The following is a 71,793-nucleotide window of genomic DNA, read 5'->3' as shown; positions in this document are numbered from 1 at the left end:
ATGGGCAATGGCCATGCAGAGACCACTCACACACAAGCAGGTTAAAAAGCTAATGCTAGAAAGAAAAAGGCATTTAAAAGAATGTGAACAAATTATGCTATACTAACAGAATTGGTAAAGAAAAAAGTAAAATAGATTGTAAAAGAAAAAAATGTATGGACTTAGTAACTAGCATTGAGTACAAATCCATGGGGCAGTCTTTTCTGGAAAGCAACATGGCAACAATTATTAAGATCCATAAAAGGGCCCTGACCTCGCGGCCCACGAACCCTACCCCAGGGGACTGGTCCTAAAGGAATGACCCAGCCGGAGAAACAGACCTCCATGCAACCAGCATAGTAAGTAGCGCAAGTGGGCCAAGCAGAGTGGGTGGGCTGTTCTCCTGGGTTTCTGTGAACTCATTCACGTTTCCCGCTTTTCCTTTAATCCCTGACATTAGTAAAGGAAGCAGCTGCTTCTCTTCCCGCCCCGGGCCAGCTGTGATTGACAGCGTTCCCTCGCTGCCAGGCACGGGGCCAAGCACTTCATGTGCAGCATCTCGTAAACGCTCCCTCCTCCTGGCAACCTCCGGGCTGGTGCTGATATTCACGAAGTTCGCTGATGCCAGGGAGGTGAACTAGAGCAGGATCTTCAACTGTAAGGGAACAGAGCGTCCCAGGGGCCCCGGCCAGGAGCCAGGTGCTGCTCCAGGGCAGCCTGGCCCACGGGAACAGCCTGGACTTTGACTTCAGCCCTTGGTGCTGACTCAGTGGCATGGGGTTTTGTGAAGGTAGCAGCGGTGAGCAGCCTGATAGGGCGTGCAGGGCAGCACGACCTCTCGTGCTGAGTTCCAGATCGAGTTTCCCTGGTTTTGTGCAGCAGGCAATGTCCCGAGGGAGGCTTCTTGCGGGTGTTGTAATCAGCAGGGGCTGGGAGCACCTGACGGGGCATCAGGTGGGGGGACTAAATAGAGGTCCCAACACACACTGGAGACAGCATCTGCTTTTCTCTAGTTTTCTGGTCTCCCAACCTCTCTTCAGACACCCAGCCTCAGCTCCGGGGCCCCATCCCTCCCGCCAGCTGCCAGCAGGAGTTTTAGTTTTGCGATGGCCTCAGCTCGATATGGTCTGGCCCCTGTAACTCAGACCTGCTCTCCTCCTGCTCTCTCACACATGTAGTCCAATGGACTCCTCTCTGTCTTAGAGCCTCTGTACTGTCTGTTCCCTCTGCCAGGAACGCCCTTCCCAGCATCCATATGGCGGATCCTGCCTATTAGTCAAATCTTTGTTCCCATATCTCCCTCCCAGTGAAAGCTGCCTTTAACACAGCTCCCCGCACCCTCAGTTCCTGACCCGCCTTTCCTGATGAGGCAGCTTTTCCATAGCTCTATCACCTCTGACCTATTATGTAATTCACTTATTGATTGTGTATATTGTTTGTTTATTTTTCCCCCTTGCTAGAACGTAAGCTCCGTAAGGACTGGGATTTTTGTTTCTTTGAGCCACTCATAACCCCGACAGGTGGCACAGTGCTTGGCACATAGTGGCCCCCGATGGATATTTGTAGGGTTAATGGCAGGCCTGCCTCCTGGCCTGGACCTCAGACTGGGCACCTGCAGCGGGAGGCCTTGTTGGCGTTGGTTCACAGCGCGGGAGGAAGACCCTGCAGATAATCGTGGCATTGCCTGTCTGCCACCTCCGCGGAGTCTGATTGATTGGGAGAAGGGGGCTTTGATTTTGCTTCTATTTCACCTTCTAAGGGGCATGAGCTTGTCTCCTAATCTGTAAAATGGGGATAATAACGATACACAGGAGAACATGCCTCCCTGGGCTCGGGGGAGAGTGGCAGGGTCCTGGGGTTGGGTAGAAACAGGAACAATTTCACCAGCAGAACCGGGACAAGGGCCCTCACCCTGACTCTGCAGCTGGGCCCCGGGACCCGGCTGGGAGTGATGTGCGCAGACCGATGTTCCCCGGGACACCGCCCGGCTCTGCCTCTGCAGTCTCTCTTTCACCAGGAGCAGGCGTCCGGCCAGAGCACTGAGCGGAGACTGAGGTGCTCGGCTCTGAGCAGACCTGCTTCCTCGGGGAGGCCCAGGGCAGCTGGCCCGGGAGCGGCTGGGTTGTTCTCAGCCCCCACCCCACCTGCCTCCTTCCCTGGCAGCCCCCAGCCCTACAGTAGCCCTGGATTCTCCCTGTGACTGTGACAAAGAGCAGCCAGGCCTGGGGCAAGCGGCACAGGGGAGCAGACCCCAGCCCCTGGTCCCTCACCTGGGGCTACTCTGTGTCCCAGCAGTGGTCCTGGCTGAGTTACTCTCTGGACTGGGCGTTCTTCCACTCACGCGATGAAGGTGACAATCCTGTCCTTTCAGGTTGCCAGGACATGGGGGGTGATGGACGTAGAGCGTTGACAGGCACGTGGGCACTGGGTGATGACACGTTGCTGTGTCATTGCCGTTAGGTGACCTCTGTCCCAGCACCAGTGCCCCAGAACCGGCACTCCTGGTGTGTGCGTGTTTACAGGGCCCCAGGAGTGAAGAGAGGGGTCTGGAAGTAAGGCTTGAGGAGCGACACTGAACCCCAGAGACCCGCTGGGGACCAGGCTGGGGGAGGGGCAGAAGGAGAGGAAGGGTGTGTCCCCCTTTGTGGCCTTTTGCCTGGCCAAGGCGGTGCTCCTACGAGGCACCAGCTTCTTGTCCACAGTCTCCGCCTCCCAGCGCCCACCCCCAACCCTCCACTGGCATCCCGGCTCTGCTGTGAGAGAAGCTGTCCGTGTCCCCATCCGTCCAGCAGCCCAGGAAGCCACTGTGAGCCCTTACCCTATTGGACCTTAAGCCCTTTGCAAAGTCAAAGCTCCCTGGGAGGAGGAAGGAGAGAAGCAGATGCATGGGCTGCTCCACGCAGGGTTGGCTGGGGCCTTGGGTCTGGTGCCTCTGCAGCCTGGCCAGGGTGCCTCTGCCTGCTGCCGCCCACCCGCCAGGCTGCTCTCCACCCCTCACTCTCCTCCTCTCCAGCTGCACATTCTCAGCCTGGAGGTCCCCTCGCTGGTCTCTCTCCTCAGGGGTCTGCAGCCCAACTTTGCATCTTTCTATGATGCAAACCTGACCGGGTCAGTCCCATCTTCCGGGTCTGCAGTGGCTGCCCTTAGAGTCACAGGCTCCTCGCCCTGCCATTCAAGGCCTGCTTTGGTTGAAGCAGTGCCATTGTTTCCCACTGGCTTCTCTGGCAGCCTGCCCCCCAGCCACATGGACTCACGGTCTGCCCCCTGAGAAGGCAGTGCTTCCCACGTAGTAGCTTTGCTCACAGAAGCCCGCCCCTGCAGCGCCCCTGTCTCCCCCTGTGTGTGCCGAGCCCTCCCAGCCCCCAGCCTCGAGAAACAGGTGCCTCCCACACAGGCTTCACTGCGTGGAAGCCAGGTCTCCCTGCCCTCCCGCCTTGTCTCAGCTCCACGCTTAGACGGTCTACTGACAATGTGAGCACAAAGCGTTGAGAACATGCCTCTCTCCCCTGTGAAACGGGAAGAGAGCCTGGAAGGCAGAGGCCATGGCTGCTTTATCTCCAGCTCTCCACCGTGGGCCTGGCTCTAGAAGTATCTGTACCTGCAGCTCACAGGCACACGTACCTGCACTTGGATGTAAGCCAGGCACAGCGTCGGGTCTTTGCTGCAGTAATTCTGTGTAACAAGCCTCCACACTCCCAGTGCCTTGTAGCATCTCTTTCTCTTGCCCATGGGCCTGGGGGCTGGCTGCGTGGCTCTGCTTCAGGCTGGAGGTCTAGGGGTGGCCGGGAATTGGCCAGGCTCCAGGCTATAGGTTGGCTCCAGGTCTGTGTCATGTGCCTGCAATTGGGGACCAAGGCGTACGGGCCAGTGGTTATCTGGAACAAGCTCTTCTAATGGCAAACGAGCAGGAGTGAGAGTGTAAGCAGGCAGTATTTAAAACACAAGGCTGTTGAAAGCCACCAGTCACATTGCATCTCCTAACTTCCACTGGTCAAAGCAAGCCTCCTGGTCAACCGGGCAGGGAGGCCCACTCACCTACTCTAGTGAGACACACTGCAAGGTCACAGGACAAAGCACAGCTCTGTTGCAGGGAGGGAGGGAAGAACCAGGCACACATTAGCCCTGCCAGCAGCCTACCCAGCCTCTGCAGGAGGAGCAGGTGCCTGCAGGGCTGTCCGTGCCTCTGTCTCTCTAGACCCTCTTCTCTCCGCAGATGAGCCAATCTCCCCCAAGAAGCCCAAGAGTGTCCCGGAGCCGGAGCCTGGTGATGTGGAAGGCGAAACCACCTGTCCCCTGCCCTCCGAGTGGACCTCCGTGAGGATCAGCCCCGGGGAGGGCGCCGCTGGGCAGGACGTGCTGGCTGTGCGTGTCCTGGTCACCAGCGACGACGACAGCAGGTATGCTCAGGCCGCTGCAGGATGAGGGCAGGATGGGTCGGGAGGGGGACCGTATTCAGAAGCTGGTCTCCTTTCTGTTTACATGCAGTATGACCTCTCTGTGCTTGCATGTTTTCATCTGTAAAATGGGGACAATCAAAGTCAGATCAAAGAATTAATAGGTAAATTACGTAGAACAGCTCAAGCTAGCTTAAGTGACAAAGGCAACTACATTGGTTCATCTGCTGGAGCAGGCACGGTTGGAGCCAGGGACTCCAAGAGCTGCTCTGCACATTGGATTACAGCATCCACAGAGAGGCCGTCTCCCTGGGCGGGCCTCCTGGCTAGGCAGGCCTCCAGGGGGCACCACCCACGTCACATGCCCACCTCTGGGCTAACTGGTGAACAGGACTGGGAGGCCATGACCGGTGGGCTTGTGCAGTCTGGCGGATAGATAGTCTACCATAGCCTGCAGATGGACGAGGGGCAGTGCCCTAAGGAGAAGAAGCCACTGGGTGTCTCTATAGACAGTAAATGCATATATTTACTAACATGTCCCTGCCCAAGGGGTGGCACTTTCTCACCCCGGGACCTGCCTGGGCTGTCCTCCATCTGAGGACACCTGCTTCCCCTCCTCTGCCATGTGACTTCCTGCTGGTCTTGTAAGACCCAGGTTCAATACTGCCACTCCCCACCCCAGGCAGTCTTTCCCATCCCCCACCCATTCCCAGGGGAGCAAGCAGTTCAAGTCTGAAGGTTCAGGACAAACTCATTTTGCCCAGAGAGCTTAGCAGCCATGCCCAGGATGGGTGAGGGTGAGGGGACCAGCCTCCAAGCCAGTACTTCATTGCACGTTGGCTGGGCTAATTCTCCTGCTCGGACCCACACCTGTGCCCGTGTTCACTGCTAAGGCTGCCATGGAGCAGCACAGCCTGGGTAGCTCAAATGACCGAGATTTACTCTCTCCGTCCCAGAGGCTGGGGGTCTGAGGTCCAGGTGTTGGCAGGGTTGCTCCTTCTGAGGGTGTGGGAAGGATCCAGGCTCCTCTCCTTAGTTTATATGCGGATGATGATCCTGCTCTGGGGACATTTTCCTACTACACCTGTCTGGGTTCTAATGTCCTCCTCTTGTAAAGGACACCAGTCCCATCGCATTAAGACCCAGCCTAATGGCCTCATTTTAACTTAATTACCTGTTTAAAGACCCTTCCTCTAAATGCAGTCGCGTTCTGAGGTGCTAGGAGTTAGGACTTAATATGAATTTTGGGGAGCACAGTTTAGCCCATAACAAAGTCTGAGGCTGGAGGCAGTGGTGGGCAGGACGCAGTGTGGGTTTGGGGGTGACTGGCAGGGCTCCCCGATCACCCACTCTCTCTCCCCTCCCCCAGCTCTGATGCCGAGTTGAACTGCAGCAGCCACAGCAGCGAGGCCTCCAGCACGGAGCCCTGTGAGGAGAGACCCCAGCAGCCGGACCGCCCACCCCTGCGGGAGCCCCTCAGCCGCCACAGCTCCCTGAGGGAGCCCCTGAGCAGGGCGGCCTCTGCACAGGGCCCCGAGGAGCCCAGAGCTCTGCATGGTGAGCAGAGAGCCTGCCTGGGGACAGGCTTGCTGGGTCCTGGGACAGGGGGAAGGAGCAGAGAGCCCCAAGGCCAGTTTCACCTGCAGATGACCCTGTGACAGGAGATACGACCCGCAGGCTCAGAGGCGGTGGGGCTGGGACTTGAGGGGGGCTGGGTGCATGTGCGGGTCACCCAGGCCCACCTCCTTTGTCATGGGAATCTCAATAGGAAGGGGCAGGGGCCCAGCTGTCTTTGTGTGTCACAGGCAGGCAGAGATGGGAGGTCCCGGCCCTCCTGCCTGGAGTAGTCTCCTTCTGCCTCCTGTGCATCTCCTCAGGGGACCCCCCCCAAGGAAGAGAGGTGGCTCCGCTGCTGTTGGACCCCATGCAGTCTCAGGTAGCACGGCCTCCCTCGGCTACTTGGGGGCAGCACAGGGCCAGGGCCATGCTGGGGCTTGTGGCACGTAGCAAAACAGCCTACATAAGAATAGAGGCACTTTCACCGAGTGCCTGGAAGGCAGGGGTTTCCCATACACGGCCCCACTCATCCTCAGATGGCCCTGGAGGTAATATGAAGCCCAGTGAACAGGTGAGCAGATGGCCTGACTGCCTCCTGGTCTCCCAGCTAGTGAGCGGTGCAGCCCAATGCTGGGCGCCTCTACACCCTAAGAAGAAGGTGTCCTTAGAAGCCCAGCTTGTTGCAACGAAGGTGGCCTGGAATGAGCGGTTTGATTCCGCCAACAGCAATGGGAATCATCTGGTGGAAAGAACAGGCGAATAGAAACTTGCCACCCGCGGGACCAATGGCCTTGGCGGCCTTGGGAGAGCAGGAGCTCTATTTGCCTTGCCCTGCTCTCTGGTGGCTGCGAGAGGAATTGCACTGGAACCTAGAAACACTCTCCTAGGGGATGGTTTCCCGGGAACCACCATGAAAGTGGTGGATCAGAAAGACCAAGGCCGAGGCCACAATCCTGGAAACTCTGAGGTTTCCCTCCAATGTGAGCTTGTCTCTAAAAATGACACATTTGCTAAGAACCATTTTTGGTGCTGTCCAGAAAGGCTTAGCCCCTGCTGAGCAACAAGTGCTGTGCTCTGCCCAGCTGGGTGCAGCCTGCCTCTGTCTGGGTACTGCCTGGCCTACGTCAGCCCCTGGTCTCCCTGGGCTCCAACCTCCACATCAATAAATACAAAACCTGCCCTAGCTGGTTTGGCTCAGTGGATAGAGCGTCGGCCTGCGGACTGAAAGGTCCCGGGTTCGATTCTGGCCAAGGGCACATGCCCGGGTTGCGGGCTCAATCCCCAGTAGGGAGCGTGCAGGAGGCAGCCGATCCATGATTCTCTCTCATCACTGATGTTTCTATCTCTCTCTTCCTCTCCTTTCCTTTCTGAAATCCATATATATATAAAGAAAAAAATTTACATGGACACGGGAACTACAAGAATTTCCCTCTCCCTTAAAAAAAAATATGAAGCCTGCTTGCCTCTCCCTCTTTCCCTCCAATTCTTCTCTCTCCTCAGTTACCAGGGGATTTTAGGCAACTTACCAGAAAGATGTGACACATCTTTCTGTTTATATACATGCGAGATAAAGCCGCAAGATCAGGGTTAACAGAACCAGATGAGGGGGTCGAGACCCCAGAGAGGAAGGTCATGGTCCTAAACAGTTGCTCTCGTGGAATCATAACTTTGATTCTGAATTTCCTGGCTGCCTGAGTTAAGAAGGAAATAGATAATTTTTATTCTCATTGTTCATGAGGGAAAAAAATATATTGGTTTGCAGCAGCAGCGGGTCTCGGAGCAGGTCCCACTTTCTCTAATGCTTCACCCTTCAGACATTTCCCAGCTCATGTCAAATAGATGATACCGGGAGATGCATTAGATCACGCCTGGAGCAATGGCTCTGCAAAACATGCAGCCACAGTTTTCCCGAGGCTGTTTCACTCCGCCTCCCTGGCTGGCAGGCGAGGGCACGGCTCCGCAGGAGCGGTTCTCCCAGGGGAGTGGTTGAGAGAACAAGGTAGTGTGGCCGAAGCATTTTGTTTCTGACAATCCAGTTTAATTCCAGGATAAAGTGTAGAATAGACAGAGACGTGGCTAGACTGCATGACTTGCGAGCAATCTTCTGTCGATTTCGTCTTCATCCATCCTGGTTTTGATCGTCGCTGGGCAAACCACATTGGCATGTGATTTGTGTTGCTGGTTGTGGTGAGTCCATCGCGTTTCCAGATATTGCAGCGTTGACATCGTGTGGTGGGTGTTGAGGGAGCTTTATTAATCCCACTCTCACCTGGATATATGGTTCGGAGGTGAGCCAGGGAAACGCTGGACAAGACCAGGCGGAGCTTTAAAAGTAACCCCGGGCTGTACGCCACACTGCTCATAGCAGCATTATTCACAGTCGCCAAAAGGGGACGCGGGCCCACTGCCCATCCGCAGGTGAATGGAGAAACCAAGTGTGCTACAGCCACACCATGAAATGTCATTCAGCCTGAATACCATGCGACAACATGAAGGAATATTGAAGTCATTACACTCAGTGAAATAAGCCAGACACAGAAAGACAAGCATTGTACGAATTATACTTCTATCAGGTGCCAAGACGAGTCAAATTCATAGACAGAAAGGAGAATGGTGCCTGCCAGGGGCCGGGAAGAGGGTGGGTGGGAATCTGTTGTTTTTAATGGTAAAAGCTGCAGTTTGGGACGAGGAACAAGTTCTGGAGGTGGGTGGTGGGGATGGCGGCACAACAATATGCATGTCCCTAACGCCACTGAACTCTACACTTAAAAATGACAAAAACAACAGACAATGTATCCAGATTATTGTCATTGTTCATCTACAAATGCAAAACATAATCACTTTAAAGTACCTTGGCAGGGTATGGAGGGTAACTATTCTATAACAGCTTGATGATCCTGATGATTTAAAAAAAGATAAAGCTGGATCTTCCATGTTACTGTCACAAAATTAAGATCAGTATTTAAAAGAGGAAAAGTATTAAAATATGAAGGATAAAAAGTGGCAAACATGGTTGTTTTATGTGGTAGACACTTTACCAACATCGGGACGCCCTCAGCTCACAGGGAACCTGCTGCCTCCTCAGGGTTCTGCCGGGAGCACACGCCGGAGGATGGTTTGAAAGGGAACTTAAGCCCCGCGTTACTGAGGCCGCAGAAGACGCTCAGTGCCGTTCCCCTAAAACACCTGGTGTCGTCGTTCTCACAACCCTGGCTTCAAAGGCACCTTTCTGGCCTCCCACCTCCAGAGGCTGAGATTCAGTGGGTCTCGAGTGGGGCCCAGTGTCTGCGTTTTATGTCAGCGCCCCAGATGCTCCCGCACGGAGGGCCGAGCCCGACACAGAGCCACTGAGCCAGCCGGTCCGGCTCCTCTGTTTCTTGAGCGGTTTCTCCGTGAGCTGACTGAGAGGTTGACTGTGGTCAGCAGGACGAGGCTGTGCCAGGGGCCTGCTCGCTCCTTGTGCGAAGCTCCCAGCCTGGGGAACGCTGACCTGCACTTGGTGAGAGGACGTGGGCCCAGGCTGCAGGCAGACTGCTCATCCTACAACCGGGAGATGGGGAGACTGCACCCCGCGCCTGTCCACACAGCCCCCCTCAAACCCACGGGCGGGGTGTGAAAACAGGCCTGTGAGATGGGGGCCCGCCATGCGGAGGAGCAGGCTCACAGGGTCTCCACATGGAGTGAGGGCGGGAGGGTGCCCAGGATCGGAGGGCTGTTCCAAGGGAAGGAAGCCCCCAGGCAGCAGCTGACACCTGTGCTGTGCAGCCCAGCTGGTGCGCGTCCACACCCAGCTCAGCACTGGCAGGAAGCGTGAGTGGAACCCAGGACTTTCGGCACAGAGAGGGCTGTGCCCGCCGGGCCGTGGGCTCAGAGAGGCCCGCATTCAAGCCTTTCCCACGCTCCTCACATACCCCCATCACTCCCACGGCCTTTCTTCTATGCCTCCTGGTCCCACCTGTGTGTGCATCCGGCAGGCATCACCCCATTCTTTCTCTCAAGGCTGTGGTGGAACGCCCCAGGGACTGGCGGCCACATCTGCGGGCCCCATGTGCGATTTCTCTTCTGCAGGCGACGTTCATTGTGCTCAGCTAATCCTCAAGGCCCAGCCGGGCAGAGGGTCCTCAGGGCACAGTCCACAGCCTCCTGAAGCGTTTCCGTTGGAACCCAGGCCAAGAGGGTGTTCAGGGCAATGGGTTGCCAGAGGTTCAGTTAGAACTGGCTCCCAGGGGGTTCGCAGGGCTCTGCAGGGCAGGGGAGCAGACAGAGCTCCTGCAGCTTCCAGGCTGCATTGCAGTGTGCGCGTGGGCCACTGATGTGAGACTTCAGCTCTGAGGAGCTGCTCTGCTAAAAACAAATGCGCGCGCGTGTGTGTATCCGGGCATGTATGTGTATGTGTATACATGTAGGCATGTAAACATGTACACATAGGTATGCTTATTAATGAGGGCCATTTGGAACGATGGCTGCTAATCTGAGGCATTTTCTAAAAGGTGGCAGGACCTGTCCCATAGCAGAGTCTCCATAAGTATCTGGTGAATGAATGAATGAGAAACTGGAGGTGTGTGTTGGGACAGGAGGGTGCAGTCAGAGGGAAGGAAGGGGCTCAGTCAATTATGATCATCAGCCAATTCACTTTTGGTAAATGGATCATAGGAGAACCCCCCCTTTTTTTTTTAACATGTTTAACAGACTCTTCCTCCCTTCCCACCTTCCCTGCCTTTCTTTTTTCCACTACAGCTCTGCAGCGGGCCAACAGCCTCCAGTCCCCAGCTCTCAGCAAATACCAGAGCTGGAGAGGAAAGTGCCAGTCAAGTGAGTCACGGGCTCTCTGGGGCTGGGTGGGGGTGGGGTGGGGGCGAGGGGGGCGAGAATTCTCTGACTAATTCTCAGGGGCAGCTGTCCTCATTCCTTACACAACCTCTGACCTGGCCTCCTGGATGTGAGCGGCAAGGAGAGAAATAGAAGGTTGCCCCTATTTCCGCTGCTGACCCGAGGAAGCATTTCCTGAGGGATTTAGGGCCCCCTTCCCCCTCGGCTCCCCAGTCCAGAGTCATAGAGCCTGAGGACTCAGTTACACGTGGAAGGGGCCTTATCGCAACAGCTCCAAACTTTCTGAAACAGCGATGAGGATACTGGGGCCCTGGAGTTGGGCTGGGGGCATCAGCTGAAGTTCATGCAGTCAGGGGCAACGCAATGAGGGAAGCCATGCATGCACACATGCCCTGTCCTTTTTCTGAGCAGTCTGTGGTCCTCGCATCCCAGGGAAGAGCAGGGTGGGTGAGGACCAGGGCCTGTGGTGGATGCCAAGGCAGCAGGATCCCACTAGGGGGCGCAGTGACCACACACAATTGCAGGGCATCTCAGGCTGCAGCTATTACAGAACTGGGATTCCCTCTCCGAGCCTGAGAGAGGGGCAGGAACTCTTCTGATTCCAAGTTCATCGCTGCTTTCCACCTCTTCCTGCCCCAACACACCCTCTCTGGGCCTTGCTCTTGGAGAGATGGACCCTGGAAAGCCTTGGGTTAGACAAGGGTTTCTAAAAAAGAAACGTTGTTGTAGTTGGAACACAGTGCTCATTTAGTTGACTCCTTCCTTCTGAGTCAGTGCCGACTCCTGGCCAGTGAGTCATTCTCCCGGCAGCCCCCGGCCCTGCAGCCTCTCCCTCGGGTCAGGCTGGGACATGGGTGCCGCTGGAGCTGGGTCAGGGCTGCACACCTGGGCAGGGCACTTCACCTGGGACAACCCAAAATAACTCTTGAATCAACCCACAGCCCCAGGCAGTGAGTGTGAGGGGAAGGAGCCAGTTAATGTTTACGGAAGACCTGGGCCAGGCCTTTCCCACAAGTCATGGCATTTATTCCCCCAGCACAGCCCCTCTCTGTCGTGAGACTTCTGCTTCCATGGCTGGGTCCCTTTGGGTGAAGATTGCATCCCAGTGCTTCCCGTCAACTGTACTGAGTGCCTCCAATGAAGGGGATTATCCTTGCCCTCAAGAAGTTCCCAGTCTGGCCTGAGAGCTGGGAGTCTGGTGGGGGCCCTCCCAGCAGGGCCAGGCTGCTGGAGGAGACACAGCCTGGAGACCTCAGCCCTGTCTTTAGTGATCCCAGGAATAGCAGTTATAGGTAACGCTGATTTGAGAGCAGGCCTGGAGTTCAAACCATTTCTATGGTTCTAGTGCCTATCATGAACCTGGCCCAAAGGAGGCACCAAGTCCTTCCTTGCTGAATGAATGAATGAATGAATGAATGAATGAATGAATGAACTTCTGAACAAACTTATGAATGAAGAGTGAACAAATGAATGACCAAACCAGGGAACAAGCAGGCTGGACCCAGGGCAGGAACAGATGAAGCACATGGGTTTAGGCCTGTTCAGGCTGCCACGCCTAGAGGGCGCTCCAAGGCTTTGGAGGATTTGAGCCATGGCCTGAGTTCAAAATTCTGGGAAGCGGCACCCTGCGGTCCCAGTCTTTTTAAAAATCCCCAGAGCCAAAAGCCACTCGAGCTATCTTTTTGGTCATTTTCATTTTGCCCAAGAGGAAACACCAATGGGCAAGGCTGGTGCTATAGTAGGAGCAGAATATGGGGCACCACTTCCTCTGTCCACTTACTGCCCCGAAAAGGCTGGTTCTGTGTGATTGCCCTCAGCACCCCCCCCCTCCCCCGCTGGCCATGTTCACCAGAATGACCACTGGGATCAAGGGGAAAGGTCACCGATGCCAGAGGGCCCAGAGGAGAGGCCCTGGTCCAGGTGGGATGTGGGGCTGTAATCCAGGCTCATCGACCCCCTTTGCAAGGGGCCTGCACAGGGCAGGGCAGCCCGGCCTGGGCCATGCCAGGTGTTCATGAAAAGAAAGGGCAGCAGAGAAGGATCTGAGTTGATGAGGAGGAGTTGCGGGGTCCATGAGGGTGTGCAGCCCCCTCTGGGAAGGGTTAGTGTTCGGCGGTGTTTTTATTGGACACCACCCGTGTGTGTGGGGAGAGGGATGGAATTCCTAGTTCTGTGTGATTTTTGCATCCTCCACTAGGCATCTCTTTTGATCTCGTTTTATTCCTTCAGCCTCCCCTGATGCAGCAGTAGATTTCTTGAGGAAACGGGGTTAAGAGACTTGCTCAGTGTCCGGCAGCTGGTGTGGATGTAAAGGAGGTGGGGTTCCAGGCTCCCCTTTACCATCTTCTGAGGGAACCCAAAGACATCAGCCACCCGGGGCAGTGTATTCCCTGTCACCTTCAGCTCTGCTCTGGCCTCACCTTCCTCTCCCGCACAGCAACCCCCGCCCCCCAAGCAGCAGCTGGAATGGCGGGTGCTCTGTTCACCCCACCTCGTCCAGCCCTCCCCACGTTCTCCTGCAGACAGTGTGTGCAGCGAGAGTCCCCACTAGCGGGGATGAGGGTGGGGATTAGAGGAAGGAAAAAGAGAGGAAGCAGCTCCCAGGTCATGACCTTGTAAACCCCAAGGCTTTCCTGGCAACCAAGCCAAGGTGTCCCTGGCTCTGTGTCAGAAGGTCCCGGGAGAGCTCCCCGGGGGAACAAAAAGGCAGTGTGTTGAGCTGAGGGGACTTTGAGACAAGTTGGGGAGTTTGAGTCAGGAGGTGGCAGAGAGAGGAGAATGAGGGGGCGAGGAAGAGGAGGAGAAGGAATTTGGCAGGAATTTGGCAAGCTGGGCCCAGGAAACAAGGCAACAACTGACTCACACTTTTGCCTTTTTAGGCTCGAACCATCTAACTGTGGGCTGGGATGGAGGTCCATGGGCTGAGATGGGGGTTGGGTAAGAGGCCAGCGGCCTCCCCCGCAGCAGCTCCTGGCAGCCGGCGGTCTTCCTCCCCAGCAGCTCCTTCCCACCACCTCAGCTCTGTTCCCCTGAGTTACCTTCCCCCTGACGCCTTCTGGAGGCTTCCCTTTGGGAACTCGCTGACCATGCGTGTGTGCTGGCCACCTTCTCCGCACCCGGGCCTGGGATGCGGCTCTGACAGGCTTGCAGTTGCGTGTGAGGGGAGCAGGAGGGAATGCTGAACCCCCTGGGGGCCGCTGTGAAAACGGGTCTCAAAGGAATGCTTCTTCGCTCAGGGCTTGGGTTCGGCCTGGTCTGGGTGGGTCCCAGAGGAGGAACCTCTTCCCCAAAACTTTGGAGAAACCGAGGCCGGAGGATTGTGCTGAGTTAGGAAGCGAGCTGAAATCTAAGGCTGGACACCCAGAGGGTCAGCAGGAGCCGGCAGAAGTGGGTAGTGAGACAGCGGTCCTGGGAGGGTCTGAGGGAGAGCTGGCCCGGCCCACAGGTCAGACGCTGAGTGGGCAAGTCAGCACGGATTTTCTGAGCCCCTTTGAGGGCATATTACTGAGATGGCTCAATATGGAAACAAAATGCCGTTTTAGATTTCAGGTTCCTAGGGTGTGTGTGTGTGTGCGTGTGTGTGTGTGTGTGTGAGAGAGAGTGTGTGTGCGTGAGTGTGCGTGTGAGTGCGTGTGAGTTTGGGTGTGTGTGTGTGTGATTTTGTGTGTGTGTGTGAGTGCGTGTGAGTTGGGTGTGTGTGTGGGTGTGAGTGCGTGTGAGTGTGGTGTGCGTGGTGTGAGTGTATGTGAGTGCATGTGTTTGGGGGTGTGTGCGTGTGTGGGTGAGTGTGTGTGTGTGATGCGTGTGTGTGTGTGTGTGTGTGTGTGCGCGTGTGTGAGTGTGTGTGTGTGGGGGGGTGTGGGTGTGCGTGTGTGAGAGTGTGTGTGTGCGCGTGTGTGTGTGAGTGTGTGTGCATGTGTGTATGAGTGTGAGTGTGTGTGTGTGCGTGCGTGTGAGCATGTGTGCACTCATGAGAGATGGCGAGAGAGAACGGGATTGACCTCACAGGCCACAACTGTCAAGATTCTGCTGTCACTGTCCTAATTGACTTCAGCTCCCACAGTCAGAGTGAGGCTGGGCCTCGGCCGCACTCCTTCCTCATGTTGCTCGGAGCGCGTCCCCTGCAAGGATCGTCCCTGACCAACAGGAGCTTGGCACGAACCTCACTCCATATGCTTCAAATGAGCTGATGCTCACGATAACCTCCTCCCTTGTGTTCTCTTAAAACCTCGGGCTGACCATGGCCTCCGAGGCCGCCGGCGCACAGGGAGCGGGAAGAGCGGCTGCATTAGCAGTGGCGCCTGCCCTGTCTGTGCCCGGCTGACGGTCCGCAGCGCGTGGGCAGAGGCCTCGGCGGGTTGTTGGCTGAGCCCCAGCCTCCAGCCACGTGGCTTTAGGGGAACCTTGGCGGCTGTGTCCGCTTCTAAGAAACACCGGGCTTCCTGTCTCACCACGCGGGAGCATCCTTACGTGGGTGAGAAGCACATGGTTCTCAGGTCCCACCCTTCCCCCACAGGCGCTACCGCGTCTACACCATCCCTCCTCTCCAGTCCGTGGCATCAGGCCCAAATCTACCTCTGACATCCTCCTCCCTCTGCATTTACAGGGTCGGGCGTCACTTACAGCCTCTTCTGTCCCTGAGGAAGTGAGGCCGTGCCCCTCTGTAATGCATTCTTTCCTCGGCAGGTTCCATGCCAGTGAACAACACAAGAACTGTGTCGCCGCCCAGGGAAGCGTCCCCTTCCGTTTCTCCTTCCTCCCTGTCTCCTGCCTCATCCTCCCCCGCGTCCTCCTCAGGCAGTGCTCTGGGGGGTTCCCCCCCACCTCAGGTAAGCACCCCTCAGTGCCCCCCCCCCCAGTGGGAAAGTGAGCTGCCTCTACTCCTCCCACTTCCACACTCAGCACCCTCAGGCACCCCGCGCAGAGCCAGGGCCCAGAGATGCACTGCCAAGAGCCCACCCCGGCCCCCTCTCAAGTCCCTTCCATAGAAGCTCACCTGCGGCTTCTCAGCCCCCGCCCCCCTCCCCCTCCAGCACAGCCACTGGCTCGCTCACTCAGCAGACTTTACGGAGTGTGGCGCCTGGGCTGGGCTGTGGGGCACAGAGATGCTAGCATATATGCTGGGCCCTGGAGGTCCCCCCAGGGGCCGAGGAGCCGGCAGCTGGGGGGCAGGCGCAGACCCTGGGGTGCCTTGGGGAGGAGCTGAGAACCTTGGAGGCAACATTTCCCTGGACTCGAACATGACGTCACCGAAAACACAGGTTTGGACTCATTCCTTCAGCAGGAGTCCGTGTGTCAGGCCTCTTGACCTGCAGACCCCGCTCCAGGCCCAGGGGACCAGAGAGCACGGGACAGCGGGGCCCATGCGCTTGGGGAGCTGCTAGCACTCTGGGCCCTGCCCTCCTGGGCCCCCTGTGGGCTCCCTTTGCCATGGGCCCTGCCCTGCCTGCTGGCAAAGGCCCTTTCGCAGCCGCGCAGGCAGGAATCAGGCTTAGAAAAGGCACTGGAAGGTCCTCACGGCCATCCTGCCCCACAGGCCTCCCCCCCCCACCCCCCGAAGGGTAGCTCTCCCCTTCCCTCAGGAGGCGCCATGCGGAGGAAGAAGCCTTGGTTCTGGGTAGTTGGAGGAACACACCTGTGGGTGGAGGTGCCCGTTAGTAGGGACATGACTGAGCAAGCCCTGGGGCACCCTGCCCCTCTGTGCCTGACCGCCCTACCGTCACGGGCCCAGGAGCTGGCCAATGCCTGTGCCTCACCTTTGGCTTCCTACCCACCTGACCCAAGACCCAGAAAAGCCTTCGGCCCATGCTGACACGGGGGCTCCAGGCAGACCCCAGCAGGCCCCAGGGTAGCCATCTGAGTGAAGAGCTGCCCTCAGAAATCAGTCATTCCAGGCAGAATTCTTTTCGACTGGAGACAGGGAGGGAGGGGGCTATAGACGGAGGTGTGCCTTCCCCATCTTACACGCTGGCAATTTTGAAACCACGGCTATGTTTTGCTCCGCAGGTCTCAAGAGGTCATTTCAGTCCTTCCACCCCAATCTTCCTGAGGCGAGCCAGGGCCCACGGAGCACCCAACGAAATCCCTCTCTACCTGCCGCACGGCCAGGTGCTGGAGCGGACAGAGCTCTGCCTGGTGAGGCCGGGTGGAGAGGGCCTCGCCAGCCCCGGGACCCCCAGCCCGGCAGCGATGGCTCCCAATGGCTGTCAGGACACCAGTGGCACCCACAGAGGCCCACACCCCATTGGAGGGAAGGGCGGGTGCTCGCCAGACCAAGAGCTGTCTCCTAGGGCTGCTGGGGGCTCGGGAGAAGGGCAAATGGGCTCCCAGACCCAGACGGGAGAGGAGGGTGGGTCCGAGCTGGCAGAGGGGAAGAAGCTGGGCTTGAAGAAGCTGGCCCTCACCCAGGAGCAGAAGAGCAAGTTGCTGGATTGGAATGACTTCAACCCCCAGAGCTCGCGCCATTCTCAGAAAAGCGCTGAGAATGGTAGAGGAGGCCGAGTGCTGAAGCCAGTCCGCCCCTTGGTGCTCCCTCGGGCGGCGAGAGAGACCCTGCCAGCTCAGGCAGAGGCTCCGGAGAAGAGGGGGACCCCCGCTGGAAGGACTCCAGAGGAGCGAAGCCTGGCTCCACCCAGGTCCCCGCTGAGACTCATTGCCAATGCCCTCCGAAGGTCCCTCCTGGAGCCCCTCCTCTCCAACTCCGAAGGCGGGAGGAAGGCCTGGGCCAAGCCAGAATCCAGGGCTTTGCCCACCAGCCAGCCACAAGCCTGCACGCGCTCCTTCAGCCTTCGGAAACCCAGCGGCAATAAAGACTGGGACCAGCAGTCCCCTGGGAGAGACATGGCCAGCAGGGCCTCGGCCTTCTTCTCCCTGGGCACCCCGCCTGCCAGGGCTGCCCAGCCCTCCACCCCTGGCCTTCCCGACCCTGCCCTCCGCACCCACAGTTTGCCCAACCGGCCCTCCAAGATGTTTCCTGGATTGGCGCCCCCACCCTGCAGCAAGATGGAAGATGTCCCCAAACTCCTGGAGAAAGTGAGTTTGCAAGAGACCTTTCCGGATGCTTCTAGGACTCCAAAGAGGAAAATCGCACTCTTTTCCTCCCTCAGACTCAGAGACAAATCTTCTGAGGGTTCTCTCCAAGAATCCAGGCAAAGAAAGGACTTCCGTGACCTCTTTAGCATCCCCAAGGGGAAGGTGCAGCCTGTGGACAGCGCGCGGCTGGGGCAGAGGGCCCCGCCTCCTCCAGAGCCAGATGCAAGTAAGTGACACACGTCCACAGCTCATGGCGGGCAGTTAGTTAACATTGTTGGGTTCATAAACAGCATCTTTTACCTCGTCTTGCTCCTCAAATTAAAGTCTGACAAAAGTAGGAAACTGGAATTTGAAAAAATATGAAACAATTAGATTTGAAATTACGTTATAGGAAGTTTTGAAGAGAGAGTTAACCAGAAATCCACCAAGTTCCCCTTATTGTCCATCTATGCATATTTTTTACTAAGTTGGACATAAAATTTTGTGCCTTTTTAAATTAAACATTATATTATAGGTATTAAGCCAATTGCCTCACCGTCTACATAAATGTGATTTAATGGCTATAAAATATTCTATCTAGTGGTTATGTTATTTAATGAACTGATTCTTTATGGTTTAACTTATATATGTATGTATAAATTATATATATGAACATATTTATATTTTATATATGGTCTTGGGTGGACATTTTTATGCATATAGCTTTTTCTTTCCTTTGAATTACTTTTTTAGGATGGGTTCCAAGAAATGGGATTTTTGGATGAAAATGTGAATACTTTTAAGATTCTCCACTTACACTGACAAATTGCTCTTTAAAAAGAGGACCTATGGGTAAAGGATGCATGGGATCTCTCTGTGTTATTTCTTACAACTGTGGATTGTAAATTTCAATTAAAACATGGGAAAGGTACCAATTTATATTCCCCCACTAATGTATGAAAGTACCTTTTCACCACACTCTGCATCGAGTATTACATATTTTAAATATTGCTATTTTACTGGTCTAAAAATGGTGCTTCAAAATACTATTGAATGTAAACTCTAACTGAAAAAAGTTTTTTCTTAATGGTGCCTTTTAAACTTGTATTTCTTCTTATTACTAGCTTAAACATGTTTATTTATATTTGGTTACCGATTGAACCTTAGGCTTTTTAGATTTAAATCTATTTATAATTTTTCAAATTATAAAATTAATTAATACATTAAATAATCTGATTAATTCAACAATATAGAAATAGCTTTAAAACAAAAACAGTAATGTATTCTCTCATCCCCTCCTCCTCAACAAAGTTTTGGTATATATCTTTGAGACAGTTTAAACATTCACATGGTTTCGGTTTTTGTTGTTGATATTTGTTTGATTGCTTTAAACAAACTGATTCTACTATTCCTGTTGTTGAGCAACTTTGTTTTTCTTTATTTTTTTGATGTTTTATTTTCTTATTTAACTCTTATTTGGGAACTTAGGTTTTCAAGCAAAAAATTATTTCTCTGTGAGATGCCTTAGTCAAAAAGCTATATATAGAGTGTCCCCCCCAAAATGCACTTTGAATAATTATAAAGGCATTTCATTTTCAAAATTGAGCTAGCAGCTATTAAAGTGTGTGCACATTTTTTGAGACACCCTGTAGATTAACAAGAGAGTTCATTTTCAGCCAAGCTCAGATGTAAGCATGGACAGACTGAAATATAACTGCGCCCTTTTATCCCATCATAAACTTTAATGTGTTGTGCATTTCTGTGTAGATAATACACAAAATCCACATGGCTCAAAATAGCAGGCACAGAATGTCCTTTCTCCCTTCCCTGTCCTGGAGCCATGAGATCCTACCACTGGTGGCAGATGTTATTATCAGGCTCTTGGGCTTCCTTTCAGGTAGAATTTATAAACACACAAGCAAATGTACATATTATATTCTTTTCCCCCACAAATAGTAGCATACTGGCATATTGGACACACTTTTTTTATACTTTTGGTTTTATTGTGGAGGTCATTCCATATTAGTACATAAAGAGCTTTGTTTTATAGCTACACGGTATTCCGGTGTGCACATGCACCATAACTGATGGAGCCAGTCCCCCATGATGGAGAGTTTAAGTCACTTCAAGACTTTTGCTATTGCAAACAGTGCACAATAATTAAGAACTTAGGTCATTTGGCACATGCGTGAGTTTATCTGCAGGATAAATTCCTAGAAATGGAAATGTTGGAACAAGGACATGTGAATTGAGAATTTTGATCTTGCCCAATTGTCCTCCATCAAAGGGGTGTTGGAGTGTGAGAGTGCTGTTTCTATACTGGCACTAAACGGGTTATTACCCAATCCCCCACCCCCCTTTTTTTTTAAATCTTTACCAATCTAATTGAGCATCTTTTCATAGTCATTTATATTTCCTTTTCTGTGAACTATTGTTTCTGTTCTTTATCTAGTTGTCTGTTGGGTTGTTGGTATTTTTCTTAAGGATATGTAGGGACTCTGGTAGATAGAAAATTTAGCCTTTTGAATGATAAATAGTTTTCCCAGTTTCTTGTTAGTGTTTAACTTTGTTTATGGTGGTTTTGTCATATAAAATTTTTATTTTTATCTAGTAGTTGTAAGCAATTTCTCACTTTCTGGCTTCTGGGCTATATATAATAGTTCAGAAAAAGCTTCATCCAAGTTTACAGAGGAATTTTCTTACAGTTTCTTTTAGTCTCTTGTTTTTAAATTTTTTTACATTTAAATATTTATATTTTCTTCCTAGTATACCAGTAAAATATGAGACAAAGATCCAACCTTATTTTTTTATATGTCTCCCTGGTTATCTTAAAATAATTTAGTGAATAATTCATCTTTTTCCTCTCTTCTGTGAGTTGACATCTTTATCATATATCAAATCCCTGTACTTGGACTGATTTCCATGCTATTTATTATATTTTATTGAGTTGTCTGTTATGTGTCAGTACCACACTGTTTTAATTAATTTAATGTGTATATATATATCTGTGTATTATGCTATCAGGTAGAAAGAGTATTCCATTATTGATCTTCTCTTTTAAACATTGTCTGGCTCTTCTTGCTTGTTCTGTATTCTATATGAATTTAGCATCAGTTTGTCTATCTTTTCCACCAAAAAAATCCTACAAGTACTTGTATGGATTGAGTTAAGTTTACAAACTAACTTGAAAGAATTTACAACCTTATGATATGAATTGACTTTTTTTATTTGTTCATATCTTTTATTGTGATTCTCAGGGACATTCTGAACTTTATGTCAAATAGCTTTTGGATATTTATTGTTAAGTTTATTATTACATATTTAGATATTAGATGTTTAGTTTTTGTTGCTATTGTAAATAAGATATTTCCATTTTATTTTGCTACTCTTGGTTGTGTATATGAAAGTTGTTGATTTCTGTATAGTTTTGTACCTATCCATTTTACTGAATTATCTTTGCTTGTAGAAATCTTACAGTGAGTTCTGGGTCCTCCCCAAAATATACAATCATAGCATGTGCAAATAATGATAATTTTACTGCTTGTTTTAGAAGTTCTGTACCTCTAATTTATTGTTTCCTTAGTTTCTTTGGTTCCCAGAATCTCCAGAAACAATATTAAATAAAAATTGTGATAATGGCCCAGCCAGTGTTGCTCAGTGGTTGAGCATGGTCCCATGAACCAGGAGGTCACAGTTCAATTCCCAGTCAGGACACATGCCCGGGTTGTGGGCTCGATCCCCAGTAGGGGGCTTATAGGAGGCAGCCAATTGATGATTCTCTCTCACCATTGATGTTTCTATCTCCCTCTCCCTTTCTCTGAAATGAATAAAAACATATTTTTTTAAAAATAGTGGTAATGGTTTCCTTATTACATTCCTAACTTTAATGAGAAGGCATCTCATTAATGAAAATAATGTTTTCCCATTTAAGCATTATGCTGGCTCCTGGATTGACCCAGATATATTTAATCAATTCAAGGAAATAACCAACTAATCATATTTTATTAAAAGTACAGTTGACCCTTGAATAATGTTTGAACTGCATAGGTTCACTTATATGAAGATTTTTTGTTAATTGACCCAAGCAGTTCAAACCTGTGTTGTTCAAGAGTCAACTGGTGAATGGGAATTCAAAAATTTGGAGGACCTACTTAAGTTATGTGCCAAATTTCCACAGCATAGGTAGGTGGTAGGTGCCTCTAACAGGGTCAACTCTAGTTTTCATCTCAAATGGATGTTGAATTTTAGCAAATATTATTTTAGTACCTTTTGAAATGATTGTGTAAATTTGTTCTTTTTAGTTGAATTACTATGATTTATATAATACATTAAATTGCTGAAATAAATATCACTTAGTCATGATGTTTTATTATTTTAATATATTTTTTGTTCAGTTTCCTAATATTTTAAGATTTTGCATCAAATTCATAGGTAAGATTAGCCTTTAGTTCATAACTCTATAACAGTGGTTCTCAACCTTCCTAATGCTGTTCCTCATGTTGTGGTGACCCCCAACCATAAAATTATTTTCGTTGCTACTTCATAACTATAATTTTGCTACTGTTATGAATCGTAATGTAAATATCTGATATGCAGGATGTATTTTCATTGTTACAAATTGTACATAATTAAAGCATAGTGATTAATCACAAAAACAATATGTAATTATATATGTGTTTTCCGATGGTCTTAGGCGACCCCTGTGAAAGGATCGTTCGACCCCCAAAGGGGTCGCGACCCACAGGTTGAGAACTGCTGCTCTATAATTTCTGTATATGCTGATTATAATAAGTTGGGGTAAATGTGTTTTCCTGATTTAGTTATGGACAGCCACATTTGTTTATATTCACCAGGAAATCGTGTCATTTTTTTGGCTTGGAACAGAATGGGAATATAGAGAATGGAATTAACCTAAGGTTGACCAACTCTAGAAATGGTGCCTGGGTCCATCTCATAAGAAATCTTTGTGTTTCTCTCAGATGATTTTAGGTCAGTAACATAGTAATAATAAGATTTTATCTACCCTATTAGATTAAACTCATTAGTTTCCTTCTTTTTCTCCACCCTTGACCAACACACACACAGACTTGGCTCTCTTCACATTTAACTTGTATACTTCCATGCAATGGAGAGAAAAAATAGTACTCAAATAGAAAGGGAGAAACTATCAAAAGTCATTCAAATTGAAGTACCTTGAATTATGATCCCTTGACTAAGAGCCAGCTGAAATTTAATTTTTTGTATTTTTACAACACAACCTTCTATTCATATCCTATATAATAGAAGGCTAATATGCAAATCGACCGAACGGCGGAATGGCTAGTTGCTATGACGTGCACTGACCACCAGGAGGCAGACGCTCGATTCAGAAGCTGCCCCCTGGTGGTCAGTGTGCTCCCATAGGGGGAGCGCTGCTCAGCCAGAAGCTGGGCTCACGGCTGGTAAGTGCAGCGGCGGTTGTGGGAGCCTCTCCCGCCTCCACAGCAGCGCTAAGGATATCCAACTGATGGCTTAGGCCCGCTCCCCGTGGGACATCCCCCCGAGGGTTCCCGGACTGCAAGATGGTGCAGGCCGGGCTGAGGGAGCCCACCGAATGCACAAATTTCGTGTACCGGGCCTCTAGTTATACATAAACTCAGAGTATTTAAATGATTTAAGGATATAAACTGATTTCAAGTACTTACCAGTGCCTATTCTATACAAACAATTTTAATGCTAATTATTAATCTTGTGTATAATTAAAAGAAGGCATGCTGAGAATCTCCCTTTTTTATTTTTGCATAAACTTTTTTACTGCAGTATAACATACATACAATAAAGTACACAAATATTACGTACACAAATGATGAATTTTTACAAAGTGTACATTTGTGTAATCACCTCAGAGATCAAGATACAGAATATTGCCAGCACTCAGAATCCTTACTCATGCTTCTTCCCAAATACAGATGCCACCAAACAAAAGCACTTACCATCTGACTTATATGACCGCAGATCACTTCCATAGTTTTTTGACTTGATAAAAATCGAATCAGTCAGTGTTAGGCAAAATTCTTCCCACCCTGGTGGACTTGCCCAGTATAACCTTGTCCTCTTGAGTATGATGGGAATGTAAATCTGATAGATTTCACTCCCATGATTAGGTTATGGGATTTTGCAAATGTAATAGGAGTTCCAAACCAATTGAATTTGAGCTAATCAAAAGGGAGATTACTGTGGGTAGGCCTAACCTAATCTGGCGAGCTGTTAACAAGGACGGAACCATTCCTGAAGTCAGATGTTCAAAGCGTGAGAAAGACATGATCCTGCTGGCTTCACAGAAGTAAACTGTCATGTGAACGGGAGGCCTCCAGGAGCTCAGCCCGACCTCCAGCTGACAGCCAGCAAGAAAGCAGGGTCTGTGTGCTGCACCAGGAGGAGCTGAATCCTGTAACAGCCGGAAGGAGCTGGAAGAGAACCCTGAGCTGCAGAGGAGAAGCCAGCCCAGCAGACACCTGATTGCAGCGCTGTGAGAGGTTGACAGATGACCCCGTTGAGCTGTGCCTGCGCTTGTGACCTGCACAACTGTGCAATAATAAATGGGTGCTATTGTAAGCTGCTAATAGTGTGTTTATTGCTTCTGCAACACTAGAAAACTAAGACAAGTATCCACTCTTTTGTACATGACTTCTTTCATTAAACATTATGTGTATGCGTCGTGTGTGTGTGTGTGTGTGATTTATCCATATAGTTATATAAAGCAGTGGTTCATTCTTTTCCATTGCTACGTTTTTATTTTCTTGTATGAATATGCCACAATTTATTTGTGCATTCTGTTGGTGGGTACTTAATTAGGCTCTTTTCACTTCTTTTTATTTCGAGTAATACAGCTTTGAGCCCTCATACATATCCTTTCTGTGAGCTATTGTCAAAGATAAACAAAGCCAGATACTAGTTAAAGTAGTAGGGCAGATGTTAATTAGTAATATACTATTGCAATGGGAAGAGAGTCTAGCATGAACTGAACTCAGCTTTGATTTTTTTTAAAGGAGGATTTTATTTCATTATTATTTTTTAAATATATGTTTTTATTGATTTCAAAGAGAGAAAAAGAGAGGAAGAGAGAGAATGAAGCATCAATGAGAGAGAAACATGGATTGGCTGCCTCCTGCATGCCCCCCACCAGGGATCAAGCTGCAACCCCCGAGCATGTGCCCTGACCGGAAAACGAACTGGTGATCTCATGGTTCATGGGTCGATGCTCAGCCACTGAGCCACACCGGCTGGGCTCAGCTTTGATTTTTACAGAGAAGGCATGGTTTTTTATAGGAAGAATGAGGGAGTAGGGAGAGGGGCCAAGCAGGGACTCAGCAGAGTCAGGGAAGTTAAAAAAGTTACAAAGGGTGGGTCAGTATAAATGCTGACTGTGCCAGCTGTGTCTGTTAGCTGCTTATTACTGAAGTTGGGATTCTGTCCTCCCACAGAGACCGGGAGACAGAGGCCCTATGCTTCCTGATGATTGCATTTTAAAGGAATGGCTTTCAGGTTCTTGAGAAAGACACTCCTGAGTGGTAGGAGACATATATTATCTCAAAGGGACAGAGCGAGGATTTTCAAGCATAAGCCCTTTTTAGTAAACGCTAAGAAAGGGTGGGTCGCCAGGGGCCTGTCCAAAGGTGTTGGCTAGAACAGTAAATTCTTTTGTCAGCCTTGAGTTTTCTCAAGTACTTTCAGCAGGGCTGGGCTCATCCTAGGGATGCAGCCTTGAGCTGTCAGAAACTATGTCAGTGTTTAAGTCTTTTAATGTAGGAAGGAGTGAGTGGGCTAAATAATTTATATTGAGGGTCTGTAGTTTTTATAAGCCAAGGTGAAGGTTGAGTCAAGAAAGGCGCTCAGAGGAGCTTGGCTAAAGTTTGTTCAAAGACAGAAGCTTTGTTAGTACAGGGATGGGCAAAAGTAGGGTTACTGTTGTTCTCATGGAAGATAATAATACAAGAATCAACTCTGTGTTTTGCATACTCACAACTGTAAACCTACTTTTGCCTGCCCTGTATCTACCTGGGAGAGGAATTAGTAGGTCATGGAGTAGGCATGTGTGGTTTGCTGTAGAAGACACTGTCAGATTATTTTCCAATGGCTGTACCTATGTATATCCCCTCCAGCAGGAAACCAGAACTCTGTGTATTTTGTGTGCTCTCATTTGCTTGTTTTTATCCTCACCTGAGAACATGTTTATTGATTTGAGAGAGAGAGGAAAAAAACTTTGATGTGAGAAATATCAAATGGTTGCCTCTCATTCGCATCCTGACCAGGAATCAAACCCGTAACCTAGGTATGTGCCCAACCAGGAATCAAACCCACAATCTTTTTTGGTGTATGGGACAATGCTCCAACCAACAGAGCCACCCACCCAGGGCTAATGAATTTAAATTTAAAAACTGAAGCAGTATAAAATGTTTTCTATTAAATGTATTAAACACAACTTTTCCTTTTGATAGAATTATGTTTCACTTTAACCTAGCTTACTATGAGCTTTTATTATGAACTAGAGGCCCAGCGCATGAAATTCATGCACGGATATGATCCCTAGGCCTGGCCTGTGATCAGGGCCATATTCCTTGGCTGCCCACAGCCAGCCCTGCCCCCTGCCGCCACCCACCCCTGGTTCCCTTTTCACCATCGGGTGATCGGTGCCAGACAGGGGGGAAGGAACTGAGAGGTCAGCTGGGAGCGAGTGTGTTTTGCCACGCCCCATTGGGGTGGGGGTCCCCTCTGGGGGGCGGGGCTGGCCTGGGCAAGGGGCCACAGGCAGTTGGCAGTTTTCAGGCCAGCCATGACCCCACTGGGGTAGGGGTCCCCACTGGGGGGTGAGGCCAGCCCCTCGCGGTGTTCTGGTCTCTGGTCATTCCTGTCGTGACGCTGGCTTTTTATATATATAGTAATGATAAATTTAATCAAATGCTTTTTCTACCTCTATTGAGATAATCATATTATTTTACTTTAATCAATAATGTTGAATTATATTGATTACATTTTTATATAGATTTGGAAATGTTAAATCATTACTGAGTTGTTGGGGTAAACCCAACTTGGTCATCGTTTATAATCCTTTATGTATCACTGTGTCAGATTTGCTAATTGTTTTTTGTAGTTTTACACGTATGCTCATGAGAGATATTGGTCTGAATTTTTTCCTTCTTGTAATATCTTGTCAAGTTCTTTAATCAAACTTAGGCTAGCTTCATAACACAAGTTGCGAAGTGTTCTGTTTTTCTCTATTCTCTCAAGGAGTTTTTCTTTTTTAACATTGGTATTATTTCTTCTTTAAACATGTGGACATAAATGAAGTCATCTAGCCTAGAATTTTTTGGAGGGTGGTTTCTAAGTACGGATTCGGTTTCTCTAATAGGTGTAATTACTCATATTGTCTTCCTTCTTATGTCAGTTTTGGTAAATAATGTTTTTCAATAAATTTGTCCATTTTATCTAAATTTTGAAATTTATTGTCATAAAGTAGTTACTGTAGGATTCTTTTATTTCAAATATTGGTCACTTGTGTTTTCTTTCTCTTTTTTCTTACCCATTCTTCTTAGGTGGTTATCAATTTTATTTGTCTTTTTAAAGAAACAAAATTTTTCCATTTTATTTCTGCTTTGTTTATATTGTCTTTCATAATCTCTTCTTGATTTTTTTCCCTTTTAGTTTCTTTAAGCTCAATTGGTAGTTCTTTTTCTAGCTTCTTGAAATAGAACTTAGAGCATTAATTCTCAAGTGATTAATTCTAATCACTGTGTTAGCTGCATCTAGTTCTTTTGTTATGCCATTTTTAATCATCAGTTTAAATTTACTTTTAGTTCTTCTTTGATCTATAGGATGCTAGAAAAGCATTGCTTCACCTGAACTTTCCCGTCTGGCGATCTCATTTTGAAAATTTCTGGTGTTATTTTCTATTACTGATTCCTAGCTTAATCTCACTGCTGTCAGAATACATACTATGTATGATTTCAGGCCTTTGAATTTTGTTGATTCTTACTTTATGGCTTGGCATAGCACCAACTTAGTAAATGTTCCATGGGCTCTAGAAAAGAAAAATGTGTACTCTCTAGTTCTTGGGGGGTGTTGTTCTACAAATGTATTAGTAGTGTTTGCTCAATATCCTTAGAGGTTGTCAACTGTATTTCTAACCAACTGGTTATAAACAGGGGCTCACCACACCCCCCTCCTTTGGTTAAATAGTTTGCTGGAATGGCACAGAACTCAGAAACACTTATACTTGCCCTGGCTGGTTTGGCTCAGTGGATAGGGCATCAACCTACAGACTGAAGGGTCCCAGGTTTGATTCTGGTCAAGAGCACATGTCTGGCTTGCAGGCTCGATCCTTAATAGGGGGCTTACAAGAGGCAGCCAATCAATGATTCTCTCTCATCATTGATGTTTCTATGTCATCTCTCCCTCTCCCTTCCTCTCTGAAATCAATAAAAATATATTTTTTTAAAAACACTTACCCTTACCAGTTTATTATAAAGTATATAGTAAAGGCTACCAATGAATAGCCCGATGAAGAATTACAGAGGGTGCAGTCAGGGAGGGTCCCTGTGGAATGGGGTGCCACGCGCTGTAAGCATGAGGATGGGTGAGGGTGAGGGTGAGGGTTAGGATTAGGCTGCTAGATTTTGTGACTATGACAGTGCACAGAGAGTCTAGGTTTTGTTTCTTCATTTGAAGAATATTAAGTAGGCAGTAAAGAATGTATGGAAAGGCAGTAAAGCACTTGCATATCAATTTATTTCTCCCAAGGCTTGTTTTGAAGCGTCTTCGGGTGAATCTGTAATAACCTTTACTAATGGCCCTGGCTGGGGGTGGGGGGACGTGAACATCTCCCAGTCCTGCAAAAGCTTTCGATATTATTTAGCCTGTAACTCCCCAGTGGCTTTTTGCCCAGCCTCATGCAGTTTCTCTCTGTGCATCTACATATTAAGCAACACACTAAAGGGCCCTCTGTGCTTATCTCTGAAGCTTTTTCTGCACAGCTCCCGCCTCTCCAGGACTCTCCCTCACACATTCCAGCTGCCCAGCCCTCTCAAACGCTCATCTCCGTCTTTTCAACCCAATGAATCACCTGTGCTTGGCTAAGGTTCTTCCTACCTGGGCTGTGATCTGGAAAAAAAGTGCCCCAGGGCAGAGGAAGCATTTGTGATCTAGAGCTTAACTCATTTGCTTCTGTTCTCACCTGTATCGCAGTTCTGCACGTCCCACTGTCCAGCACCTGGAAACACTGCTTCATATACTTTGACTTCTAGGGCTTCATGGTAGGGGATCAATCCCGGAATGAGTTGCCCGTTATAGCCAGAGTGAAACTCTGCAAATGACAAGTGAATGCCTAGAATGATGGTTCTATGAAGGAAGAGCATAAAGGGGAAGAGATGCAGAGGCACCTGTATAACTTGATGTAACTTTGCCAGAAGTTTAAGAAATGCATTCTGTTTGGGAACATTTCCTCCTCGATTTCAAAATGAAACTCAATGGGAATATTAAATTTGTTTTCGAGAGTTAGAAAACGTTGCATCCTTAGGTTACTATACGTTTTCCACTAAGTGAAGGCGAATCGGGCAGTTTTACTAATATTGCCGTATTGTTCATTTCGATCAATGAATGGTGAAGCAGCAGCTATTGCCGATGCCAATAACATTTACCGAAGTGCCTCCAGTGAACCAGGCACTGTGTTAGACTCTTCACGTTGATCATTTCTAACCTTGTAATTCAAATCTGCAAGTTAGAAAATCCCGATCCCCCAGCACGCAGGGAGGTGAAAGAATTCCTCAGGCGCACGCGCTCAGACCGAATTACCCAGGGGTGATTTATGGCTGCGGCTGGGGAACAATCTCAGCTCACCACTGCCACTGCCTCCTCCCATTGTTGCGCTGCTCCCAAGTCCTCTTCACCTGAGCTTTCCCAGCTGGCCAATGAAAGTGGAGAGCAGTTAACTCCCTCCCCAGAGAGGCCGTGTTATTATATACATGTTCTGCACTATTTTGCTTTGAATAACAGCATATGTAAATGTGCTCCTGGAGGATAAACTTATTTTTATTTTTTAAAACTTGGCCGCTCCCGCCGGGGTAGATAGTTGAACATTATGTAGAGGAAAAGGCAGTTTGGAGGGAATGTTTAGTCGGCTTGGGTTTGCCTCTCCACCTTTCTTTCTGCCCAGCCCATATTTCCATTCAGATGGAAGCTGCCACGGCAGAGTAAAAATTAGTACATTTCCTATCACGGAGTCCTAGCAGGTCCTGCTATTCAGTGTCCAGAGTGTGTCCATCCAGATATTAATCATGAACTCTGCTTCCGGTGGATGTGGAGGGGCAGATGTTCTTGCTGAGAAGAATAAACGCCTCCCATGGCACCTGGAAGACTTGATCGCACATGGTTCCCAGCCAGGTCCCAAAGAGACTCTGGTGGACACGGGCACTGGCTGCCTCTAACCATCTACCTCTGGCTCGGAGTTGGCCATACCCCACCCCCCCAACTTCGGCTGTCCCGTGGGCCCTGCGTTGCTGAGCCCTCCCTATCTTACAAGGCCTTTCCTGGCATTTGAATCATCACTTCGGTGATGTGATAATATCTGCACGTTAGGAAAATAGAAGTGGCATTTGTTTAGCCATAATTAATGAAATATTTATGTTGCATGAGACTATGTGATAAAACCTTCGGCTTAGAGTCCTTTTGCTTCTGATTACATTTGGGATTTTTTTTTTCTGTGACCAGACATTCTGACGCCAGCTCTTTTACACTGAGCAGATGTCATGTAGTAAAAATGGGTACCAGATGCTGTGAGCCGCAGAAAGGCGATTTGTTTAAGGGCTGGCTCTGACTTTCGTTGCATGCAATTACTCCGCAGAACAAACCTTACACACAAGCATTTAGGTAACTCAGCTAACTTCGGGCAAGTATTTTAATAATAGATTTCATCTCTGAACGCATTCAGGCAACCCACGGTATAAATGGTGCTTAAGGAATTAATTGATTTCTGCATAATACCTTTATTTTCAACGCGAAGAAAGAGCTGCAAAGCTCTTGGCAGGGACCCAGAAGTGTAATTAACGTGGAGGGCCAACTTTTCAGTTGCCCTTAGGTACTGCCTCCGCCTGCTCATGGCAGGTGCAGTGAGGGGAGGGCAGGGAGGGAGGGAAGCGGGGCAGAGGGGAGGGGGGAGAGGCAGCTTTGGGTCACGAAGTAAGAAGAGAAGCTGGGAGTTCAGCGAGTTCTTGTGTTCTCCTTTCAGGTCCCAAGCACGTCCCCATCAGGGCGCAGGTGACAGGGGCTGCCTCTTCTACCACCTCCTCCTCGGCAGATGAAGAATTTGATCCCCAGTTTTCCTTGCGGTCAAAGGTAACCACACTTGGCAAACCAAAGGGGGCCTTGGCTGGGGGGGCTGTTTACCCTGCAGACGTCAGGCCCAATGTGGGCTCCAGCTGCAGCGGGTTCATTAGAAGGATCACATTTCCTTGCAGCTGACAGCACACGGCTCTTTCTACCTGGGGTACCCCAAGAATCATCTCTATTTTCTGTTGTTAACTTTTATAGGCTTGCCTTTCTCAGAGATGTAAAACTGGGGAGGGAAAGAAAACAGACGTATTTCCTTGAAACCATTTGGTGACTACAGCTCTTAAAAGTGGGTTTAATTTGTGGTCCCAGAAACTATTGGAAAAATTACAGCAAGAGGATGCGTATTTCCCTGGGGGGAGCACAGCTTCATTTAAGCAGCACCCGAGGCAGACTGCGTAGGAAATGTTATGTTTATTCTAATTAGACATGTGGAAAGAAAGGAACCACGCGGTTGCAGGTAAGTATGGATGCTCTGAGGGCCCCCGCTGTGGAAGGGACCAGTCGCTGGCCGGCTGGGGAGATGGCAGTCCTCCTTGCTTAATGAACGTTAATATTCCTAGAGAACACTTTTAAACAACTCCCATCCCCACAGATTTAAAAAGTACAAACACTGTTCTATCTCCCCAAATGTCCCCGTATGTCACCCCACAGACACACGCACCCCATGACCACGGCTCGCTGTTGTTTGCCATCCACGGGGCCAGAGCAGTTTCACAGGGTTGGGGTGCTGAACGGGTGGACCTAAAATGCTTCCCAGGCAGACAGAGGCGCAGTGCAATGCTCTGTTCATGTTTACTTTTGGGAGAGAGAGGATCTGAGGAGAAAGGGAGAGAACCAGATTTATTTATTTAGACTCAACTTTTCCATATCTGGCACTAGGCACTTTGGCACCATCTCAAGTCACTCAGGGGATCCAGCTCCACAAGGCCTCGGCTGGAGCAAGTCAGGAGGGGGCTGGGACATGGCATAGTGTGAGAGAGAGAGAGAGAGAGAGAGAGAGAGAGAGAGAGAGAGAGAGAGAGAAGAGAGAATATATGAGAGAATATGTATGGACTCTTAATTTTGTAACTTGGGGCATCTCTGATTAGTTTGTTACTCAACACAAATGAATTCTATGTGTGTGTTCATTTCTGGGGTTTCCTTTTCCTCTTTTTGAGTGATCCAGAGTGTACTTCTGTATTCAAATGAGGCAGAGGCCCCAGCGTCAGCCATCCTGACACGCTTACGTAGGAGAAAAGAATGGAGTGGGCCCAACACATCAAAATAGCAAGCCTTGCAGGTAGCTCCTGGTCCTCCTGCTGCCCAGAACAGCGCTAGTCCTCACCTGCCTGCTTCACCTGCTTCTGATGTGGCTGCTCTTACAGGAAGGAAAGCTGGCCAAGGACTCCCCACGGGCTCACAGTGAAGGAACAAGAGAAGTCCTCTCCCTCTGTCCCCCCCCCCCCAATATATTTTTATTGATTTCAGAGTAGAAGGGAGAGGGAGAGAGAGATAGAAACATCAATGATGAGAATTATTGATCGGCTGCCTCTTGCACACCTTCTACTGGGGATTGAGCCCACAGCCCAGGCATGTACCCTGACCAGGAATTGAACTGTGACCTCCTGGTGCATAGGTCGACACTCAGTCATTGAGCCACACTGGCCAGGCACCCCCTCTGGTGTTTTATGTCTTCTGTCCCATACAGGTGTGTCCCCGGATATGTGGCACAGAGTCCATCAGCTCAAATGAAGCTTTGCATAGGAAACTGGAGACAGGATATGCACACTCCACCTCTTCCCTTTGCTCTGGAACCAATGCCTGGATCCCAGAGACTGGGACCGGCAGCTGTCCTAGTCCCGCCAGAGTTCTCCTTTCTCTGTCCTTTATCTTCTTCTTCTTTAGCTCTTAGTCTCTTCCTTTTCCTCTCTGCATCCTCATCACCATCACCGAGGCTGTAAGAACTGTGTCTGGCTTATCGTGAGACTCCCTGGCTGTTAACGAATCATCCTCATTTCTATGTCAATATTTTTTCATAAATAGCAGTAAAGGACCTCCTTTCCTCTTCTAGGTTATACTTTGCAGATTCTTGGTAAAGCCCTGGGGTTTGGCAGCTCTGCTGCTGGGAAGGGCTAAGACGGTGTGATGCTGCCGAAGCTTCTTTCCTTGAAATTATATGAAATGGTCTTAATTCAGAAGAAGACTGCCATTTCTATAAAGCAGGAGTCCTTGATGTGCCTACACAGTATTTGGCACGGGAAAGGCAGAACAGACTATGTGAAAATATGGATGCTGGACTCAGGTGACCCGGGCTTGCCTCCTGGCTCTACCAATTACTAATTGTGTGTCATCTTGGGCAAGTTATTTAACGTCTCTGAGTTTTGATTTTTTTAATCTATAGAATAAGTCTCATTTGAGGGATAATTAAGATGATACATGTGAAGTAATTAGTACAGTGTCTTGCACATAACACTCAATCAATGGTGGGATTTGTTATGTAGGTTAGTAGGTTGTAAGCTCAAGAGATGTTTGTTGAGTAAATGCACCAACTCTGCATAGAATGAGTGGGAAAGTCTCTGGATAACAATTACCAGTGATCTCCTCCCCAGCCTTTCCAGTAAGGTCCTGGCTGCCTAAAAGAGGGGTTCCCCCACCCCAATGTCCCAGAACCTCTGTTCAGAGAGATTGACAGTCAATCAGGAAATTACCCCCTAGTAATAGAGATTATATGATAAGGAATAAGTTTGAGTTCTCAGAGCCAGTTTCCTTCCAACATGCATATACACATATAATAGCTGAATAATCATATTTAGTAAAACATTATAATCATGCTAATGTATAATATAATAATATGCTAATAATAAAACAAATCATAGTATTACTGAATTTCTATACTATATCTTTTCAAGTATTCTGCAAAGGGCTTGACCTGCCTTATCTCATTTATTCCTTATTACACCCCTACAAGGTAGGTATTAAATCGTTCTTATCACTGAAGAGGATGCTGACATGCAGAGTGTATGACATGCTACACTCACACAGCTCAGCCAGGAACTGATGCCAGCTCTGCAGGCTCCCCAGCCCAAGGCCCCCCCATCATCCTCTGCTGTTTCTCCAACCAGAATGTCTCCTGAACTTTCCATGTGTGGAGCTGGCCACACCACTACTTCCCCTTCCTCTGCTGTCTGAAACCTGGAAATGGCACCATCACGAGCCAGACATCTAATTAAAATGCATCAGTTTTGAATGTTCTGTATTTTTCAAGCCCAGGCACACAAAGAACCCAGTGACATTCATGATGCGTTTGTGTAGCTAAATGAAGTAGGGAAGAGAAGCAATCTTATGCCTCTCTCCAGCCAAGAAAACTTTTCATTTAGATATGCTCCTCTATTCCCGGGTTTAATTGGGCAATGTAGACCCAACCTAAGGACTATTTAAAGTTGTTAACTGGTTTTCAGGTAGTATACTTTGTGTGTGAGTGAGTGTGTGAGTGTGTGTGTGTGTGTGTGTGTGTGTCCCAGACTCATCATCCCTGGGCCTTATGGTAGTGCCTACAGAGAGTGTAATTCTTGTATGATTCCTTCCTTCAACTGAACCAAGTCAGTGCTCTATAAAGCCACTCCCAAATACACACACACACACACACACACACACACACACACACACGTTTCCCAACCCAGCACCTACTAGCCACATGTGGCTATTTATATTTACATCTAAATCATTAAAATGAAATAAAATTCAAAATTCAATTTCTTAATCCCATAGCCTCATTTCAGGCATCCAAAAGCCACATGTGGCTGGTGGCTTCCAGATTTAGGCAGCACAGATACAGAGCATTCCCACCAGTGCAGAGGTTCTTGGACATCACTGTTCTAGAAGCTAATCGGTGGTTTGGTTGCAGGGGGCAGAAGCCTATGACAGTGTTTTGTCAGTTTCAACCCATTTTCTCAGACATATATTTTTTCTTCTCTGTTGGTTTTTATAGGAGAGGAAGACACTTAGAAGAAGAAGGAAGTTGGAGAAAGCAACAAAACAACTGGTTAAGCAAGAAGAATTAAAAAGACTTCATAAAGCTCAGGTCAGGAAAACTTGATATGAGTGAGTGGGCCTGGGACCCTGGGAACCGGAAAGCCCTCAGAGGTCGGGATTGCAGTGGGGAGGTGGGCTGGAGAAAGGTCAGTTCCTCTTCTCAGAGCGACCAGGTTCCTGGCCCTTCTAAAGGCGCTGGCTCAAACCCTGGTGGGACTCTGGGGCCTGGAGAGCCCTGGTGTTAACCTGGCCCACCCCCAGCAGCCTTTCCATCTGCAGACACATTTCCAGCAAAGGGAGCCTGAAATGACAGCCAACACATGGCCGGGGCCTTGACTGCCACATAGCAGTCTGTGCGGACACACCTTCCCTCAATTTGCTGCCAGTGTCTCTGCTGAACTGACAGCTATTAGGAGCTGTCTCTGTTGCAGAATCAGTTGAACAACAGAAGCACCCAGCATTCTGATATAGGCTTCCCGGCCCACTGCAAACATTTCTTCCCAAATCGCCCTGCCCATCTCTGTCACAGAGCAGCAAAATGAAGCAGACAGGCAAGGCATCCTCCCTCTCCCTGAGGCCCTCAAAGCTAGCCTTCAAGAACAGTTAGGTTTTAGGACAAAAGGACTTCGAATGGTACCCTTACATTCCTCTCTCCAATTATTCCCTTTATCTGGCCATGTAGTCCTGGAAGTTGTGTCTTACAAGAAGGAGATCATTTAGTCCAACCTCTTTTACCCTTGACTTGAGAGCTGCCCCTGTCACCCGGTGGACAGGGAAAATTCCCATCAGCTTCTTCTGTCCACTCTCAGCTTCTAAAACAGGTTTCTTTGAAACATACCAACTTTCCCTTCTGAGAACAAGATACATCTTTATGATATGGACTGGCAAGCTCAGCAGTTTCCCCTTCTTATATTTTCACTCCAGCCAATAGGTGGCAATAGGAGAAGAATTACAATGGCCCTTAGAGTCTTAATTTGCTTTCCTTTTTAATCTTTGAGATTTTCATTCTTAGTGTCCAAAGAATGACCACTATATTAGCCAGAGTGGGTGGCTTAAACAACAGAAATTCATCTCACACAGTTCTCAAGGCTGGAAGTCCAAGCTCAAGGTGCCTTCAGGGTGGCTTTCTGGTGAGGACTCTCTTCCTGGCTTGTAGACAGCTGCCTTGCTGTAGCCTCACATGGCCTTTATTTTCTGTGCACATGTAGAGAAAGAGATCAATCTCTGGTATCTCTTCTTCAGATAAGGATGCCAGATCCATCGGATTAGGGCCCCACCTTCTTGACCTCATTTAATCTCATTTATCTCCTTTAGGCCCTGTCTCCAAATATAGTCACTTTGGGAGTTAGAACTTCAACGTATGAATGGGGGTGAGGGGGCCTCCACTTACTCCATAATAAGCACATAGCCATAATCACAAAGTAATCAGTAATAAAGTTATTTAAATGTTTTCTTTCCTTTTGCAATTCTACACCATGCCAGCAAGAGACCGATTTATAAAGATATAATTATCTTTAAAAGAGAGACAGAGAGGAAGGGGGCATGAAATTACAAGTTGTTTAAGATATAATTCCCATCTATTTCAGATTTTATGTTTGGGGCTTAAACACTCTTCGTTGGCACAAGAGGAGCCAGGTGGCTGCTCAGGCCTCTTCAGGGGATTGGAGGTGCTTTGGAAATTGTACCCCTAAATCTAGGGGAGACTTAGAAAGACTCAGAGTTAAGGAGGAAAGGGGGTGAGACAATGTTAGAGTGAGATACAGGAGAAAGAACACACACATACTACCTGCCCCAACAGCTGCTGGGTCCTTAAACATACCTGGTCTGCCAGGTGCCATATCTGTTCTACCAGGAGCTGTGCCTTTGGCAGCATGGTATCTGAAAACGAAAGGGATGAGCAAAATGGACATAGGACAGGCTCTCCCCTCATTTTCCTTCCTAATAATACACAGGAGAGAAAGACCTAGTAGGGAAAGTAAACATGAAAATGCAAACCCACTCATGACCCCAAATCTTTCAAGGTGCCAATGCTGAGTCTAAGCCAATGTGGGCAAACTACGGCCCGTGGGCCGGATCCGGCCCATTTGAAATGAATAAAACTAAAAAATAAAAAAGACTGTACCCTTTTATGTAATGATGTTTACTTTGAATTTATATTAGTTCACACAAACACTCCATCCATGCTTTTGTTCCGGCCCTCTGGTCCAGTTTAAGAACCCATTGTGGCCCTCGAGTCAAAAAGTTTGCCCACCCCTGATCTAAGCCAATGTTGTCCCTTAACAGTGGTCAGCAAACTGCGGCTCGCGAGCCACATGCGGCTCTTTGGCCCCTTGAGTGTGGCTCTTCCACAAAATACCACGTGCGGGCGCGCATGTACAGTGCGATTAAAACTTCGTGGCCCATGCACAGAAGTTGGTATTTTGTGGAAGAGCCACACTCGAGGGGCCAAAGAGCCGCATGTGGTTCGCTAGCCGAAGTTTGCCAACCACTGCCTTAGCAGGATAAACATCTGGTGTCTCAATAACCTGCTGGTAACAAAGCTACCATACACTTCCACAGTAAAAGGCCCCGGGCAAAGGCCCGGCCCCTCGGGGCAGTGAAGGAGTAGGTACAGTCTGTAGCTGAGGACTGGAGCCAGGTGGACGGAGAAAGGAACTCCCATACCCAGGAGTTGGCCCAGGTCTCCTGCTCCAGATCAATTTCTTGGAGGGACCTGCCGGTTCTTCTCAGGAAAGTGGACTGTGAGCGTGCTCTGTGTTTGCCCCCAGAGCCCATGTCCTACTCAGAGTCGTGGTTCTTCGTGACCATAGTCAGAGGCTGAGGCTCCAAGGAGTTCAGGAGCCGGAGGACCGCCCACCTGGCCCAGCAGCCTCTGCCTGAGCGCTCGTCTGTGTGATTAGCTGGTCAAAGGGGACTATTTTAGCATCTACTTGGGGGCAAAGTGAGCTGACACACAGACTCCTCGCTTTATATCTTCATGCTACAGAAGGGAAATGTCAAGTTCTAGTTGTTTGGGAATTCGGAGGTCCTGACCCAGTTAACCAAGGAGGTGACATCGCATGGGGAAGGGCTTCTTCCTCTTGGAAAGGCAGTGGCAGGATTGGCCCCTCTTGTGACTGTGCGAGGGTCCCCTGTGACGTAAACCCCTGGCATTGCAGGCCATCCAGAGGCAGCTGGAGGAGGTGGAGGAGCGGCAGAGGGCCTCCGAGATCCAGGGCGTGAGGCTGGAGAAGGCACTGAGAGGAGAAGCAGGTAGGCATCCCATCAGATCCACAGCAGCAGCCCCCTCGTGGCTGTGGTCTGAGAACAGTGCTGGCCTCACCGTCCGGGCAAAACAGGGAGACTTGTCATCCTCTGGATCTGCCAATATCGGCAAAACATGAAATCTACAGCTGCTTCACACTTTCATTGTCAACCTGACCATTGGAAATTCCTAGGGGCACTGGTAGGCCTGTGGGCCTTGTCCCTGGGTTTCTGCTCTGCCCAGGTATCTGCTACTGTGAATGTTCTTTGCAATTCAGGGGTTAGCATAGATTCAGGAGAACTGTTTGGGCATTCAAGCAATGTTGGTAGTGATTCAAAGCCTGGACTTTAGTAAAAATCCTGGTTTCTCCCTTTCTTTACTCACTGTATGACCTTAGACCAGCCACATTTTAAATCTTTACGATTTAAATCTCTCCTCTAAAATGGAAATAATAGTGGTTTCCAACCTTATAGAGCTGATGTAAGCGTTAAAGAAGAAATTTTACATATATTCATGTATATGGATATGTATAAATATCTCTCTGTATATATACATTTATATATGTATAGACACATACATTTACATTTATACACATATATATGTAAATGTGTATGTATGTATGTATGTATGTATGTATATATAAAAATTAGCCCACTGCCTGGCACAGGTAAAGCACTAAATGGTAACTATTCTACCAATAGCTTCACTCTCTCAGATCCGAACAGAATTCACCTGGTGAAGCCCTATTATTGCTGGACATGAAGACAGTGGGTCTATAATGATGACTATGACACAGTTTCTGCCTTTGAGAGCTTTACAGTCCACTGAAGGACACAGACCTATGGAGAAATAAACCACAGTACAGGAGGACCAGTGCTGTGGTAGGGACAAGCATCAGGGTGCATGGGCACAGGAGCAAGAGGTTCCTAACTGATCCTGGGAGAGGGACAGTCAGGCTAGGCTTCCCGGAAGGGGTGGCCTGTCAAGATGAGAACCAGAGGAGGAAGGAGTTAACCAGTGAGGCGAGGAGACTGTTCTGGCAGAGGGAGCAGCACCTGCAAAGGCCAGATGTGCAAAGACGTGAAATGCCTTAACGAAAGAGGGGCCGGGAAGGGTTCTGGGGTGAGGGATGACTTAAAGAAATCCACTTGTTTTTCAAAACCACCCAGCATCTGTGTGGGTAGTGATTTGAGGGGGCCCTTAGGGTTTGTGGGAAGTATTGTCTCTCTAGCTTTGTGACATGATGTCTTTAGCCTTTTATATTTTGGATATAAAGTGTGAAAAACCAAATGCTGGAAACACATCTCTCTCTGTGTAACCATGAAAATGTGTTGCTGGTTAAACAACAGAGTGAAAGGTTAGGGTTTCAATTCTCTTAAAACTTCAGTTATTTGAGAGTGATGATACTAGCAAGGGCAGGCCCAGATTTTGTGAGGCCTGAAGCTCATACACAGTCAGACCCGCAAAATTGTGAGGGCTGCTCCCCCATCCAAGCGAGGGGCCCTGGGTTCCAGCTTTAGTATTAGCTGTATGGCTCACGTGTCTTTGGTTAACAGGGAAACGCTGGAGTCAGAGTTTAACCCCTCTGTGCCTCAGTTTCCTTGCTTGTAAAGTAAGAGTGATACTTTTATCTGTTTCTTAGATTTGTGGTGAGGATCGGCTAAAACAATGTGGAAGCCCTAGCATAGGGCCTGACTATGGGATGGATGGCATAATTGATTAATAAATATTTGTTCTTATTCTTACTAAAACACCCTATGCATGTCCTTGTAAAGAAAACCCGAATCCACTCATCAGAAGTAGGTTTCATTACCCAAATGATACCCATTTCCTGCTGCTTGGAGTGAGAGTCACTGCCTGTCTGGTGCTTTCCTTTAGGAATCCACTGATTTCAGTGAGAGCCTTAGAAATGAACGGGATAAACCAGCAAAGCTAGGGCATGCTTCCGTTTGCCGGGGAGGCACTGTGGCGTGGGGGGGCAGGGAGAATTATAGGCATCAGAGAGCACTGGGTTCAAATTCTGTTCCATTGCATTTAGGCTGTGTAGTCCTAGGAAAATCACTTAACCCCTCTGGTCCCACATTGCTTATCTGAAAAATGGAGCTAATAGTCTCCACATTACCAGGTCGTTTTGAGAATTAAGGGCCGTGGTGGGCAAAGTGTCTCCCAGAGTGTGGGCAATACATGCTACTTGATATTACTTTACAAAATATTGGTATCCACATACATACACTTTTAAAGAACTCACTCTCTATTCGTCACTGCTTGAGATGTATATTCTAGAAACCAATATTTTCACTTCTGAACATCTCCCCATTTCGAGTTATCAGCTAAAGAAACCCTGATGCTTGTGGTGTTGTCCAAGGTATGCTAACCTGGCCAGAAGATGATTCCATTCCTTCTCTTTATATCTTTGGTGATTTAATCCCCCTGTTAAGTTTATGAGCCTTTTCCTCCTTGATTGTCTTTGTATGGGTGACAGATGCAAACCAACCAGGAGCTAAAGACTAAAAGAGTCAAGGCAGGGAGCGCAGCCCCACACAGGAAGCCATATGGGAGATTTGCAGACCAGGCATCAAAATTAATACACCCTTAACTTGTAATAACATTTGTGCAATAATAATGTTTCTTTACAGTTTAATATTCTATTCAGCCCCTTTAAGAGATTGCCCTGGTGCTTAATGAATGGCCGATGCTTATTAGGTTAAGTTGTATTTGAGCTGGCCTGTGTTGGTCTGGTTCAAGTAATGTAATGGGAATTATTTAATAGGTATTATTAGGATAATTAGAAAATGATCACAGTTAGGCAATAATATTGAGCTATAAAGGTTGTGAATAACCAAATTTAGAGACAGGCCTGAAAACATGAGTAGTCTGCGACAGTTACGCAAGTCTCCTCTAATGATTATGTGCTCCCGCCTGAAAGGGTCTTTTGTTCCTAGGAGTTATTCATTAGGCAGGCATTGAATTAGAGGAACATGCGGGGGTGCAGGACCGAGGGCAATGGTGGCTGAAGAGCAAAATGAGGCTTTGATGAGCTCCTAATTGTCGTGACAACAATTCCTGCTTTCTCTTTTTCCCAACAGTCAGAAATACGCTTCCCCACCCCCGAAAAGGGGTTTTCCCCTCTTTGTCAAGGAGGGGAAAACAACGAGAAACAAAAATCTAAGAATCCACCCAGAACACAAGTCATTATGTTCTGTAAGAATGTGTGTGCGTGTGTGTGTGCGTGTGTGTGTGTGCGTGTGTGTATGTGTGTGTGTGTGTGTGTGCATGTGTTATAGATGGGTGTCCTTGACAAAGGGGATGGATTCCCCTGGTGGTCCTGGCTGCCCAGAGTAAAGGACCAGGACACTCGTGTCCTGACTGCCCTGGGCCCCACCTTCTGTAAGGAGGCCAACCTCAGCTTTGCCAGCCACTCAGGTTCTTCTTAATCAAGGCCCTGCTACCTACGGGCTTGTTGGTTGTCAGCACAGGGGTCAGTGTTATGTGCTGGGGTCATGGAATACCCCAATTTAGCAAGAGACCACCATTCACATTTAGATGGTCTGGATGACAGAATTGGTTCTTTCTTTCGGTGCCTAGGGACAGGTGAAATCTGGTGAAAACCGCCAGTGACTTGGAAGAAGAAAGGATGTATCCCCAAGAGAGGTGGATGGGAATTAGTCCTCCCTTTTAAGCTTACCAGCTTCTGGGAAGGCTTACCAGCTGGTTGTCTGCATTAAGCTTCTTACCTTTTTTTTTTTTTTTTTTTTTTTTTTTTTTGGTCAGATGGCTTTTCCATCATATAGGGAGAGGGGTTTGCAAAGGAACATCAGGATTGCCAGGCTGCCAGCAGGTGGCAGTAGGCACACACATTATGATGAGAAATTGGAATGAAAACAGCCAGGAAGAGGGAAGTAGTTTGGCGTATACTCTGTGGTTTTTATCTTGACTGTGGCTGAGGAACAGAAAGAATAATAATTTCTTGGATAATGTAAGGATGAGGTGTCCTGAAAAGAACAGAAATACTAGAGTCAGTTGCTCCTGTGTTTGAATCCTGATGCCATTCATAGAGAGTGGCAAGGAATAATAAGACTCCAAAGTAGATGGCTAAAGAAGAAAGGAATTTGGGTTGGTTTGCCACAACTCTATGATTCAATTAAAGTAGGACACTCCTGAGTTTGGATCCCAAAGTGATCATCATATGACAATTACCTCTTTGCAAAACTTTCTTATCTGTAAAATGGACTAATGATACCAACCTTGTAGGGTTGGTATGAAGAAAAGACTAAATGAAATAATGTTAGTAAAGCACCTAAAAGAACTGCCTGGTAGATAATAGGTATTCAAAAAAGTTAAGTCCTACTTTTTCTTTTCTTTCTTTCCTTTCTCTTTTTTCCCCTTCATACCTTCACCTCTTTCATCTAACCTCTCTCCCTCTGACCGCTCTCAGTCTATGCTCTGTACCTGCAAGTCTGTTTTCTATTTTGTTTGTTAGTTTATTTTGTTCATTAGGGTCCACATATGAGTGAAATCATATGGTACTTGTCTTTCTCTGACTGGCGTATTTCACTTAGCACAATACTCTCCAGGTCCATCCATGCTGTCACAAAAGGTAAGGTTCCTTCTTTTTCATGGCTGAGTAATACTCCCTTGGGTAAATGTACCACAGCTTTTTTATCCACTCGTCTACTGATGGGCACATGGGCTGCTTCCAAATAGCACTGCAATGAACATACCTCCTCTTTCCTTTCATATTCATATCATTATAAAACATAGCTGGATGGTCAACAATTTCTCATATTGTATTTAGTTATTTGTTCAATTGTTCCATTCCTTTTAAAACTATACTTCCTAGAAGACATTTAAACTAGTTTCTATAAAAATATATAATACATGAATTTCCCATGTCTGGTCCATATTAGGATCTCAATGTAGACCCATGCTATTACCCCAAAACACCAATTCAGTAAAAGCAGTTTAGCCAAGAGAAGCAAACACTGAGGTTCGAAGGCATGCCTCTCCGACCGCGTGCCATAGTTTGGGGATAGATTTCAGGGGATGGACATCCTTCAGGTAACCTTCCACAGTGACTTGTTCCCTACCTGTACTGAAAGGCAGTGAGTCGGAGGCCTGCCTGCCATCACAGGTGCCTGGCTGCTGTGCTCTCCAAGGCCAGCAGAGCAGGGGGCATGGGGGCCAAGATCCTTCTGAGGCCCTGGAGGGGTCTGTATGGACACAGGGTGGACAGGGTTGCCTGAAGCTCAGGCAACATTATTTCATCACATAATGCAATGGAGTGTGGTCAGGAAAGAACTCCAACCGCATTGAGAATGGCCAGGAATAACAAGACTCCAAAGCATATGGGGAAGCAAGCAAGGCATCTGGATGGGTTGCCACAGCTCTGCTGCTATGATCCATAGAATGAATTTTGCAACCCTCAGGTTTGAAAAGCACTGTCATAATGATTTTACCTGGAAAAAATATTTTAAAGCCAATAACCACATGGCTGCCTGAGCCGCAGATACAGAAGGGAGTTCCTAAGAGCCATAAAGCAGCAGAATGGTGGACGAGATCCTAAAAAAGCCCATTCACTACAAGCATCCTTTTAAAAACATTGCAATGCTCTCGAGTAAGTGAGATAAATCTCTCAGGGCCAAGAAGAAGGAAGAAGAAGGTATTGCTGAAACTTACATGTGCCAGGAAAGAAGCAAGCACAAAAACAGAAACCCGGGTGGTCTTGGGGGGAAATATCCCTGGCTTAGTGTCTAAGCCTTGGAACTAACAAGAAGGTAAGGAGCTGACCTTGAGGTTCCCACACTAAGCCAAGTCTCTAGCTCGGCCAGACCAAGTATAGATCCTCTAAAGAAACCATGCCTCAGTTTAGGCTCTCGGGATCCCATCTGACTGATTAAGTTCAATAAACTATAAGCTTATAATAATAATAATTCTTAAAATCACCTAAAACACAAAGAAGTGAGTCACTGAGAATGAGAGTCAGCAAAAACAATACAATTTCAATGGCCAAGAACTTCAACTACATTAATTATTAAACATGGACTATACTATGTCTATGTGTAAAATATTTAAAGAATTAGTAAATTGCATTAAAAAATGAGCAAGCAGAAAAACACTGTAAAAGTAAACAGGCAACACCACCTTAACCTCCACCAGCCATAACCATAATCAAACTTAACATTCCTGCTATGATGTATAAGAAAGATATCTTGTTGCTAAAATAGCTCTAAGTTGGGAGTTGAATGACTAGAAGTAAAGTGTTCCAGGCTCCTTATATTGTTTAAAAGGAGGTTAAGGTGTTAAATTTAGACTTTGCTAAGATATTAGAAATGCCTATTTACATTTTAAGTATAATCACTGAGAGAAGAGAAATAAAATGGAGTAATTTCCAAATCAGTTGGGGGAAGCAGAAGGAGAAAAAAAATAATCAAACAAAAATTCTAATTCAGTTCTAAATAGCAATAAAAAAGCATAGAAAAAAAAGATGACAAGATAGCATCAAGGAAGATGGAAGAAACAAGCCCAAATAGTCACATTAATGACAATTAATGAACAAAACAACACCCAATTATATTCTGTTTAGCAGACACGTATAAAGCACAGAAAGTTTTAAAGAAAAAGGATGGCAAAATATATACTAACTTAATAAAGCTGGAGTAATTATATTAGAAGCATTAAAACAGCCTTTAGTGCCAAAACCATGTTTAGGAATAAACAGAATCACCATATAATTTAAAAATAATCAACTCCCCAAGAAGATATGACAGTTATGTTTTTTTGGTTTTGGGTGTGTGTGTGTGTGTGTGTGTGTGTGTGTGTGTGTTTTGTTGTGGGTTTTTTGTTGTTGTTAATCTCCACCTGAGGATATTTTTCATTGATTTTTAGAGAGAGTGGGAGGGAGGGGGAGAGAAAGAGAGAGACACACACACATCGATAGAGGTTTCCTCCCACATGCTGTGGCCGGGGCCAAAGATCGAGCCTGCAACCGAGGTACATGCCCTTGACTAGAATCGAACCCACAACTCTTCATTCCACAAGCCGATGCTCTAACCACTGCTCTATGTATTGACTTGACTATATATATTGACTTGACTGTAATAGACTCAAAATATATAAAGCCAAAAAATAATGAAACCACAGGGAAAATGTTCTACTCTCATGGCAGGAGAATTTAGTACATCTCCCAAGTAATGATAGTCAAGCAGACAAAACATTAGTATAAATTTGAATAATGCAATAATAACCTTGATTTAATGGTCACTTATAAAACCCTGCACCTCCAAATTACAGAATTATATTCTTTGCAATTTCACATGATGATTTACAAATATTGACCATAAGTTCACAAAGTTAGTCTCAGGGAATCTATATTATACAGACTCTGTTCTATACTACAATGTAATTAACTTAGAAATCAATAGCCAAAAGATATTTTTAAACCACACATTTAGAAAGCAAAAATATACATTTCTCATCAATCAAATAAAAAATGGATATTTAAAAAATACTTGGAAATTTAAATATACTAAATAAGAAAAAGAAAGCAATAGATCAGTGAATATGGTTCTTAGAGGTACGGCCTTAAATACTTTTATTAAAAAAGAAGAAAGGCTGAGAAGTAATGAGCCAAGTGTTCAACTTAATTTAGAAAAAGGAAAACAAGATAAACCTAAAGAAAGAAAATTATATGTATATGAGCAAAAGTAAATGATATAGAGAATAAAGATAAAATCAAGAGGATCAAGCAAGCCAAATATTGGTTCTTTAAAAAGACTACAGGCAGTCCCTTAAATTGATTTAAAAAATAAGAAGACAGAAATAAATAAATTAGGAATGAAAAGGGCAGACATAACCCCAGTATAGTAAAGATTTAAAAAGATAAAAGAATAGAATGAACAAATGAACATGTAATCTAATTTCAAAATTTGCAATCTAAGGGTGATTCAACAATCACCATATTAACAAATTAAAGAGGAAAACCATATGGTCTTTTTAGTAGAAGAAGAAAATATCATTTGACAAAAACTAATACTCATTTGGGATAAAAACTTCTAGCAAAAAGGCATTCAACAAGATAGAACATTCTTAATTTGAAAGATACCATCCAAAACCATAAAGCAAGCATCATTGTTGAATGGTAAAACATTAGAAATGTTTCTTTAAAAATTGGCAATAAGAGAAGGGTGCCTACCATTATCTCTTCTATTCAACATTGTACAGGAGACCCTAGCCAGCAGAGGAAGACAAGGGAAAAATGTCATATGTCTTGGAAAGGAAGAAACATTTTTTTCTGTTTTTATTTTTCAGATGATAAAATTACTCACATGGAAAACCCAAAAGAATGTACACATAAATTATTAAAAATAAGATTCTATATGATGGTGATTAAATATAAGATCAAAATTTAAAAAGGGATTGCATTTCTATATCTCAGCATCAAGCAGTTAGAAAATGCAATAACAAAGAAGATATCACTAATATTAGCAAAAAAACATACCTAGGATTCAATCCAACAAAAAATGTGCACCACCTTTATGAAGCCAATGTTAGTAGTTATCTGAAAGCCACCCGGAGGCCTGAACATCCGTGAAAACCCAACGTGAGCCTGCTGTAGCATTGCAGGTCACAGGAAAGAGGTGAATCGGGGACCACTGGCTCCATGTACAGGAAAAATGAAATTGAGTCTTATCTTACATCATACAAGCAAACGTTTCATACAAGTTAAAGACTTTAATATGAATAATTAAACTGAAAAGTTAATAAGAATCAAGTTGGAATATAACGCTATAAAGGAAAAGACGATCCACTAATTTGGAAAATATATTGGCAACAAATATAACCAAAAAAAAATCAATATTCTAGAATATGTAAAGAACTTTTATAAATTAGTAAGAAATAGGCAAACAACTCAATGTAAAGATAAGCAAATTATATAAATATACATTTCACAGTAAAATATTCATGAATAATTAGGAATATGCAAATTAAGACTACAACGAGAAACTATTTTAAACTATTGAATTATCAACACTTGTAAAAATGTGACAATACTAAGTATTTGGTAAGGACGGAACAAAAGGACCTTTTATTCAATGTTGGTGGAAATGAAAAGAGTCACAACTCTTTGGAAAACAATTTGGCCTCGTGCTGTAGAGCTGAACATTTGCATACCTTACTAAGAATTTCATTCCGGATGTGAGGGCGATCTGGCTGCGACATCTGTCACCCCATTGATCGCCAGGGTTGATTCGGCTGATCTGGCTGGCTAGGCGGGTGTCCCCCTCCTCCCTCACCGATCCATGCCATGTGCGTCCCTCCCGAAGCTGCGCGGTCGGTCGAAGAAGACGACCTTCCCCCCCAGGAGAGGACAGGTCTTCGGTCAAGGGTATACGAGTAGCTGCGCTCCCCTGCTAGAACCTCCAAACAAGCTCTCAAGAATTTCATCCCTGAGTGTGTATTTCAGAGACACACTTGCCTACATGGGCCAGAAAACTCGAACAAGAACCTTCACTGCATCATCATTTACAATAGCAAAACACTAAGAATGACCTTGACATCCATTAATAGGGAAATGGGTCAATTGTGGCATAGCTAGCCCTGGCATATACAACCGAAGACTGTATACACAACAGGGAAAATGAATGGCAACATGGATGCATTTTAGAAACATAATATGGAATTTTAAAACAAGCATGTTTTAAAAGACTACATATACTAGTATAATATCATTTCAATAAAATTCTAAAGCAAGAAAAACTTTATTTATAATGAATAGATATGTAGCCAAAAGCAAAACAAAACAAACATACAAAAAAGTGTTTAAAAAGGAAGGACACTAGATCTTTTGTTTTTTAACTGCAGCCTCTGGCTCCCGGAATGGAATTGAGGGCTTCCTTCCAGCATCCTGGCTTGGTCAAGACTGAACCAGGCCACACCCACAGTGCAGTGTTCTGGATCGTCACCAACATGTGTAAGGCGCCTGTGGGAGGTCAGGGTACCCGGAGCGCTGGGTACAGAAGGCCTGGCTAGAGATTAAAATGAAATAGGCTGGGATGAGCACAGGAGCTAAGAGCGGACCAGAGGCCAGCAAGGAGAGGCAGAGGCTGCACCCCCGCCATTCCGGGGGAGACGCCTGCGCAGTGACAGAGGGTTCTGGCTGCAATTACGCTACTGCCCTTCGTGCCCAGATCATCGTGAGGATGTGGAAGACACAGAAGTGCAGCAAACACCAGACGAGGATTCTCACAGATTCTATGGAGGCAGGAAATCACGTCTGAAGAATCAGAGAGTTGAAAAGCAGACAGCGCTTAGACAAGACCCAACCTGGAAAAAATCACACACCAGCACACAGTCAGAGAAGTATTCAGCATTACCAACAAAAGAAAATGGTTAAAAACCCGTGACTTTAAAGACTAGATTGTTCGTGTATTGTTTTTATTCACTGGGGAAAAGTTACTGACCATAAGTGCCAATCCCTCAACTGGAAGCAGGGACGAAGTGTTGTCCAGCTAGGTGACTTGAACTTGAATGTGGAGGGTAATCGGACAACTTCAGTAGGGAGTAACCAAATTTGCTTTGTAGTTTTTAGAGCTCACTTAGGGAAAAGTGGGTCAATTTAAATAACTCCAGATCTAGCTGGTTTGGCTCAGTGGATAGAGCGTTGGCCTGTGGACTGAAGGGCCTCAGGTTCAATTGTCAAATGCACATGTTTGGGTTGGGGGCTCAATCCCCAGTGTGGGGTGTGCAGGAGGCAGCTGATCAGTGATTCTCTCTCATCATTGATGTTCCTATCTCTCCCTCTCCCTTCCTCTCTGAAATCAATAAAAAACATATTTTGAAAGCACAAAATATAACTCCATTAAAAAAAGTTGTGTTGAGTTTTGATTACTTTGCTCCACCCGAGCAAGTGGAAACCTTGCAGTCTGTCTAGGAAAAGGCATGATATGAGTACAGTACACGTGAGCGAATGAAGACCAGCCGGTGGTAACACTGGCAGAGGAGGCAGTCAGGGGTAGGTGGCCGAGCTATCTACACAGAGCCAGGGCTGGGCGCCCTCCGGCAGCACCATTCCAGCTGCACCCTGGTTCCCAGACACAGGCCTCGCACCCCTGCCTTAGGCTTCCAGTCCCACAGCAGCCACAGATGGAGACGTGCCTGAGCCAATGATCCCTGCAGGCAGAGCACTGGCGTCCTCCCGAGCAGGTGCTGATGAGCCAGCAGCCTTCTGACCTTCTCATTTACATGGGGCCAAAAATAATAATAATTTGTTAAGAGTTTTTATTAACCTCAAGTGAAGTCACAAGGCAAAGTTTAGGCATGTATAACCAAGTCAGGGATTGCACTCTAGCTGACTTTTAAAGGTGAACCGAAAATAATCCACAGGAAACTATATAGAAGTCGACACTGGAAGAAACAGCAGGTACTAACAGCGAAGGGACAGTTTATTGGCTGTTTACTATGTGCCAACCCCCATGGTAAGCACTTTACATGCATCATCTCACCTAATCCCCATAACTAATTAGGAGGCAGGTACTACGATCATCCCTGTTTTTCACCGGAAGACACGGAGGTGGAGAGATGTGAGGCTGCTTGCCCAAGGTCACACATTGGGTAAGTGGCTGAGCCAGGTCCGCTGGATCTTCAAGCCCAGGCCCTCTGCCACTTCTGCAGTGAGGGCAACGCTGGTCCAGGCTTCACCAGGACCCACAGGAAGTTTTCTGATGGGAGGCAGTGAGTCTTGGAGATTATGGAGCAAAGTCTCGGTGCATCCTTAGAGTTGAGAGCAAGGCCAGTATGGGGAAGGCACAATCCCCTGGACCCAAGTCTTTGGAAAGGCAGATTTCCTGGGAATCTGCACAGGAGTCCACATTTGAAGATCCCTTAAAGGGGTTTTTGACTACTGAGGAAAGGAAGCCTCTAAAAAAAATGAACTGTAGGCTATAAAATTACAAATTACTCCATTGGAAAAAAAATTAAATTGATTCAGTTCAACCTGTGTTTGTGGAGAATAGCACCAATAGAAATCAGTGGAGCCCTAGCCGGTTTGGCTCAGTGGATAGAGTATCGGCCTGTGGACTGAAGAGTCCTGGGTTCAATTCTGGTCAAGGGCATGTACCTTGATTACAGGTTCCCCCGAACCTGGTCGGGGTGCCTGCAGGAGGCAACCAATCAGTGTGTCTCTCTCACATCGATGTTTCTCTCTGTCTCTCCCTCTCCCTTCCACACTCTCTAAAAATCAATGGAAAAATACCCTCGGGTGAGGATTAACATATATATATTAACCAAATAAAAAAAGAAATTAGTGGGACTGCACAGGGGACCCTCTAGTGGGCCAGATTTTAGAAGGACACATGAGGAAGATTGGAAAAGGGACATGAAATCCAGGATAAAAGTCTGGTTGGAGCCTGAGGGTATAATGCAGCAAAGAGGCTGAATCTGAAAAGCAACAACAAAAAATACTCTGAAGACGGCAAAGTAGCGCTGTTTCTTTTGGATTGGGAACAAGGAGAGAACAGACCCTGTGCTGAGGCAGATGGTATCATGTCACACGATGGGGAAAAGCAGGATTCTCAACTCTCAGCTTTCCTGTTTTCTTTATCGAGGCAAATGGTCCTCAATCTAGAAATGTTAAACAACCATCTAGAAGAGGAAATTGAATCTGGACAGGTGAGAAAAAGGGGAGAGCCATGAACTCAGATTTCTAAGTCCCGGTGTAAGATGATACATACATAGAGGCTTGGATGTGGCATTATTCAATCAGAATTTGTTGAATGAACCGTATTAACCCTCTGGTGTTGAAAACACTTGCAGATGTAACCTCAGTCTTTGAAAACTCAGGAAGCCTCGCAGAGCCAAAAGACCTAGAGACGAGCACATTTTCTACTTTCCACCTGGGAAAGAAACATGAATTCTGATCCCTGTCAAAATTCTAGGTAGGATTATTTTTAAAATTGTGACTATTTAGAAAGACATTTAGAGATTACTAAGGAACCACTGGTGTTTACTAAGAAGCCATGAAAAACAAATGTCATGTCCTTTTCTGAGTGGAGTTGCAAGGTGCCGATGGACATGGCCCACAATGGGAAGCTTGATTTCAGGAAATGACTTTGTTACCAAAGTTTCCTATCAGACAAGACATAGGAATGTGGGCTGGATGATACCAATTGGATGCATTGAGAGTCTATAGAAGGTTGAGAACAGTCCCTTGATGGGTTGCCTATCACTGTATCCCAAGTACGTAAGGCACTACCCAACACCTATTTCATAAATGAATGAATGAATGAATGAATGAATGAATTCAGCAGAAGAGCTGCATTGTAGCACCAGTTTGCACATTAACTAAATATATAATTTAGAGCATTGTATATACATCTCTCTGGACCCCATTTTCCTTATTACTAAAAGAAGACAGGGAGATAAGGGAATTCATTTTTAAAAATATATTTTTATTGATTTCAGAGAGGGAGAGAGAGAGACAGAAACATCAATGATGAGAGAGAATCATTGATCAGCTGCCTGCTGAACACCCCACACTGGGGATTGAGCCTGCAATCCAGGCATGCACCCTGACCAGGAATCAAACTGCGACCTCCTGGTTCAAAGGGTCAATGCTTAGTCATAATCTAAGTTATAAGAATATATGGCTATAAAGATTGTAATCTGAGTTATAAGATTATATGGATATAACTTTTTCTCTATGAATCTCAAAGCTAATAACATTATTCATTTGCCTTTTCTTTTGCCAAAAATCTAAATGCCAATTACCACTCCTTTATGACCAAATGTGGTATGAGCTTCTCTGCCCCATGAAGGAAGCCACACCCCACCTGGGCACTCAGTGGGCATTTGATGTTGGAGGAGAAGGAGACAGTAACCAGTGTGGTGAGCTGGCATGGCCATGGCATACTCAGCCCCAGGGCGCCTTATGTGCCATGCCAGCTCAGCCTGGTTCAGTGACCCTGAGTGGGGGTGGTGAAAGGCTTAGAAAAGACAGACAAGAGAATGAAAGCTGGGTCTCGGTGGGATGCTGCTCCTCTGATGGACAGCGCCTGCGCCCACAAGCCGTGTCTTTATTTTATAGCAGATGCCACGAGGCAAAGTAAGGGTGTGATCAACAACATTCTCGTGGGTTTCAATCCCACTCAACTACATGCACCTGAACTCTATCAAGCCCACATCACTCAGGCACATGGGGCCACGTGTTCGGACCATAGGTTCAAGCTGACAACTATAGCTCTTGGCTATAATTGTGCTGGGTGGGCTCTGCCCTCCAAGCTGGGACTTGCATGTGGCAATGAGAGGACTGTGCCCTCTCCTCAGTCCAAGGCTTAAACCTGTCCAAACACTGTAGCCACACCCCACAAACCAGCAGGGTTATTCGGGTTTTCTTCGGAGAAGAATGTGATGCACAAACTTATAGAAGTTGTACTGAGAACATATAAGTAGGCAGAAGGGTCATTTGTGACAGGACATTATCAAGGGTATATGACCTTGGAACTGAAGTATTCATGTCCTAAATGTGAAAGGGGACCTCCCCTAGAGCATTCACAGGTGGGTTTTATTTTTCATGTCCCTGACCTGGAGGCATCAACAGGCCATCGGGGGACTGCTGCCTGCTGAGCTCTTTTTGCTACAAACATGGTCCACTAAAGCAGCTCCAAAACAGTTTGATCAGGTGGAGAGAAGCGCCAATCTAACCCATTTGTCGTTGATTTCTTAAGCAGATTCAGGCACACAGGACGAAGCACAGCTTTTGCAGGAATGGTTTAAGCTGGTTCTGGAGAAGAATAAATTAATGCGATATGAGTCGGAGCTACTGATCATGTAAGTAAGGCAACACGGATAGCAGTGAGGCCTAAACGCAACGCGGGGCGGGAGTGGGGTGGCTCACCCTCCTAGGTGGCAGTCCTGGGGTTTTTTTCTTCTTGTGCATACAGAATTGTGATTGAGGCAAATTGATACTTGATGTCTTGCATATCATGCTGGCATTAGTGCAGAGAATCTTCAGTTATCTATTCTGTCTGTGAAGTCCTGTAGCTAAAATAGATTTCAGGTAATGGGGCTGGAGCTGGGGGGCATTTGGAAAAAGTATTTTCAACCCATCCCTGCGGCCCAGGCCAAAGGGACCCACCTGCAAACACACACCTGCAACCGGGAAGCATATCTCTGGCCTCTGAGCGTGAACCACAAGAGAGGCTTGGCGAGAGCAGCCTGGGCACTTCCTACGGCCTTAGCGGGTTGAAGGACTGAGTGTCTGGCTGTCTTCTCTAAATAAAAGGCAGCAGCCTGGTTTGAGGATCAGAAAGTAGAGATGGGCCAGGCCGGTATGGCTCAGAGGTTGAGCGTTGACCTATGAACCAGGAGGTCACAGTTTGATTCCCAGTCAGGGCACGTGCCCAGGTTGCAAGCTCCATCCCTAGTGTGGAGGGTGCAGGAGGCAGCCAATCAATGATTCTCTCTCATCATTGATGTCTCTCTCTCTCTCTCTCTCTCTCTCTTCCTCTCAGAAATCAATAAAAAATATTTTTAAACAGCTTTTTAAAAAAAGAAAGTAGAGATGTATATCAACACACTCTGACAAAGTTGAAGGTCTCTACCTGTCACCATTCTGGCGAGAGAGTAACATTAATGTAAAGCAATTAAGTGCCACAAGTTGTACTGGGTGCTTTCACTTATGCTGTCTCATTTTATTTTCACCCCAATCCTGAGAGGTAATTGGGGGAGGGGGGAGCTATCTTTTAAGATGCCTAATACATTCTGTTCCTCTCCCTTGGCTGGGTTCTGGACCAGGTGAGAAATAAGACTACCAAGCCACTAGATGAAACATCAAAAGATCACCTTTATTACTGGTAATGGCTTGGCTAAATGTGAGAGCCCAGGTGAGCTTGCTGTCTGTATTACTGTCCTAGGGCCAGAATAATTAATTACCACAAACTGTGTGTCTTATGACAACAGAAATGTATTCCCTCACTGCTCTGGAAGAGGAAAGTTTGACTCAAGATGTTAGCAGGGCCGTGCTCCCTCTGCCTGTCTAGCCTCTGGTGGCTTCAGGCATCCCTTGGCTTGTGTCTGCATCACTCCGCTCTCTGCCTCTGTCTTCACGTGGCCTTCTCTGGGTGTCTGTGTCGTCCTCTTCATTTGTAAGGATACTTGTCAGTGGACTTAGGGTCCACTGGGATAATCCAGAATATTCTCATCTCAAGGTCCTTAACTTAACTACATATATTACATCTGCCAAAACGTTTTTCAAATAAGGTCACATTCACTGGTTCCAGGGGTTAGGACGTGGACATATCTTTTTGGGGCCATTTTTCAACCCATGACATGAGCCAAACTCCAGAATTAGACATGCTTATCTATATAGTCACAAAAATATGATGGACCCACCTCTTTTTTTTAATGTATACTTTTTATTTTATTGATTTGAGAGAGGAAGGGAGAGGGGTAAAGAAATAGAAACATCGATGAGAGTGAGAGGGAAACATCAATTTGTTGTTCCACTTATCTGTGCATTCATTGGTTGATTCTTGTATGTGCCCTGGCTGGGGGTTGAACCCACAACCTTGGTGTATCCGGACAACGCTCTAACCAACTGAGCTACCTGGCCAGGGTCCACTGACTCTTCCTTCCCCAGCTCCTACAACCAGATGGCTGTCTGAGTTTTGTTGCCTCCACCTGGACAAAATGTCTCCTGTTTCTGCTTTCTCCTTTTCCTGTCCATCACAATCAGAGTTGGGAGCAGTTATAGGTGATACTTGAAGTCATGTTACCCTCAAAAGAGGGTAAGATTGTCCTTGCTTCCCCCTGGACTATTCTAGTCATTTCCTCATGACCCTTCAGTAAAGGGTCGCCTGCATGGCCTTCCTAAAGCGCACGGAGGTCGCATCGCACCCTTCAGTCCCTCCCACCATCTCCTGAGCCCAGCACATCTCAGCAACCCTCTCGGCACCTTCAGTGACCGGCAGCAGCAAAACATCCAGTTTAGAGATATAAGAGGGAAGAAGAATGCAGTAGCTACTGTCAGTGGGCTTATTTGTCAGTGCGTCTACACAAATCTCTAGTATTTATAAGGTTTGAATGCTTTCTCATCCGCAGGGCCCAAGAGCTAGAATTAGAAGATCATCAAAGCAGACTGGAGCAGAAATTAAGAGAGAAAATGCTCAAGGAGGGTGAGTACGGTGATGTGTTTTGGGTCCTTGTTAAAGACAATTCCCCTCAGAAAGACACCTGAGCAGAGCACGCTGCAAATCTCAGAGGGGAGGGCCCCCTTCCTGGGAGTCAGAGGGGAGCACAAAGCCAGCCTTCCCTCTGCCCACCGCCCGCAGCACAGCAGTCCCCATCCGGCTTCATTCACTCAGCCTGGGAGAGCAGCACTTTGCTCCATCCCAAGTGTGAATAGGAACAAAGTCATTTATTCACACATATGTTCCCTTATCCATTCATTCCTTTAGCAAATATTTATGGAGGATCCAGTGTGTGACTGGCATATGGAGGAGATCCACTGTGACCTGTGGTCTCTCTGTGGAGACCAACACCCCGTCCAGGAATTATGGTACAGTGAGATGAGCACCACGACACAGGGGTTTGGGGACCACTTAGGGGGCGGTAAAGGAAACATCCTTCCCAAGCATAGCTGGGCCAGGGCATTGTATGTGAGGAAATTATTTTCACCATGAAGGACAGAGAATTGAAGTAAACACAATTGACACGATATACTGATTTATACATTCATTGACTCCAGGCATCTGGGCACGTTCACTCTATTTTGCACTGTGTGCTTGTGGGGCCCGACCCATGCATGGCTTTCTTACATTAAGACCATAGGTCTAAAAGAACAAGTCAAATAATTCCTTTATACCTCATGGACAGAACATTGCGCCTACCTATGGGTACAGGGCAAGCACTTAGTAACTATTAGACATCATCATCATGAATATTTTTATTTCAGTATTTCACCCCCATTTTACAGATTAGAAAACTGAGTCTGAGAACTTAACAAGCATGCTCAAGATAAATGATAGGGCTGAAATTAAAGAACAGATCACCACAGACTCAGGGTCTCCTGTTAGTATTGACTTGTAGACTGTTTCTTTATGGCAAGAGTTCCATTTCTAACAATATCTTTACAGAGCTGCACTCTGTGGGACAGATGAAAGTGGTATACATCACCTTGGATTGTCAGAAAGGGCTTAAATGACAAGCCAAAATTGAGAGAAATTTAAAATTTTTACTGAGTTGATTATCAAATAAGGAGCACTGGACTGGAATATACTTAATTAACAAACCATAGTGTAAAACTGAGGTCTGATTCACACATCTGATACCGATTTTAATTCACTCTGTTTCAGGGGTGGTCAAATAAATACCACCAAAGACTCCATTAGCCAACCTTCAATTCTTTTTTAAAACAATTCTTACTGAGGACTGATGGTCATACATTTTCTCACCCCTCTCGGGTATTCAAAAAAAATATTCAGCTTCTTCATTTTGTCTGTACCCGAGCTCATCTCCCACAGAAGCTTCATCCCACTAATTAGCAAGAAGAAAAAAAAAGAACTTCATATCCCCTTCTCTGGTAAACTTAGTCTGATGCAATATTTTAAACAGTTCCTGTAGGAAATGCTCAGTCTCTTTGGGATGAAAATGGTCGATCTTGCAGATGGCCACCCCTTCCTTCTGCTTTTCTCCCCAAGGTGACTGCCAGGTAATGGGGAGAGGCAGGTTTGTGTGAGTTTTGGGCGTTAGGAACCTGGGTGGGTTGCGCTGAGTCATGGAGTCCCCTCGCAGCTGCCCACTGTCATCGGGCTGCCATTCTCTCTGCCGGCATTTGCAGCTAAAGTGTGTGGCTGGCTAATCCACAGCCTGCCCTGGTCTGGGCGAGCTTGGAGCCTCAGGGCGTTCCCTGGCTCACCAGCCTCTCAGAGCAGCCTCCATTCAGCTTGGCCAAGGTTCACCACTGTGGGGCCACTTCACCCTCATCCTGGGGGGGGCCCCAGGGGCCAGCTCCCTTTGGCAGCTCTGGGGCAAGTGAGCACTTCTAGGCTCCACACATGCCACACACGGTAGATCAAGATCGGGGGAGTCACACTCACTCCCTATTTCTCTGCCCAACCACAAAGCACTGCCTGTGTATACATAGGTTGCCCTCTGGCCGGCTTCTTCCCAGCGTTCCAAACAAGAATGAGGCAAAGTCCTTGGGCCTCCAGTGTTCCCATCAAATGACACGTTTCCTGCCCCCTTGGGGGTTCTAAGGTACAGAATGGAGAGACTGGAACACAGGCAGAGTTCTCACCGGCCCATAAAACACGGACTGAGAAGGGAATGGTGCTTCTTTATCTCCCTGTTGTCATCTATACCTTCGTCCTGGCCCCACCCAGAACCAAGCCTGATGTGAGGGAAGGCGGCCCTTCTCCACTCTGGGACGGGGCTCACCTGGCTCCTGATGTATTAAACGGAAGGGGCTACAGGAATGTATGAAGTCTCCCAAGGCAATGATCTGGCTGACAAGACTTAAATTTGGCTTTAAAGTCCTGTTTTGAATGTCAGAAAGGCATGACTGCAGTACCTGTCTCTTACCCTTTCCCTGTAACAATATTATCTCCCCCAGGCAAGTGGCTATTTCAGGCTATGTAGGAAGCGGGTCACGTGCTCCGAAAGGCTAAGGGGAAGAGCAGTCACATCCTCCTATTGGCCAGCTGTGCCTCGCTGTGCTTCCGCCTGGTCTCTACCCAAAGGGCTACGGTTCGTCATTAGCTACAAATTGAAAAAGGATTCCCATAATTGAAGCACTGGCCACGGGTGCAGACAGTCTGCTTAGAAACTCTGCTTGCTGTAGCTCAGACATGTTTAGGGAGAACAGACATTTTGTTGTTTGTGGATATTTTTTTGTGCAGAAGAGGGGAGGGGGAGGCCTTGGTAGGGCTTGGCTGGTATTAACTTCTTTTTCTCACAAAGGGGTTCTCCCCGTCACTTTATATATAGTCTCAAGTTGGAAACTGAGCTGCCCGCAGCACAAAGCACCCACCTTTCTAATCTGTGGCTTCAAGGGCAGTTCCCTGGTGTTCTTTTCCTTGTTTTCTCCATGGAAATTAAAGGGCAGCACAAGTCCAGGACAATCAAGAACGCAGAGGCCAGGAGCTCTCCAGGGGCCAAATCTTACCTGAGGCCTGATATTTTTCTTTTTCTCTTTCTTTAGAGAGCCAGAAAGATGAGAACGATCTAAATGAGGAGCGAGAAATATTCGCTGAGATGATGCAAGTGATTGAGCAAAGGGACCGACTTGTGGATTCCTTAGAGGAACAGCGCATCAGAGAAAAGGCTGAAGACCAGCGCTTTGAAAGCTTCATATTCTCCAGGGGCTGTCAGCTGAGCAGGACGTGAGCAGGGCCCTCCCGCTCGGAGCCAGCCAAGGACCGGATCCTGCCCCGCACACCTCACACACTCCTACTTCCTGTGGCAGCATCTGTCAGACCTGCGACTTGAGTTATACCATACGGCAATATGTTTTCAAAAATTGAAATTCTCTCACGGGCTACAGCTGCCCCAGATCCTTCCAGAGATTATAGTGAAGAAAATACAAAGACGCTTTTGAAATGGGCAGTCAACCTCAGCAGATCTCTCCGACTGGAGCTGACCTTGGCAGGTGACCAGCATTGTTTACCCTAGAAGGTGACACAGATGGACTTTCCTTCTGCTTTTTACCATGTATCTTCCCAGTGCATTGAGTTGCACATCTTGAGATTTTTTAAGAAGCTGCCTTTTCATGAATATATCCATATTTGCCCCTTTTTTTTGCATGGATGACTGGTTCCCAAATGTCAGAAGGAAGCAGCAGTAGTTTAAAGATTAGGTTAATATTTAAATTGTGTTTCCAGCGAAAGAGGAGAAACCTTGAGATTACTGATTACATAAAGCAAATAACTCACATAGCAGGTGTTAATTCAATCCAGGGTGGATTTAATTTACCAGGTGTATTTATAAGCCTTGATATAATACACATAAGCAATGAGAGTTTAATAGAACATTTGAACCTTACTTTTATTTAAAAAGAAAGGAAAGAAAACTTTAACTTTGTACTAGCAGGATCACTAGTTTTTACCAAGTACTGTTGGCTTAGAAAGGCTTTTTATTCTCAGAGCACTGTCCTTATGGCCCCTGGGACATACTGGAAAGCGTTTTTAGAAAATGGATATTTTTTTAAAAGACATGCCTTCATTTGTTGATAAAACTATGGGTGAGATTGGTGCTGCCATAAAAATGCACACGCTGGTGATCCAAGGCAAGGAACCTGTCCCAGTGACGGTCTTCTTGGGTCCGAAACAGAAGTGGCTCTGAGACGCCACTGGGGTTGCCCAGGAACCTACGGGACAAGGACAGAACCACTTCTGACTTCAAGGTGCAGCTGAGTGCAGTGACCCCACTTACCGAATCGCAAGCTGGGTCATGGATTCCGTAATGACATTTTCAATGTACTGTACAAGGAAAGCTGAGAGATGGAGTTTGTGCACTGATGTAGAATTCCTGGGATGTTTTGATGGTTCATATGGAACCAAAGAAAAGATTTCAAATGGTGATCTGTTGTCATAAAGTATTTGATTGTTCTCCCTCGATGGGATTCTTTGAAGATTCGCTCTGTCATTGACAAGAGGCGAACTGGAGAACCCTTTGTTGCTGTATGTTTGGCCTTTCTCGTTTCTGCAAGTGTTTAAATGTGTCATTGGACAAAAGGTGCTTTGCAACAGTCAGCTCTGACTGGAGACCTAACTTCCCTCAATTTGAGTTGAGCCATGAACCACTTCTGTTTGAGATGCTGTCTATATACATGGACCTGGCCAACCGACAAGCCAGAAATAAGAAGTATAACTGGATTTCCTGAGTCAGCCAATGTTTTGGGTCATATTAAAACACATCGTTTCCATGGTATATCAAGCTCCTAACGTTGTAGGGTTTTTCCCCCTTCTCCTTTCTTTCAGAATCAAGTCTTTTAGTGCCTGAATTCTAATATTAGGAAACATGTATAGGCATCTATCTACCTATCTATTTATCTATGAAAACTGTATCTCTTATGGCTATTTATCTATTTTATTTATTTGGTGGAAATTGCTAATATGATTTCCTCATAATTCTGGTTTTCCTATGTTATAATTTGGAGAAGACCTATTTTCACTAAGATGTTGGTACATAAGCTATTTAATATACTAGTACAAATAACTCAGATGTTTGGGGCAGAGAGTTATGTAGTATTAAAGATTTATGGAGCTAGTCAAACTAATATTTCCAGCCACCAGGCATTTGGAGGTAAGACTATGGATGTGCAAGAATATTAACTATTTTAAGAAGGAGATATATAACTTCAGTTTTCATTCTAGAATGTGTAGACGTATTCAAGCCCAGGCTTTTCTGTCAGTTATATACAAGTGCACTTTGGATGCTTGCATATATTTGACAGATGATGCTCAAATGTGTAGTGTCTGGGTTGTCATTGTACAAAAGAATTAACTGCCACTTATTTAAATTTGTTCTATTTCCATCTAAAAGAAAGATTCTCCTAAGAAGGCCAAGAAAAAAAGGTAGTTCTTGGCTCTCGTATTCTGTTAATAGATGAGAGAAGCAATTTGTTCACTTTTTCTTCCAAAGACTGTACTCTGTGGTTTAATACTCTGTCTTATCTGGCCAAGTTAAAACATAAATCTCATCCTTGCACTGGCCTTCTGTTTTACCAGTACAGAGAAACTATTTCAGTGATCATTCCCAAAAGGACGCAAACATTGTGGCTGTTAAAGTATTTTAAGTGATTCCATTTCTTATTCACAATAGAGACCGTTCTTAGGCCCTCAAAATGTATAATATTGTACATTTTGAAGACAGTTTCTTTGTATGCGGTAGGAGTAAGGTTATGATGAAAACAGACACAGCCCTCACTGGCCCCTGAAAGATCACTTGTGATCAAAGCTAAGCAATGAAGGACTCTGAGGGAGACGTAAAGCCCCAGCCAGCCTCAGGTCCTATTTCATAGTCTCACACAGCTTCTAAGCTAAACCAAAGGCTCATGATAGTCTTTTTTTCAAAAATATATGTATATTTTTTATTGATTTCAGAGAGGAAGGGAGAGATAGAAACATCAATGATGAGAGAATCATTGATCAGCTGCTTCCTTACCAGACATTGAGCCTGCAAACCAGGCATGTACCCCGACTGGGAATCGAACCATGACCTCCTGGTTCATAGGTCAATGCTCAACTGAGCCACACTGGCTGAACTCATGATAGTCTTAAGTTCAGAATGTTTCATAAGATGGACCAAGAGGACGGTTCTTAAGCTTGCTCTCCCAAACCACTCGTTTATTTATCTATTTGTTTAAGAAACATTCTCCAAATACCCATCGGGTTCTGCTGCCTTGTGCTAGGTGCCGGGATACAGAAAGAATATTTTTCCTCCACTCTGCCCACACACAAAATACAAACATAAACAAGTACCATTCCCAAATAAATACAAAGATACAGAACTATTTTTTATTAAAAGCATCAACCTATTCTACTCACATTCATCTTAAGCATAAAGACTTGCAGCCCCAACTCTTGTAGCGCTGCTTTGGCAATAAAAACACAAATAAGTTCGTGTTTCTAAAACTGTGAAAAATAATATCAGGATATACTCTCTCGTTTAAACCTTGATTTGGCTGTGTTAGGCGGCTCGGAGTCAATCAATGCTGAGATGCAGCATGTTAATTGCAGCTGAGAAAGGAAGTGGCAGGTGTTTCCACCTCTGAGGAGCGGCGCTGAAATGGATGTTTTCTGCATTCTGGAGGCCGACGACAAGTCAGCAATGTCTGTCTTCCAGGAAGCAGATCTGCAGGCTCTTCCTTGCAAACTGAAAATGGCAGCATGTCCCCACCCGGGTGGCTGATCAGAGAACTCCCCCAGCAGGGCAGAGGTGGCAGGGGGCAGCTTGGGCTGCCTCATGAGCAGAGAGAGTGGCGGGCGACTGGATGTGGGGAGCTGCAATGTGGGAGTTTATTGTAATAGGAAGGTTCACGCACAGGGGAGCGCGTGCTGTTTCACCTACTGTTTATCTTCTAGCCTCGCTGCTGAGGCGCTTGTAAAAGATTAATTTGCTCCCACAATTGGGAACTATTCGTGTGGATTGAAATGTGTTACATATGCACTGACTGCTGTAAATACTGAAACGGACCAAAAATAAATGGTTTTGTGTCTGAGGAATAGAAACATTTCCATGCGGGCTCGGTCTGGCACCTCAGAGGGCAGTGTCCATTTCCCTTTCTTTCTTAGTGAAAGGACCCGGGCTAAGCTCTGATTTCGTGTGGGAGTCGGTGAGTGAACGCTGGATGTTTGATTTCCACTGGGGCACCTGGAAAGACTTACCTGACCAGCAAATTGGAGTGGAATGGAGGGAGAGAAGGCTCACCTCAGGTGTATTCTCTCAACAAAGAGCTATTCTCAGAGCCCGGGAGGTGGGGGAAGGGAACCTAGACTAGCTCCACCTCCTGCTGCTCCTCCCTCCTTACCTGGGGAGCCTGGTTTTGAATTGCATTCACTCAACAGGAATGCTCCCTTCTGCACAGCACTGGCCTTCAACTCACTCTTTTAGGACTGAGATTCTGTTGTGTTGTTATTTTGTTCTTTTTTAAAATATATTTCTTTATTGATTTCAGACTGGGAGGGAGAAGAAGAGAAAGAGAGAAACATCAATGATGAGAGAAAATCTCTGGTCGGCTGCCTCCTGCAGACCCCACACTGGGGATCGAGCCCACAACCCGGGAATCCTGTGCCCTGACTGGGAATTGAACTGTGACCTCTGGTTCATAGGTCCACACTCAACCACTGAGCCATGCTGGTCGGGCTGTGGTTGTTTTTGTTTGTTTGTTTTTGTTTTTAATCTCAGTGCATGCAAATTCATGAAATGTGAGTATGTAATACACCAGAATGGCCACATCAGCTTAAGGAAGTGGTCAGTCCCATCATTTCACTCTACGTTCCCCATTGTTTGAAAGCTTTTGTCTGCTGATAGAATATGTGAAATGATTCACTTTTTTCCTATTGAATATCCACCAAAAGTAAACATAACTGAGACGAGAGCTCCTGTTTTGCAAGCGCTAACATGCCCAGGGAAAGCGCCAAGGAAGGGCCAGCCACCTCTGATGGCGCTTTGTGAGTTTTCCTTGGGCCCCTGCTGGGGCGCATGTGCCCTCCTCCTGCTCACCAGCCACGAGCTCTCGGCCTTTTGCTGACCCTTAGCTGCAGCTCACCATCCCTCAGCCCTCAGGGCACACTTGATATTTCATGCTCACTCCCTCTCCCAGCTCGTTTCTGGAAATACAAAAAGGAAAACCGATGCTGCCCTGGCTCCTTGGGGAGCCCTCTGCCCCTGATGCTGGTAACGGGGCCTGGGAATGCAGCTCACCTCCCGGCCAAGTGCTGTCGGCTGCATGGATTATTCCCTTTAGTCCTGAAAGGAAAACCCTTCAGATCAACATTCCCCCATTGTGAGAAGTGCAACTGAGTCTGGGCCCAGGTGTTGGCCTCTAGGCCACCAGGCTGTGTGGCTCACCCTGTGTCCCTGCCTGGACTTGGGCCTTGTGCTGACCTGCTCCTTCTCTTCCTGTCCTAGATCGGTTCCCATTGCCACCCTCCCCAACACCCCAGTGCAAAGCCCTGCTCAGAGGAAACCTGGGAATAGAAGCCGAAGCTGCCACTTTGCAGCATTTTATGTTACCTTCTGCACTGCCTCTTATACACTCTCACGTGGAAAAGATTGTTTAGAACAGGTAAATTACCTACCCCCCGGCACCCCTCACAGAAACCTTTCCAGAAACATGACACTCCAGGAAGGTGCACCCTATGCATCCAGATGACCAGGTACCCCTGACACACTGCCACGCACCCCCTCAGGACACTTTTTTTTGCCTCAAATTAGAAGCATGGCAACATATAACCAAGTCCCCAGTCCCAAGGGTAGGGAACCAAGAGCACAGGGCCGAGGGGATGGGAGAGAAAGGACTGAGAGAGAGTGTTGGGGACCAGCTGACAGGTAGCTTCTGCAGGCCCTTAGAGGTGGAGGGAGGGGTGAGCAGCGAGGGTGGGGAGCAGGATGGTAATAACTGGGAAACAGCATTCACGGTCCCCTGTGAATCTGGTCCTGGGGCCGCAGCTCCAAATGCACTGGGGCACAGGAATTCAGTTCCCTCCCTTCCCTGTATAATGGAAGGTGTTTCCATAAGAATTTGGGAGAAGTGAGTGTGTGCATAGAGTAGTCCTAAACATGTAAGTACGTGTTTTGAAAACTAATCAATAGCTTAAGGAAAAAAATCAACTAGTTAATCATTCTAAGAGTCACTAGTTCAGGGCTCCACCGCTCATTGGATGATCTGAGCAGCTCAGTTGTGCCTCAGGGTCTTCGTCTGTTAAGCGGGGCTGGTCCTCCTACCCCCTCCCTCCCAGGTTCCTCGAAAGAGTCACTCTGCTGTACACAGGTTCCAATTTTAGAACGGGAATGGCTAGAACATAACTTTGTGATTGGAATGACCATGGTGAACCTCAAACTATTCCAATTCCAACAGCAGAAACAAACAAAAAAACTTCAAATCTCAGCAGAATGAGTAAGAATGGGCAGCTTCCCCACGAGGAGATAGAAGCAGGACACTGGGCCAGGAAACACGGCTTCCCAGGGCAGTGTCGCCTCCCTTTTGGACTCTCTCTCTCTCTGAACCGGCTTCTGTGAACCCAATGCCCAGTGTCTTGCAGACCCCTTTGGCCAGTGATTCTCAAATTCACCCTGAAGACACCATCTGGCCCTGGTGATCTGGTTGCTTCTCGTTAGATGTACTGCTTCTGGTCTTCCTCTCTAAGAGAACACATAGGAGAGAGGCATCCCCTTGATGTCTCCCCAGCCAAGATGGAGCGAGACTTTGCCCCTCCAGGCCGCACAAATCTGGAGGTGGGTGTGGATGGAAGGTGGGTTACAACCGCGACAACAAAGACCTTTCACACTGGTCCGGGGAGGGAAAAGGGAGACCTTGGAAGTAATCTCAGTGGCCTATGACATGGGCCTCACACCAACAGCATCGGGGGACCCCAGGCACTCCTGCCTGGCTGCATCTGAAGCGGCTGACAACTCCTTTCTATCCTGAAAAGCTTTGTCCTGCCGCTCTGCCTCCGGAGCATCTTCATTCCTCTGCTAGACCACGCCAGTAGGAACCTCTGATCTCAGAGTTTCACCTCTGCGTGTAACGCACTCAACTCTCACGCCCAGGTGAGGAAAACCCCCTACTAACATCTACAGTTCATTACAGTTCATTACAGGACGTCTGAGGATAGGTAAGCAGAACCTGAGACACCTGCCCCCAGGGCTGATTCAGAGGCCATTTGAATGGCATCATCCTGTGTGATCTTCAAAAATAACCCCACCTTCAGGCCGCTATGTCATAGGCTGAGGTGGTTCAACTTCCCCTGCCCCTGCCTTCTCTGCTCACCAAGAGAAGCCCTTGCCCCCTTCCCGCTGCCTTCTGGGTGCCTTAGTCCAGGCAAGCAGGACTTCTGAAGGGCACGCTGACTGGCAGCCTGGCTTTCAAAGACCACTGCTAATATCCCAGAGTTCCCAAGGGGGGGGGAGGGGCGTGCAAAAAGAATTCTCACTTAAGACTCTCACTTCAGAGCCATCTTATCTCATGCATCCTTTTCATCCCGAGGAGCACACCTTGCTTTCAGTGATCAAAGGGGTGCCCAAGAGGCTCTGGCTGGCTTCTCTCCACCCCCTGGCCAACCCCCGCTGCTTTGATGTGGTTAAACAACCTCCAATTATTGATTGGGATCCAGACTCTTTGTAAAACCCCCTTCGTGATCTGCAGGGGCTCCTGTTTTCTTCCTTAGATGGTGTATTCATTTCCAGGGTGGCTGTCACAAAGTACACAAACTAGGTGGCTGAAAACAACAGACATTTATTATCTCACAGTTCTGGAGGCTAGAAGTCCAAAACGAAGGTGTCTGCTGGGCACTGCTTCTTCCCCAGCCTCTAGGGGAGGATAGTCGCTTGCCTCCTCCAGCTTCTGGTAGCCCAGGGCATTCCTGTCACGCCAGTGGCCACCATCTTTCTCTATGCTTGGCTGGGTCCCAACTTTCTTCTTCTCCTAAGGACACTGGTCTTACTGGATTCGGTGCCCATCCTACGCCAGTATGACCTAACCCGCTATTTTAACCTTCCTCTTCTGAAAGTGGCAGATGCCCCCAGGAATTGAACAATGGCCTCTTGGTTCATGGGTCAACACTCAACCACTGAGCCACACTGGCCAGGCTTAAAAATTAACCAGTTTTGTGATACATTTATAAATTTTTATTGAAGTACAATATACATACAGAAAATTGCTCTAATTATTACATGCACACTCAATGAATTTTCAAAGTGGATCTTCCTATGGAACCAGTACCTGTCCATCAAGATACAGAACATGAGCAGCTCCTGTAGCCTCCCTCATGCCTCCCACCCCTCCACCCATTCTCATCACTACCGTCCCAGGGCTGATCATTATCCTGACTTCTCACTAGCCTGTCTTGTGAACTTTCTACAAAGAGAATGATAGAGCATATGTCCTTTGTGTCTGCTTTTTTCCCACTCAACATTATCTTGTGAGATACATTCCTATTGTTGCTTGTAGTTGCCAATCGTTCGTTCTCATCACTATAATACTCCATTGTGTGACTATCACAATTTATTTATGATTTAACTGTTAATAGTGGTGCTGTGAACTTTCTAGAATGTGTATCTGGGTGCACAAATGTACTCGTTTTTGTTGGATGTAACCTGGATTGTAATTGTTGATCATATGGAACTGCCTGGGTTCCCTTCACTGACGATGGAAATGAAGGTACAGAAAGGGCAGAGATTTGTCCACGGTCACCAGCTCCTGAGCCAGGACTGGAACCTGGGATTAGTATCTCCTGATACACGCCTGGGCCTAGATTTCAAAAACAGAGTAACCTAGAGACTTAGCAGAGTCTCGCTCAATGCACATTAACTTAGGAGTTGTCCTTATCAGCTAAGCCTTGGGTAAGATGAGACTAATGACCAAGCACGAGAAAGGCAGCTGATCATTGGTGCCATCACTGTAAATACCAATTTACGGGAGAAAGCTAGTGTGGGCTCCTCTACATCTTACTGAAGAACAGTGTGCGATGTGTGTCCCTGATTAAAATACAGTGGGGTCTTGACTTACGAGTGCCCCCTGTCTCTCAGCAGATTTTTTGCATTGAGTTGATAGAGTAATTTGAGTTAACGAGCTCCTTAACGAGCTCGGTCTCCGAACGAATTAATCTCGTAAGTCAAGGCCCCACTGTAGGTTTCAACTCAGCCTACTTCAGGGCCAGGCCCTGTGCAAGGCACTTCTCCCATTTACTATCTCATTTAATCTCCTGAATAAAAAAGCAGATCACCTCACATCCATAAGGAATCTAAAAGCATAATATCAAAAGAGAGTATCTAAACTGTAAGCAAACCGGAGCAGTTTAGAACATTGCTTTTCAAATAATCTATAGTGAAGGACCAATCCATCATAGACCACTATTTTTGTAAAATATAATAAAAAATAAATTATTAGAAAAGTAAAATAAGACATGCAAAATATAAGCTTCCAGTTTTTATTATTAAATTAAACTAATATAAAATTATATTGTTAAATTATGAAAGTTTTTATTTTAAAAAATATTTCTATTTTTATTAGTTTCAGAGAGGAAGGAAAAGGGAGAGGTAAAAACATCAATGATGAGAGAGAATCATTGATGGGCTGCCTCCTGCACGCCCCACACTGGGAATCGAGCCCACAACCTGGGCATGTGCCCTGACCAAGAATTGAACCTTGACCTTCTGGTTCATAGGTTGATGTTCAACTACTAAGCCACACTGGCCAGGCTAAAAGTTTCTAAACACTCTCGGTTTCTACATTTATACCATTGAGGACCAATAACACAGTTTGCAGAAAAATACTGGTTTTCAGACTACACTTTGAGTAGTACTGACTCATAATTTACCACCCATTCCACCTGGGCCTCTCAAGAGGGATTAATAATTACCTTATTCAGAGGCAGAAAGGTTTGAATAATAAGACACCTGCATAACACTGGGCCCTGGAAACCATTCACTGTCCACATTAACGAGACTTCACCATCCCGTCTTTACCACAGACTTTATTCCACAGAATACATAAAAGATACAAGTTACACATAACTACATAACTTTATTGTTATTTTCAAGAACTTACCTTCAAATCTCATGGAAACAAACAGAAAACCCTTAAACTTTTCAATAGATAGCATTGAAAAGACTATTTAACCTCGAAGACTCTTTGAAAGTCCTGGCTTGTGACCACTAATCCTGAACTATTTTATCGCAATCCTTAGTGAAAATGAACGAAGCACCACCTCAGGAAAGACCTGCCTTAAACCAGATTCCAAAACCTTGCAATGATCCCGACTTTGCCCCGCTCTTCTCAGTCCAAGATGTTACTAAGCTGTGAAGGCAGGGCCCTCCTTACCGCCGTGTACAATAAACTCAGGTTTGCCTTCTCCACAGCTTGTTTTGCTGGTATTTTCTGGGAGCCAGCATTCAACAATCAGGACTTTCCTTTGTTTGTTCCGCCTTTTAGTCTTGCCCAGTGACTTCAACTTTAATGTGCATAAAAATTGCCAAAGAGGGCTGTGTACGCAAAAGCACGCATGCACAATTTGAGAGATCTACATGTGTAATTCTGACTGTGCCATATTTAGGACCTAAGCCCTGCACAAGATATCAGCAATCGGTAAAGAATAGAGCACCAGGGAATGTTAGAGCTGAAAGTGGTTTTAGGTGCCCAAACATGAGCACGTGGATCCAAATCACCTGGTGTAATTCCTGTTAAAAAAATGCCCATCTCTTGGTTTTATCTCAGATGTACTCAACCAGAATTTCTAGAGATGGGGCCTGAGAATGTTTGCAACAAACTTCCTAAGGGACTGTGATGCACAATCAGGTTGGAGAGCCTCTCTTCTCTTCCATTTTGTAGATGAAGAAATAGGGACTCGGGACGGGAGTAAACGTGCCCAAGAGCACATAGCCATTGAGCTGTGCTTCTCATGATTCCTTGACAAAGTTCCCAGGGCTGGAGACCAGATTTTGGAGATGTCCTCATGCATCTAATATCCTGAACAAGTAGGATAATGATGTACGTAATCAAAACAATTCTATGTTGCTTCTCAACATCTTTTTGCAATATTTCAGGGTGATGGGTGGGGGGGTGGGAGGGTGCGTAATCTTCCTCTGCTCTGGGCGAAAGTTCTAGCAGTCCTCATGACTTCTCTGCTTCCTGTAAGAGGCATGAGCTAAAGTATAATTTTCAAGAAATTGGACTTTTCAGCAAAGATCAAATGAACACATATTCTGCTTAATCTATTGATCATGTTAGTTACATTTTTGTTCTCAGAAATTGCTGCTTATTAGTTTTCTCATTAGCTCAGGTTAAAGGCGGCTGAGCTAGTAAAAAAGTTTAAGAACATGTCCTCAGAGGGACACACCGCTGGCTGTGGAGGGCAAGTGGGCACTGGGAAGGGGTTCGAGTTCCAGGCAGCTACTAACCACGGTCTTTCTTTATTCAGACCACTTGTCTTCTTGAGACCACTACTTTGCTCCATTCTTTTGGTTTCTGCTCATCAGCATGTGGCTAAAATGGACACCCAATCTTAAGTCTGCGGGATCATCACTAACTTCGTAACTTCTGACAAGTCTAAACTAATTCAGGTTCTTGATTGAGACCATCTTATTGGCCGCTCTCCAGTCAAGCATTAGCAGCTCTTTGGGTCAGGTCACTCAGCTGTAGCTATTTGGAGGAAACATAGTTGCTAAGGGGCTGTGTGAGTGTGAGTGTGTGTGTGTGTGTGTGTGTGTTTGTGTTTGTGAAAGGGACAGACAGAAGAGCCCAAGTGAGAACTTAAAGCGGGCAAGCTCAATAAAATGTGCCCTTTAATCATTTCCCACATGAGTCCTTGAAACATTATGTCAAGGGCACCCTGTTATCCCAAATGAGTCTGGTTGTCATTCTGTTGATTTTACTTAGGTGGGATAAGTTGTTTTGTTTTTTGTTTTGTTTTTTTTTGGGGGGGGGGGGGAAGGTCGTTGTCTCACAGGATGCCATGATTGTACCTTCCCATTCATGTTTACACCAACATTTGGGATCCTCCTTTGCACAAGCCATTGAACTGCTAGAAGCAGGGATGTCTCTAAGAATAAGAAGTCTGGGCCCTGTGCTTATGAACTTCAAACCTCTCCGTTTGGGATATGGAGTGAAGAGGGGGTAGGATGTGCCCACTTACGGCACAGCTGTGGCTAAGTGCAGGAACAGTCAGATGTGCCCAGTTGGTGGGGCCTAAACACATTTAGGTTCGCTCTATTTCTTTCCACACCCCCCTTTGGGCACAAGACATGGGCCTATTAACTGCAGAGGTAGAAATGCTGGGGTAAAGCAAGCACCTCACCAAGCAGCTGAGTCAAGACCCTGGGAGACAGAGTAACAGGTGGGTTAAGTTCAGCAATCAGTGAACCCTGCATTTGTGCAAGGATCTGTGCTGGGTGCAGAGCCAGGGGAAATGAGGCTTTCAGGCTCCAGCGCTCCCAGGCTGGAGGGTCACTCACACACATCCATAGATAAGGCTGCACATCCTCAAAGGAGCAGATTTGGGGCATCCTCCCAGCTTTGGGCAGCCTAAGGGCGCAGAGAGCAGGCCTGCCTGGAGCGAGGGCCCAAGCGCACAGCTCTCGCAGGGCGGAGGGCGGCGCGAGGAGGGAGAGAGGGAAGGGAAGCGAGCGTGAGCTGCCTTAAATGCTTGGAATAATTCCGCTTCCGTTTGGAAAGCCGCAGCCTCAGTCCCGCCGCGCCCGCCCAGCGCCAGCTCCGGCCCCGACCGGGCCGCGGCTGTCCGCTCCCCCGCCTTGGCTTCATCCCCGCAAAATTCGCCCTCGTCTCCCAAGTCACCCACTCCAAAGTCGCCCCCATCCCGAAAGAAAGATGCTCTCTTCTAGGGGAAACTACCTGGAACTCTGGCCGGACAGAGAACACTCAAGATGGAGACATTGAGAAGCACGGCTTGCCGCATCGCAGCTTGGCCTGCGAGCAAGCTGCCTGCCTCTGAACTGTGCTCCACGCCTCTGACTAAGGGACACATCTGCTGCTGATGGCTCCTGCCGCTTACCCGTCAATTTCAGAGCGGAAGGATCGATCTCAGGGTTGTCTCAAAATCTCCATCAGGGTTGCAGACCACACTGGGTGGCCATGTCTGTGAGGGCTCTGCTGAGGAACCCGGGCCTTAGAATGTGTATAGCCTAATCTGGGGCAGAGTCAGAGCAGGAGCACGAGGAGCCGGAGGCCCAGGA

The 71,793-nt window shown here is 46.8% G+C and overlaps 1 protein-coding gene across 1 annotated transcript; it reads left to right on the top strand.

The window, feature by feature from the left end:
- The first annotated feature begins 17,883 nt into the window (after positions 1-17,883).
- On the top strand, positions 17,884-62,608 carry MICALCL (MICAL C-terminal like). The gene is made up of 8 exons (XM_023754529.1): positions 17,884-18,018; positions 30,513-30,671; positions 31,030-31,136; positions 35,101-35,193; positions 38,303-38,396; positions 53,109-53,211; positions 55,483-55,556; positions 58,583-62,608. Exons 2-8 carry the CDS (start codon positions 30,629-30,631, stop codon positions 58,765-58,767), a joined length of 699 nt encoding a protein of 232 aa, XP_023610297.1. The 5' UTR covers positions 17,884-18,018; positions 30,513-30,628; the 3' UTR covers positions 58,768-62,608.
- Positions 62,609-71,793: the final 9,185 nt, after the last annotated feature.

This window comes from Myotis lucifugus, unplaced genomic scaffold (assembly GCF_000147115.1).
Source record: "Myotis lucifugus unplaced genomic scaffold, Myoluc2.0 scaffold_61, whole genome shotgun sequence".
NCBI lineage: Eukaryota > Metazoa > Chordata > Mammalia > Chiroptera > Vespertilionidae > Myotis > Myotis lucifugus.
Note: the sequence above shows the minus strand (reverse complement) of the source record. Positions and strands in the feature narration are given on the sequence as shown.

Excerpts from the sequence above, each read along its gene's own strand:
- MICALCL (XM_023754529.1), top strand. The coding sequence starts at position 30,629 with ATGCAATTACTCCGCAGAACAAACCTTACACACAAGCATTTAG. Across the intron at positions 31,137-35,100 it reads AGTTTTCCTTGCGGTCAAAG|GAGAGGAAGACACTTAGAAG; the intron begins GTAACCACACTT and ends TGGTTTTTATAG. Across the intron at positions 38,397-53,108 it reads GGCACTGAGAGGAGAAGCAG|CAGATTCAGGCACACAGGAC; the intron begins GTAGGCATCCCA and ends TGATTTCTTAAG.